This window comes from Myotis yumanensis, unplaced genomic scaffold, assembly GCF_028538775.1.
Source record: "Myotis yumanensis isolate MYYU_CA2020_CCGP unplaced genomic scaffold, mMyoYum1.0.hap1 SCAF_2, whole genome shotgun sequence".
NCBI lineage: Eukaryota > Metazoa > Chordata > Mammalia > Chiroptera > Vespertilionidae > Myotis > Myotis yumanensis.
The window spans coordinates 216,035,596-216,102,633 of record NW_027223753.1 but is presented as its reverse complement, the minus strand read 5'-3'; the positions used below and the strand labels follow the sequence as shown (position 1 = coordinate 216,102,633).

Sequence of the window (67,038 nt, the reverse complement as noted above, 5' to 3'; positions counted from 1 at the left end):
ATCCCCAGGGCATCTTCCAGTTCGGTCCGTGTGGAAGCTCTGTCCAGCTGGTCCCTGTTCTGGCTGCGCTGCTGCTCCCAGGCCCACCCGGCCCCCTGGGCGCCGTGTCCGAGCCTGAGCCTGCGCCTGCGCCACCCAGAGAGAACGCGGGAGCCGACGGGGAACCCGCTACCAGCCAGGCCTTGCCAGGCTCCTTGATGACGTGGAGCTGGGGAAAGGGGTGCTCGTCCAGATGCAGCCTCTCCCCAGGCTCCCGGCCGGGGCTGCCCTCCCCCCGCCAGCCCAGTCCTTTCCCAGGTCAGACGCCTCCCCTCACGCTCCTCATCGTTTTTAAAATATGTTTGTATTGATCTCAGAGAGGAAGGGAGAGGGAGAGAGAAGCATCCGTGATGAGAGAGAATCATGGATCAGCTGCCCCCTGCACGCCCCACCCTGGGGACCAAGCCTGCAGCCCCGGCCTGTGCCCCGACCGGGAACTGAACTGTGACCTCCTGGTTCCTAGGCTGACGCTCACCACTGAGCCACGCCGGCCGAGCTCTGGTCCTCATCTTGCCCGCTCCTGGCTATGCGCCCACAGAGGAATTCCCTCTTCCCCTCTCTCCCTGGACACAACACGAGTCCCTGGGAAGTGGCTAGCCCACAGTAGGGGCTCGAGGGAGGGCAAGTGACGTGATGAGGCTGCATGACTCGCACGGCTGGAGAGGAAGATGGAACCGGCCTCAGGACCGCGGGCGAGGGTTCGGGAGACAGTCCGCCGAGAGTGTGGGCGTCAGGAGGGAACTGAGCTCTCCGTGCTGGCCATTCCCGGAATGCGTCTTCAATACCCACTTTCACACACACTCACACACACACACACTCACACACAGAGACACACATACACTCACACGCACACACACACTCCCACACACACACGCACACACTCACACACAGAGACACACACTCACACACACTCACACACACACACACTCACACACAGAGACACACACTCACATACACACACACTCACTCACACTCACACACACTCACACTCTCACACGCGCACTCACACACACACACTCACACACTCACACAGACACACACACACTCACACACACTCACACACAGACACACACTCACACACTCACACACACACTCTCTCTCACACACTCACGCGCGCACTCACACGCACACACAGACACACACATGCACGCAGAGACACACACAGACGCACACACGGGAACAGGAACTAGTGTTTGTTTTGCCCTGAACATAAGGTTCCGCTCAGGGGCCCGGCGTTCCCGTTTGTCCCAGTGAGCTGTGCGCCTCGGCCTGGGGACTGAGCCCTCAGCTTCATCGAACCCCCTTCCGGCCTCCTCTAACCCCCGCCCTGCTGTTAGAGCTGGGGTGGGGGGGGCCTGCTCTGTGTGGGAGCTGGGGTGGGGGGGGCCTGCTCTGTGTGGGAGCTGGGGTGGGGAGGGCCTGCTCTGTGTGGGAGCTGGGGTGGGGGGGGCCTGCTCTGTGTGGGAGCTGGGGTGGGGGGGGCCTGCTCTGTGTGGGAGCTGGGGTGGGGGGGGCCTGCTCTGTGTGGGAGCTGGGGTGGGGGGGGCCTGCTCTGTGTGGGAGCTGGGGGGGGGGGCCTGCTCTGTGTGGGAGCTCCCTGGGGCTGCGATTGGCCGGAGGAAGAACGAGTCTGAAGGGTTTGAGGCTTAGAGCCCAGTGGAACTAACGTCTGGTGGAACCCACGCGGGAGGGGCTGTCTGGCTCCTGAGGCCGGTGCAGGTCCTCGCTGAGCGTCCGGGAGCCTCGGGCCTCCGGCAGAGCCGCTGCAGCGGGGCGGCCTGGCACCGAGCCTTCCTTCTCCGCGTCACCTTCATGTAAGCCTGGGGCCTCCTGCTTTTTCCCTGATCTCCGCTGGGAGCGCGTGGCGGGAGGGCTCCTGGCCCCCTTCCTGGGGTGAATGATGTGGGGACGTGCGGGCTCGGGGGGCCCGGCCCAGCTTCGGCCGAACAATCATCCTTGGAACCAGGGCTCCCTCCGCCCAGTCCGTCTTCTTCTTCGCGAATTTGGGTTTTGTGGACTCGAGTTTCTAAAACGGGGCTCACAGCTGAGCCTGCTCAGGCCCGAGAGAGCGGGAGCCGGGCCCACAGGAGCCGCGAGTGAGCGGGCGTCGTGACCACGGCCACAGCCTCCCGCGGGCCCTGAACCCCAGCTGAGCCCTCGCTGGCACGAAGCCTCGCGGGTCTTTGTTTCCAGCTCCAGGAGGAGGAAGGGAAAGGCACCTGGAGCTCATGACTGTGCCGACCCCCCAGAACTTCAGAAAGCAAAGGGCGCCCCAAAAGGCAGAGGAAAGCGGAAGCCACGGCTCCCACCAGCCCGCAAGCCCCCCCCTGCCCTGGCCCCGTGGGCATCCCCGTGGGTATCCCTGTGGCCAAGTTGCAAACACATGGAGCACGAGGGTCAGGACGGGACCCTCAACAGCCGCAGGCGCTGCAGGGAGGGAGCTGAGGAAGCCCAGGCCCCGGCCCCCAGGCTGCCGGCCGCCTCCGGCCACTCCTACCGGCCAGCGCCCACGTCCCAAGGCGAGCTCTGTCCCCCCCCAGCCGCGTGGCTGCAGGTCCCGCCCCCAGAGGCGCAGGACGCGGCGTGGTGAGAAGCAGCCTGGAGAGAGCCCAGCGTGAGCGCTTGGTGCCACGCGAGGCCCGTGGCCTCGGACTCCAGGCAAAGCCCGGGTGCCGCACGCGGCCCTCGCGCCGGCTCCCTGTGCTGCCCTGGACTGGCTGTCACTCATTCTCCCTCCCCCATAACTGTTCCTCCAGACACCCACACACTCCCGGGGGCTCGAGCAGCTGCCCCCCCGACCCACTCCTGCACCGGGAAGTCCTTCCCAGCCCATTTCCGCGCCAGAAAGCGGCTCCCATTTTGAAAAACATTGATTTTTATTGATTTTTAGAGAGAGAGGAAGGGAGAGGGAGAGAGACAGGGACATCCATGTGAGAGAGGGGGCGTCAGTCGCTGCCTCCTGCACACACGGCTGCCTGTGTGCTCACGGTGCTGTCTTCGTGCCCAGAACACGGCTCTGCTCCAGGCGGCAGCTCCGGGCAGAGGGGTCTGGGGTGGGTTCCCCCCGTGCTTCCCCTCCTGACTCTGAAACAGGCCTCTCTGGCCGTTCGGGCAGAATCCACCCTCCCCACTCTGCACCAGCAGCCGCACACACCTCTACGATGCCCTGGTCACCATGGCAACACTACTTCCGGCCCACTCTCCAGCCAGACTTTCAACACCTCATTCACTTGTGTCTGCCACACCTGGTACAGTGCCTGGCGCATTACCCATCTCTATATATAAAAGGCTAACATGCTGTGTGTGGTTGCTATGACGCACACTGACCACCAGGGGGCAGGCGCTCAACGCAGGAGCTACCGAGCTGCAGTGACTTGGCAGCAGCAGTTCTCGGGTGATGCACCCCGAACCCAGAGAGGAGGGAGCCCGATTCCTTGCGGGGCCGTGTGATTCCACCTTCGGCTGTGGGTTATGTTGCTGCTGGGGCTCTGTCGGCCCCGAATCTGGTTACTGCTCACTTGTGTTTGCGTTCCACTTCCTGTAGGACAGCAACTTTGCAGAGTGCCCCTCGCAGTGTGGGACCCCTCGGGGGATGTCAGGGAGCTGGTTTCGGCCTGATCCCCACAGGCCAGGCTGAGGGACCCCACCTGCCGGAGGGACCCCACTCACTCCACAGACGCCCTTTGAGTCATGGGACCACCCCAGGTGCGGCCGGCTGGGGAGGGGCCGCGGGAGGTTGGCTCCAGGGCGTGTCCTGCCCGTCTCACCCAGTCCTGCCCCACCAGCCACCGCCTAATTAATTTTTTTTCAATGTGTTCAATGTGCACAAATCCATGCACCAGGTCACTAGTATTTAATAATAAGGAATGAATGAACATATGAATGAATGAATGAATGAATATGGAAAGCCATGTGTTCATCTCCAAGGGGGACAGAAAATGCCTGGGAATGAGCTGCAGGCGGCCTCCATTGCTCCTCGCGAGGCCAGGCGCAGGGCCAGCGCCTGGAGTTCCTGCTGGTAACGCGTCTTGTTGGACACACGGCTGAGGGACGTCTGGAAGCGAGCGAAGAGCGGCCGAATCTCAGTCTCTCAGTCAGTTAAGGGGCCAGGAGTCCAGCCAAGCTGCATCTGACATTTTGCAAAGAAGATGCAAGCACAGCCTCACGGGAAAGTCCCTCACAGGCGCGGTGCCTCGGCCGTAAAGCCGTCCCGCCAGCTGTCAGCTCAGCAGACGCACATTCACTCCGCGGGCCCTTTGGCGCCTCTGGGCAGCTCCGAGCGAGCGGCGTGGAGACCTGGCCGGCCACCAGCTGGCTGGACGGAGCGAAGGCCACGGCAGGTCATGAGCGATGCTGTTTGCCAAGTCCCCGCTCCCTTCTCTGCTGAGTGGAGGGAGCCCTGAGGCGACAGACACTTTTACAAGCAAGTTGCCGGTTTCCCTGCTGGATCCTCCTCTTGACTCACATCCTCCATCCTCCCTCCCACCTCCTCCCCGTCGCCTTAGAAACCAACAAGAGGATGAGGATGCTCACAGCACCGGGACCCTGACCCTCGCACCCGGTCCCACTAGGACCCTGGCGGCCTCAAGTCCAGCAGGTCAACCCACCAAGGTTAGGAACCTGCCTTCCTTCCTCATCAGCATCCACACATGGCTGCTCTGCCCACCCTTTGTCCCAGGAGCCAGGGAGCGAGGTGCCTCCACGGGTCAGGAGGGTCAGGCGCAGAAGGGGGCGCTGAAGGACCGACCTCGTTCCTCCCGTGGCGCCCGCTGCCCTGCACGGCTGGGAGGGGCACGGCCAGGAGGGGCTCGGTCAGGAGGGGCACACCCCTGGCCGCCCAAAGGCGTGTTGGGGCCACGGCTGGGCGCAGGGAAGGTTAGGTAATGTTCCTAGACTTTTAAAAGGAGCATTTCTAGATTAAAACCTAGAGGCCCAAAGAGGCCGCGTTTCTGCGACGGAGAGAACACGGCCGCCACGTGGCGACACTGCATGCGTCCTGCAGCTCGTGGACACCGGAGGATGAGGATGAGGGAGCTACGCTGAGGGTCAGGGGGCTGAAAGGCAGGTCAGCAGAACACATCCTGACTTTGCACAGAGCGAAAAGGATGGAACGTAATAATGTGTAGGACGCAGCACCTGGTACCAGGGCAAATGTACATGTAATCGCAGCGGCACGTGCTGGGGTTTGGGAATGAATGAAACACATCCAACCACAGAGTCAGGGAGCCCACGGACTCCAGGCGGAACCGGCAGGAAGCGTCACCCCTCGGCACCGTGTGGACTTGCTGTGTCTCTCACTTGCCCGAGGGGAGACACAGTGCTCTTCACGGGGCCAAGAAAACCACACAAAACCCGGACATTCAACAGAAGGAAGGAGACGGAGGCCATGGATGTGCTACGGGCTGAGTGGCTGGTCCCGCCCCCGAGTTCACAGGCTACAGCCCCAATCGGTGTGGGTGCCGGGAGGGGAGAGCTAAGGAGGGTGCAGCCCTCAGGGGTGGCTGGTGCCCTGATGGAGCAGACAGACTGGGAGCGGTTCTCTGCCAGGCGAGGGCACAGCGAGAGGAGGGGAGCCCGCCGGGCCTGGAATGCCGGCCCCTCGAGCTCAGGCTCCAGCCTCAGAACCAGAAGAAACGCCCAAGCCACCTGGTGGTGATATTCAGTTATGGCAGCCTGAGCAGACAGACAGATGTGGTACCCAAAGTGCTAAGAAAATAAATGCCGACACAGAAATCCACCCCAGAGTCGTTCTCACTTTTATGAGACAAAAATAAAGGCATTTTCCCTGCCCAGTGGCCGAGCATCGACCTAGGAACCAGGAGGTCACGGTTCGATTCCCAGTCAGGACACAGGCCCGGGTTGCAGGCTCCATCCCAGTGTGGGGCGTGCAGGAGGCAGCTGGTCCATGAATCTCTCTCATCATTGATGTTTCTCTCTCTCTCTTTCCCTCTCCCTTCCTCTCTGAAATCAATAAAAAAACATAAACAACAACAAACAGGGAGGCTGGGCGGAGAGATGAAGGACAGCGATCGGCAGGTAGATAACCGGGGGCCTGCCTACTCGCGGACCAAGCTCACAGGCCCACCCCTCACCTCTCCCGCCTCTGACCCCCCCACCCCGTGCCCTCGCTGTAAGATGGGGACATCTGTGCATCCTTGCAAGGTTGTCGTGAAAAATAAGAGAAATCAGTGAGGTGCTTCGCCAGGGCCTGGTGCAGAGCGAGGCCGGAGTAAAAGCCAGCTGTCATTTCCCATCAGCACGACTGCTGCCATGTAACATTTCACATAAACACGTAGAATAGCCCTGCTCCCTGCAGCTGGTGGCTAGCGGTGGGAGCAGCTGCCACGCCAGGACCGGCGCTGGTTTCCACTCTGCGTCCGTCCTGACCGATTGGCAGTGCCTGCCTGCGGCGAAGGTCCGAGCCAGGGGCTGCTGGGAGGAGCAGCAGTCGGACCGGCGGCGATGTCTGCTCCGGCGCAGGAGGGGAGAGGTAGCAGGCGGGCCAAGCACCCCTGCCCTGGCCTGGCCTAGTTCACCGCTTACCGGGCAGGAAATAGCGATGGAGAGAGTTCCCAGTCCAGGCTCTCGGGGGGACCTGCAGGCAGACCCCAAAGGGCCGAGTTTTAACTGAGGTCGCGGCACGTGGCTCCTGGGAAGCCGTGCCGGAAGCAGGCCCTGCCTCCTTTTCTGTCTGAGGAGTCTCCTTGCACCCTGCCGCTCACCCACTGGGCAGCTGCTCACCGCAGGGCAGCCACTCACCCACCGGGCACCCACTCACCCCACCGGGCACCCACTCACCCACCGGGCACCCACTCACCCCACCGGGCACCCACTCACCCCACCGGGCACCCACTCACCCACCGGGCACCCACTCACCCCACCGGGCAGCCACTCACCCACCGGGCAGCCACTCACCCACCGGGCACCTACTCACCCACCGGGCACCCACTCACCCCACCGGGCACCCACTCACCCCACCGGGCACCCACTCACCCCACCGGGCAGCCACTCACCCACACAGGCAGCCACTCACCCACCGGGCACCCACTCACCCACCGGGCAGCCACTCACCCACCGGGCAGCTGCTCACCCACCGGGCAGCCTCTCAACCACACAGGTAGCCGTTCACCGCACGGGCAGCCACTCACCGCATGGGCCTGGCCGAGGTGGCGAGCCTCAGGTGGCTCCCCGTGGGCAGAGCTGGCAGAGAGCAGGGGGAAGGGATCCAGAAATCGGTGCCCTGGGCACAGCCCGGTCGAGCCCTCCTTCCAGCGTCTGCGACGCCCACATGCTGACCTCTCAGGGACCTGGTGACCTGTCTCTCAGGTGCACGACCACCAAGATCCCATCCATTTTGTCACGATTCTAGGGAAGGGCAGGCACCTCTTGCGTCAACTCTGCCTTTGAAAGAGGCCGGAGAAGTGGGCACAGACGCGCATACGTGCACGTCGGAGGCCCCGCCTCCCCAAGAGCATCCTCCGATCCTCCTCGTCCCCAAATGGCGGCCCAGGTACTGAGCCTGCCTTCGTGAACGATGTTACAGGTCTAAGCTTATTACACTATGTGTCAGCACCAAGTGAACACACAGAGCTGTTCTTGTCACCAGCCCATCGAAAGCTGTCCCAATAACATCACGTTTCCCTCCATGCAAGTGTGGTCCAGACAGCCCTAAACATCCCCCAATACGACAGTCCTGCATGCTGGGCATACGCTGGTCGCAAAGCATGAGCACTCACAGTTCAAAGTCCTGCTGTCAAGTTTCTGTGTGTGACACCCGGGAACGTGTGCTCTCACGTTGACCTTTTAGTGATTAGTAATCTGTCCAGTCAACTCGAGACCCAAACCTGGCAGCTCCCACAGTCACCCCACTGCTCCCTGCTGGCCTCCCGGGGCCGAGACGCCGGTCCAGAGAAGCTGAAGAGCCGGAGGACTGGCCGGCCGTGGGCGCAGCAGCAGCGCCGGGAACCCACAGACTCTCAGCAGCGAGGGGGACGGGCCAGGAGCTCCCAGAAAACGGGCTCCGCTGCACTCAGTCAGCAGAAGCCTGCCATCACCCGCAGCAGCTTCACTCACTCCTCTGATGGAATCAGAGCGGCCTGTCCGGGAAGCCCGGCTGATGAAAGCTCTAAAAACAGCACGGAGGCGGGACTGCAGGGGCAGTAACCAGCTGTTTGGAGGAAGAACGATGAGGCGGGAAACTGAAGTGGCACCGAGGGATTTACGTAACGGTCAGTGCCCCTGGCGGAGGGCGCCCACGGCTGAAACCAACCAGGCTCCTGGCCTTAGGGTTCCACCCAGAGCAGCGCCCGTGTGGGTCCCGGGCCGAGTCCTCCCCTCACTTCCTTCCACAGACGCATCCCTTTCGATCCTGTACCAGCCCCACGGCCCCGAGAGCTCCCGTCCTTCACAGCCGCCCGCCCCTCCTTTCCTCCCTCCCTCGTCACGGATCCACGTCAAGTCCTCACGGGACCAAGGGCGCCGCTCGCTGGGCCTCTGCGCGCTGCAAACACGGACCTGCGCTCCCGCCAGGCCTGCAGCATGAGCCGCGCCCGCACTGCTCCCGTTTTAAAATGTTTATCTAAGCCTTTCCAGTTCCCCTCTTCAGAGCATAATTAGAAGAGAAAGTATAATGAAAGTAGGGTTTTAAATTTTTAAAGAGGAAATCTAAGAAACCGCTCAGGAGTGACAACACCCACGAGGACCAACGCCCAGGCACTTCTCTCACGGGTTCTGTCCGTCCTTCTGTCCATCCGTCCATCCGTCCAGACGCGCAGGCTCCGAGGCGTCTTTCTTTAAGGTCGTGAGGCCGAGTCCTGTGTGTCCGTATGTGCGTGTAAGTATCCGTGTGTGCGTGTATGTGTCCGTGTGTGCGTGTAAGTATCCGTGTGTGGGTGTATGTGTCCGTGTGTGGGTGTATGTGTCCGTGTGTGGGTGTATGTGTCCATGTGTGTATGTGTCCGTGTGTGCGTGTATGTGTCCGTGTGTATGTGTCCGTGTGTGGGTGTATGTGTCTGTGTGTGCGTGTATGTGTCCGTGTGCGCGTGTATGTGTCCGTGTGTGCGTGTAAGTATCCGTGTGTGGGTGTATGTGTCCGTGTGGGTGTATGTGTCCGTGTGTGCGTGTATGTGTCCGTGTGTGCGTGTAAGTATCCGTGTGTGGGTGTATGTGTCCGTGTGTGGGTGTATGTGTCCGTGTGTGCGTGTAAGTATCCATGTGTGGGTGTATGTGTCCGTGTGTGCGTGTATGTGTCCGTGTGTGCGTGTAAGCCAGAACAGCGCTCCATCCTCCACCCGCCACCACCGCCTTCTTCTCGGCCTCCGCCTCCTCCCGGCCTAACTCGCAGGGGCGGGGGCGGAGCCTGCGGCGATGGGGGCGGAGGCAGAAAACCCTGAGTCTTTTAAGAAAAGAAGGAATGATTGTGAAGTGGGGAAGGAGACCGGAAGTAGTATGTGGGCAGGAGACTGGGGTGGAGGTAGAGGTCTGGGGTCCCGGGGAGAAGGGATGGAAATGCTGGGCACTTCGCCCCCAGGAGCAGGGCCCGGCCTGGGGAGGGGCAGGGGCAGGACGACACTCGGGATCCAGTCCCTCCTTGGACCCCGTGGATGCGGCTCCTTGACACAATGCGTCGCCCTCGGGCTCCAGGTCCCGATGGCGTGGACTGTGGGCTCCAAGTTGGGTCCGGTCCTCCTGGCCCCGCTTCTACGACGGGACTGTCCCTGGGCGGAGCTCGGCGGTGAAGCCAGAATGGAACCTGCAGGGCAGAAGGGGGGTGCAGGGGGCGCACTGGGACGGGGCCCAAGGCGCCCACGGGGGTTCAGAACCTCCGGAGGGTGGGTGCCGCCACGCCCTGTTCAGCTCCCCTCCCGAGTACCAGGCTAGGCGAGGCCAGGGACAGGAAAAGGGACTTGGGCTACAGAGTGATGCTGGCGAATGGGGGGGGGGTCACGGGGGTCGGGGCGGGAGCAGGAAATGCTGCCAACGCCCAAGCCCCACCCCACAGCTCCCGCCCTCCCTGGGAAGAGGGCCCAGCCCAGGGTCGTCCTGGGGAACAGGGATGTTCACGGAGGGTCACGACCCACAGGTGACTGGATACCCCAACTCCGCTCACACCGCTTTCCCAGGCAAACCCTCCGACACCCCCCTGCTCTCCAGCAACTTTGCCAGAGGGTCCCACTCCGCAGTCCAGGCACTCACTTCCCCAGACTCACCAGAGCCACGGCCCCTCCCGAGTCACTGCTCCTCCCCCAGCCCAGCCCAGCCGCTGAATCGCTGTCCACTTCACAAGGCCTCCCAGGTATAAGTGGTTCTATTTGGCCGGTGGGTTCAACCCAGGGCTGTCATATTGGGGGACGTTTGGGACTGTCTGGACCACACATTTGGCCGGAATGTGAGAGGATGTGGGACCCACAGGTAGGCCAGTGCTCCCCTCCTTTCTGTAGACTGGATTCTTTGCCTCAAAGAGGCCACCAGCGACACCCCCTGAAGCTATGGGTGTGAGCTGAGTCCAGCTGGTGCAACATTTCTGGTGTCAGGATCAATCCCCCTGCATTTTTCTTTCTTTTTCTATTTTTATTGAGACACTAGAGGCCTGGTGCCCGAAATTCATGCACAATGGGGTCCCTAGGCCTGGTGGGCGATCAGGGGCAATTAGGGCCAGGCCGATCTGGGCCCGAAGGCTCCTGCAGGGTCGGGAGAGGAGGTGAAGGTCACAAGGCGGTGCAGAAGGAACAGACCCCTGGTGCCAGACTCCTGATGCTGGCTGCCCTCGCCCCGCCACCCCATGGTTCCCCGCCTCCCCCCACCCCTCCTTCCCTCCCTGCGGTGCTGCCTTGGGGGAGGGGAGGGAGAGGTTTTGATACCCAGTTTGGAATGTGCACGAGGCAGCCAATCAATGATTCTCTATCCTCATTGATGTTCTTACTCTATTCCCTCTCTGAAATCAATCAAATATCTATTTTTTAAAGGCAAAGTTTTTAGAGGAAGAAATAGGGGCAAGGGAGCTATTGACAAGGGGCATCTGAGATCTTGCTCGCATTTCAGAGAGGATAACATCAGGAGGTCCTCAGGGGGTGGCAGGGGAGGAGTGGCAGGGGTGCAACAGGGCTCTGCGGCTGGGGGTCGGGCTGCAATGACTGGGAAGGGCTGTGACAGTGACACGGAGCGGGTGCTGGGCCATCGCTGGGACCATTCATCCCCAAGAGGTTTCGATGCCAGAAGGGGAGAAGCGGGCCTTTCTGAGCCGAAATGCGGGGCAGCGGGAGGAGTGGGCTGCCTGCTTCTGCAAATGCAAACGCTCGGGGTATGAGTCAGCGGTGAAATCGGCGCTGCGGCGCTATTGGCCGGGGAGGCCGAAGCCACGCCCCCAGCAGTAGCGCCGGAAGCCGGCCGGTGGCCCCGAGCCAGTGCTATGTAAGAAGGGGGGGTGCGCAGGGAGCGGAGTTGGAAGTGAGGGGCCTGCAGGTCGCAGGCGGAGGGAGCGGCGTCTGCCTGGGAGCTGGATCGGGAGCAGCGTCCGTGGATTTGGAGTCTGAGGGGCTGCGCTTGCTGCCGGCACCGGCACCGGCACCGGCACCGGCGAGTCCCTGGGAGCCCGCGGCGGCCGCCAAGCTGGGCTGGGCCTGGCAGGCCTTTCCCTCCTGGAGCTGCTCTTCCCGGGGTGGCCGCGTCGGCTGCTTTTTTTTTTTGTCGATTTATTCTTTTTATTGGAAAGCAAGCTCTGGGCTTCGGGGTCCTGGGGTCCCTGGGCGTTCGCGTGGGTCACCAGACCTCACTGCGCCGCCTCCCCCTCCTCTATCCTCCTCCTCCTCCTCCTGCGCGGAGTCTCTGGCCCTTGGTGGTCAGAACTCCCCCTCGGACTGCTCCCGGTCTGCGGTTCCGCGTGCTGGTTGTTGGGCCTTTATTAGAGAGCGTAACGGACACAACCTTGTCCTCGTTTCCGATGTGTCACATAATGAAGTGTCAGATGCGCCTCCTAATAACTCTCCGTTCACAACACAGTGTTATCGGCCGCGGTGCCCGCGCCCTCATCCCCAGGACGGGTTTAGTTTATCCCTGGACTGTGCGCCCGTTAAGACGGGGCGACAGGCCGTGGGGTGGAGACCCGGGGTGGTGTAAGGCCCACCGGGCGGGAGGGAGTGGGGGGTGAAATGTTACAAGACTTACAGCCCCGGGAGTGGAGGGGCCTTAACCGAGGGGTGACAGCAATGCTGTGACACCACTGAGGGGTTTCCACTGAATAAATGCCCTTCCTGTCCCACCCCTCACCCTGCACTCCCACCCCCGCCACCCGCCACCCGGAAATGGGGGAAACAGGCCATATCTGCGGGCAGGGGCGGGCGAGAGGAGGCCCGACCCACGTGGAGCCGGCGGGGCGGGACCTGTTCGGGGCACCCAAGGCGCTGGATGCGATCCTTGGCTCTGTCGCCGGGCGCTGCAGCCGGGCTGCCTGGCCACCTCCTGCCCTGGGAATACGCACTGATTCCAGAGGGTGGAGATGGAGCGGTCTGGGTCTGAAGGGACCGGGCTGGGGGTTGGGGGGAAGATGGGAGCGAGGACGAAGCCCCCGCCTCCACCCCGAGCCGGGGCAGCACGCCCCACCCACCCGCCTCACTAACGGCCTCTGCAGAGTGGGAGCCGAGCCCCTGCCATCTGCACGCGAACAGGACGAGGGCCACCCGGACATCAGGGGGTCGCTTGCTGTCCAGAATGGGGGAGGGGCATTAGGGTTACATTTATTCCAACCCCTGCGTTCCTCCCTCACAGGTGCTCCCTCTCTGGGCTACAAATTCACAGTCACTCCTAATGGACAACCGTGGTGTGAAATTCAAGGCCAGGTCAATGGGAACACATTTCTTCATTATACCTGTGGTGGCAACAAGGTCAGACTCATCAGTGTTCTGGATGTGAATGCCACACAGGCCTGGAGTGAACAGAGAGACGCTCTGCAGTACGTGGTGGAAGAGCTCAAGAAGACCCTGCTGGACATTAGGGCAGAGATTCCTGCAACCAGAGGTACGTTTACAAACCCAGGGTGGAGGCAGAACAGAGGTGTGGGGTGAGGGATCAGTTGTGTTTATGTAAATGTGGGAAGTCCATTTCACCCAAAAGACTCAGGAGTCAGTGTAGGACACAGAGGACAGAGCAGGACCAGGAGAGCAGAGGGCTGGACACCAGGTGGGGACAAAGGCTGTCAAGACCCAAGGCTGACCTCTTTCCCATGGTGCTGGGGACAGGTCCTCTCTCCCTGCAGGGCAGCATGATGTGTGAGCAGGAATCCAATGTACTCACTGCTGCATCCTGCGAGTTTGGACTGGATGGACGGATATCTCTCCACTTTGACTCAAAGAATGGACACTGGACAGTGCTGCTCGGTGAAGGCAGACTGTTAAAGCAAACATTGGCGAGTGACAGAGCTATGACCGATCTCCTTGTTAGGACCTCAACTGGAGACTGTAGGAAGTGGCTTCAACAAGTTTTGTGTCCCCGGAGCACACAAGGTAACTCTACAGAGGGAATGAAGTTGTAGGTCCCTGAAATGACATTCACACTGTGTGTGTGTCTGTGTGTTGTGTGTGGTTGGAGAAAGTGACCCATCCTCCACGGCGAGGGTCTTTTGGAGAATAGGGGCCATAGGTATGTTCTGCGATGCCTCCTTGGGTTTCTCTCTTCCTCACGTCTCTGGCTGCACATGACCTTGGACCACTCACTCACCGGGGATTTCTTGCTGACTGCAAACCTGCGGGCTGTTCTGTTTCCAGACCTTTTCCTTGTCCTGGTCCCTCTTCTCAGCATCATGTGTCTTCATCTCACCTGCTCTACTTCTGGAAATCCTTTAACACCACCTCACACCAGCCCTGCGAGGATTCTCTGCCACCTCCCTCAGGTATCACCTCGTCTTCTGTCCCAGCAGGAGTGATTGTTGTAACCCCTGCTTCCCCCGTTCGCTGTGTGAGCCCCAAGGGGCCGGGGCCCATCTCCTTTCTTTGCTCCAACCCCAGGCTCTGTCACTGTGGCTGCTACATGTAGAGGGTAGAAACTGCACAATAGGATGAGCTGGGACAGCAGGGGCTGAGGGGCATCTCCATGGAACTGGGTTCTGCACGGTTGTCACTCTTGTGTTTCCATTACAGCTGCACCAACCACTGCCACAGCCACAGTCCCGTCCAAGGCCACAACCAACACGCCCATCCCTTCGGTCCTCTCTGTGATCCCCACCTGCGCAATCATAGTTGGCATCTTAAGTTGGGCCCTTAGAATAACAGGTACTGAGGGCGTAATTACAGGTACCATGACAGGTACTGATCGATGGCACACGCACCTCCTGAGCCGCACTTCAAAACATATGAAGAAGTGCAAAATTGGGTCTCTGAATGGTTTGCCTCAAAACAAGGAAAGTTCTATTAGGACAGTATCTACCTATTACTTGAAAGATGGGGGAAATGGCCCTGACCGGTTTGGCTCAGTGGATAGAGCATCGGCCTGTTGACTCAAGGGTCCCAGGTTTGATTCTGGTCAAGGGCATGTACCTTGCTTGCGGGAACATCCCAGTAGGGAGTGTGCAGGAGGCAGCTGATTGATGTTTCTGTCTCATGGATGTTTCTGACTCTCTATCCCTCTCCCTTCCTCTCTGTAAAAAAATTAATAAAATATATTTTTTTAAAAGATGGGGGAAATGTGTAGCTAGCGATGGACAATACTTTGAATAAAGCACTTTTGATGTTTCTTTTGAAATTATCATGTTTTCTTTGATTACAAAATCCGTGTTATTAAATGGTACACCAGACGAGAGCAGTGAAGAATCTGTTGTGTTGAGGTGAGGAGTATTAGGGAGTGAAATTGAGAAGCCCTGGTAGGTTGATACTAGTCATTCCTCTTATTAATTTATAAAGACTGAAATATAGAAATATAACAAAATAAGTTGTATTTTTTTTTAAAGAAAGTTTGGCTTTGATATAAACCCTGCCCTGACTCAAGCACACACACAGACACACACAGAGACACACACACAGACAGACACATACATACACACACACAGCCCCGCACACGCAGTGAGCGCCGCTCACAGGCTGCTCCCTGTGGCAGAGCAGAGGCCCTTGGGCGTCTCCAGCAGGAGGAGGGCCCCCCCCCCCCCCCACCGCCAGAGAGGAGCGAGCGAGGCTCCGCAGGGAGGAGGGCCCAGACCCCCCCGCCCCCCGGGTGGTGAGCGTTGCCTGGTCCTGTCTTCCCCGGAGGTGGGGGGGGGGATAGGTGACAGGTTCTCGGAGGCGCTCGGCTCCCAGGACTGTCCGGTCAGTTCCAGCTGCAGACTTACACGCACGCGCCCTAGTGCCCCCTCGGCCGCCTCCCGCCTGGAGCTGGAAACCCCAGGATTCTTGATGGGAATGTTTTCTCAGACTCGCTTCCCAAAGCCGTGTTGTCTGACAGTCCTTGTTGTCTGGCAGCAAGAGAAGAAGGCGGAGGGAGGGAGGGAGAGAAACATCAATGACGAGAGAATCACTGACTGCTGGGTCCAATCCCAGCGGGTCCAGGGGTCCCCAAAGGTGTGGACGGAGTCGGCGAAGAAGGAATGACACAAAGACAGCCTTCAGTTGATCAGCAGCCTAGTCAGGACCTATAGCCAGGATCTCCAGCCAAAGTTCTGGTTGGAGCTCTGGTTAGGAACTGATGAGGTTCTGATGTTTATTGTCTTGTTACATTCGTATTTATACCAGCCGTTTTTAATCCTGTCAATTCTATTACAAAGGTTAGGGTGTTTCTTATCTCCATTCCAGGGAGTTAAGATTATGTAGCTTAACTACCCGCCTGGCACTTAATTAAGGGGTTGTATCCCCTCCCTAACCTCAGGGAAAGATCCCCACCTGGGGAAACAACCTTTCTCAGAGAGGTGACCTTGGTTAAAACACATGGCACTAAGGAGAGCAAACATATTAAGAACAGTATGCTATATATGCCAGGTCCATTGAAACATATGCTGTGCAGATGTTTCTTTCCTGCAGCGACTGTGTCAAGCAGCAAGGATGGACCGGCTTCCGGCAACTGACCGGCTGCCTCCTGCACGCCCCCCACTGGGGATCGAGCCTGCAACCTGGGCCTGTGCCCTGACCAGGAATCGAATCCTAACCTCCTGGTTCATAGGTTGACCCGTAACCACTGGGCCACCCTGGCCGGGTGTGACTCTTAATTCTTCATCAGTGCAAGACCATCAGCGATGCGCAGACTTGCGGGCGGTGTGCATGTGAAACACGCTATTAACTGGCCACCACGAGCAGTTGAACCCCGCGTCCCAGCCGGGGGAACGGGCGTGACTCAGACGTGTCCTCAGAGCAGCAGCCGGGCTGGACCCGCCTCTCCCGCTCGGGCGGCTGCGCCCACGAGGTTCTCGTGAGCCAGGTCGGGAGGTTCTCCCAGGTTCCCTTCACGTGGAGGCTGGGCGGTTGCCTTGGAAACAGCCGGCGCTGGCATCACTGGTGCTGCTCAGGCCGCTGTCCAGCCCTGACAGAAGCGCTGTGGTCGGGCTTTGCTCAGGGCTGAGGTGATGGGGGTGGGGGTCACCTGGCAGGGGTGCGGGCGGCCTGGGGGGTGCGGGCGGCCTGGGGGGAGGGGTGCGGGTGGCCTGGCGGGTGCGGGCGGCCTTGGCCGTCACTTGATGAAGGAGCTTGGTCACAGGAGGGGACAAACTCCAGCTGAGATGAGGCAGCCGTTGGCCGTGTCCACTGGTGACATGCGCCCCCAGGTGGACGGAGCAGGAAAGCCCAGCTCAGGGCCCAGTGACAGCACCTCCCGTGCAGGGTCCAGGCGCCGGGGGACTGGAGTGGGAGGCCCGCCCCCACCCTCCACACCAGCCTCCCCGTGAATGCCCACGGGGACCACCTGGGGTGCTGGTGGCTCAGCCTGTGGGCGGGGCCCGGGGCCCTGCTTCCCCCCGAACCCCCCAGCCATGCCCCTCCCTGGGGGTCCTGAGGGCTGAAGGCAGGCCCCTCCCTGTGGGTGGCCCGGCTGCCCCTTCAGATTCCCATTCAGGGACCACAGGCTCAGGGACCACAGGCCGGTGCCTTCCTTCCCACCCAGGCCAGGAACCTGAGAACCGAGTCTCCTTGGCCTGTGGGCCTGGCCCTGAGGGCCGCCTCCCGCCGCCTCCCGCCCACCAGGACCTGTCCCAGGAGGAGCTGCTCTGGTCGGTCGCCTCTGCTTCCCTTCGCGGCTTCCCGACCACGAAAGCAGCAGGCGGCTCCCCACGCCACACGCTGCCCAGCCTCCGGGCACACACTGACCGGGCGCATGGTGTCCACCCCCCACCCCCGTGCCCTTTCCACGGGGATGCACACACACACACACACACACACACACACACACACATCCTCTCGTGTCAGGGGATGAATTCCAAGAATTCATTGTATTTGCTTAGGAAACATTTTTTATACAAAATATTTTATTCTTAACTTGATGTGGGAGGAGGGCGGACTAGATAGGCAGCAGAACATCACTCACTCACGGGGGTGGGGGGCAGTGACCCTGTGCGGGTCCCACGGGGCAGCTCCCTCGGGTCCCTCTTCACACGGTCAGCACGACCCCAGCCCCCTCACCGCTGCACTCGGTCGGCCGTTTCTCTACTTTCAGGCGTCAAGGCCGAGCAGGCCAGAGCCCGGCAGGAACAGCTGCCAACGGGCTTCCCGCTGTGCCCAGGCCTGGCTGCGGGATCTGGCTGGCGCAGGAGGAGGAGGTGGGCCAAGGAGGGAGGCGAGCGCAGGAGGGAGGCAGGTGGGCACAGGAGGAGGCGCAGGAGGAGGAGGAGGCGCAGGAGGCAGGTGTGCGGACACCGACTTTACACGAAACCTCGCCGCCTGCTTTCGGGTGCAGCCAGCCCTCTGTTCCTGAGTTCCAGGTCCCGGACTCAGCCCCCGGGTGGGAAACAGAAAGAAGACGCTGCCGGTGCTGCCTGTGCTGCCGGGCGGTGCGTCAGGCCCACGGCAGTGTCTGTGTGGAGCGTGCAGACCTCCTTCCTGTCTCCACTCCCTCAGGCAGCATCACGGCAGCTCACGCAGCAGCTCCCCGTCAGGCTTTATGATGCTCCACAGGGACGTGGACAGGAGGGCGTGTGCAGGTCACACCATTTCATGTCAGGACGTGAGCACCCGAGGCTGTGGCACCCAGGGCGCCCCAGAACCAGCCCCTGCAGATCCCGAGGGCCCCCCCCCCAGGCCCTGCAGATCCCGAGGGCCCCCCACCAGCCCCTGCGGATCCCGAGGGCCCCCCCCAGGCCCTGCAGATCCCGAGGGCCCCCCCACCAGCCCCTGCGGATCCCGAGGGCCCCCCGCCACCAGCCCCTTCGGATCCCGAGGGCTGGCTGCGGTGCCGTGCTCTCTCCAGAAGAGAACGTGGTGCCGTCACTAAAGCCTACGACACAGCTTTTGCTTTAGACCGAGTGACAATGTCAGGGCCTGCTGTGCTGCTGTTGGCAGAGAAGGCGGTTTCTCTCCTCCAGCGTCAGGTGAAGCCGGTGGAGGGAGGGGCAGTCTGTACCGCCATGAGCTGGGCACCCGAGGCCCGGGGGGTCCTGACTGTGGCGCCTGCTTTCTCTGGTGTAAACGCTCCCGATGGCAAATGTGGAGCCACCAACAACTTCACCCTGGCTCTCCGCTCCGCACACCGGCCACAGGCAGAGCGAGCGGTGAGGGTTCTTTCCTGCCTGAACTTCTGACAAGAAACCTCAGTTGTCAGCCACTAAAGAGTGACTCTCACACGTCGTCACATGTAAACAGGTTTCTACAACAGATGTTCCGTCCAAGGTGGGCGCTGCGTCAGTTACAGATGCTCAGGATGCAGAAGCCCTACGAGCTGCTTCACCCCGGCACCAGCCCCAGCGCACACCCTGCCCGCTTCCCCGGGCGTCGAACTGCAGCATCACCACCCTTGCACGGGGCTCATCAGGCGGAATGAGGGTGCCTTGAACACAAGCACGGCGACACCCCGACAGTCCACTGGTCACCGAGACGGCCACTGAGTGAACAGCGGGCCGAGCGTCCAGGCGTGGAGACGGGTCACGTCGGGCAGGACGGAGCCGACAGCACGAGATTTCATCACGTACTCAGAACAGCATGCGGTTTAAACATATAAATGATTTATTTCCGGAATTTTTCCTTCGATGCTCTTGGACCCCAGGATAACTGAAACCCTGGAAACGGAAACTGTGGACAAGAGGGGCTGCTGCTCCGTCAGAGTGTCATCCAACCGACCTGTTACCTGAGCCAGAGGCCCCCCGACTCCCCGGAGGGAGACAGGCTCCGGGGACGCAGTGACCTGCCCGAGGCAACGCGGCTGATCAAGCGGGAACTGGGCTTGGACCGGGACTCCGCTGCCCTCGGCTCCTGCCCGAGAACCAGGCTGAGGGGCGCCTCTTCCCAGTCACACCGCCACCTGCACACCCCCTACCCCTCCCCAAGGAGGCCCTGTGCTGCCCACCTGGTGCCCGGATGGTGCGTGCACATGGACGGCACAGAGCGATGCCCACACGGCACCTGAGCATGGAAACTTAGGACCAGTTTGCGGAGGAGGCAGAACCCACTCGTGGGCAAGAGCCGTAGACGTCCTCACACACACTTACAGCCGAGGCCACGCGTTGGGTCTGCTCGGCCTCCCAGCCTCTCCCTGGGGCACAGGGACCACCTCCCATCTTGCTCCAGCGGGTCCTGGGGACACGGACTCACGGGCAGGGTGAGCCCAGGCCTGGTGGCCAGGGACAGACCCCACACGCACACATGAGGAACGGAGACAAGTCACCCTCAAGTGGCCGTGGTCACACGTGAACACCGAGGAAGGTCGCCGTGCCTCTCGGGGCGGCCGGGAAGGTGTCAGGGGAGCGGCTGCCCCGGCCCGGAAGGCAGGCAAGTCTTGGTGCGAGACTCTCTCCCCTCGTCAAACACACGTCGAGAAGGTGCCACCAAGCGCCCGAGATGTGTGGCAGCAGCCGGCTCACAGGCTCCCCAGCCGTGAGGAGGCAGAGGGCTCACTCCACACACTTGGGGCTACTGGTCACTGGTCAGCAGGAGGCGGTAACTGGATGGCCGGTCCGTCCCCCTTAGGACTTTCGTTACAGCTCTAAGTCGTCTCAGAAACATGAGGGAGCTTCTGAGCGGGTGAGGCGAGTTCCCACACCCGCACCCCAAACAGAGGGCGGCCTTCACCCTGAGCAGGCCACACACACGCCACGTGCGGGAGGAGTGGAGGTGTGGCCCTGGGTCTCTGAGCTCACGCGCCACAATCCAGTTCGTCACAATCACCCCGAAGCGCTGCTTTCATCTTTATTCTCTTCCTGACGGAGCCACCCGTGCTCCCTGCAGGTCTGACATCACGGACACGGGCCACGCACCCCCAGACCCGCCTCGGAGACGCCGCTTCCCTCTGGAAGCACCGACGGGCGGGCAGGTGGCGCAGGCGCAGGAGCACGGGGCTCCCGGCAGGTTTCCAGTCCAGACAGATGAGTCTGCTGCTCCCCAGAGCTGCGGGCGTTTCAGAGGACCCGGCCGCCTGGGGCCGGACAGCACCCAGCACCCATCTCACTCAGCACCGAAGGCGAGTGGCAGGTAAGTACAAACTGAAGACGGACTTGATACAAGGAGAAAACAGTTCAGAAAAGCGTGGCCGTTCCTCATCAGAACAAACGCTCCTACACTCTATTCCCAGCGAGTGTCACAGACGGGTGTAAAACTCAACCGGGAAACAGTCATCTCTTCACCATCAAACGGAGCCCAGCAAGGACAACTTCGTTTCCACGTCGCGCAGCTTTGTCTGCAAGATTTTCAAAACATCTTCCATCTGTTGCAGCGAAAAAGGGGGTTAACAATCACACGACTGCGATTGAAATCAGACATGGCTGAGTGATTAGAACACACATCAGTAATACAACTTCTGAATGTGTGCATTACACATAGATATTCCATGCGTATTAGTGAAATCACTTAAACTAAATGTTATTTAAATAACACATAAGCCTATGAACAGTTCTCAACCTCTAATTGACAGCTTTTTAAAGAAAGGTTTCTTTTGTTGAAAATATGCTTTTACTTATTTTTAGAGAGAAAAGGAGAGGGAGAGAAACATCCGTCGGCTGCCTCCTGTACACCCCCCACTGGGGATGGAGCCTGCAACCTGGGCCTGGGCCCTGACTGGGAATCAAACTGTGACCTCCTGGTTCAGAGGTCAACGATCAACCACTGAGCCACACGGGTGGGCTCGGCAGCTCCTATTCACTCCGCACCATCCTGCCTCTGCCAGGAGGTGTCAACATGCACAAGTACCACTGCTTCCACCGCGAGAACCGGGTCCAATGGAGGAGCGACGTGGCGGAGAGAGATTTCCACGTGTGACCGTCCTGGAGGCTGTGCCTCTGGCCCGGCGTGAAATGGCTTCCCTATTTCTTTTGATTGAGCTTTAGCTTATTTGTCCCCAAACCACAGCCTCTGACGCCTGGACCAGAGGCAGCACGGAGGGGAGCGCTCCTCCGACAGAGAGCGAGCAGTTACCTGCTTCAGCGAGTTCTCGATTGCCGTTCTGCTCTCAAGACTGAACGCCTGGTCGTCCGACACGATCTGCTTCTCAGAGGACCCTAGAACGTAACTGCACCACGGAGTTAGATACGGAGCGAGCAGGTATTAAGCCTGCCTTCGTGAACGATGTTACAGTTCTAAGTCTATTACACTATGTGTCAGCACCAAGTGAACACACAGAGCTGTTCTTGTCACCAGCCCCCGTCGAAAGCTGTCCCAATAACATCACGTTTCCCTCCATGCAAGTGTGGTCCAGACAGCCCTAAACGTCCCCCAATGTGACAGCCCTGCATGATGGGCATACGCCGGCCGCAAAGCATGAGCACTCCCAGTTCAAAGTCCTGCTGTCAAGTTTCTGTGTGTGACACCCGGGAACGTGTGCTCTCACGTTGGCCTTTTAGTGATTAGTAATCTGTCCAGTCAACTCGAGACCCAAACCTGGCAGCTCCCACAGTCACCCCACTGCTCCCTGCTGGCCTCCCGGGGCCGAGACGCCGGTCCAGAGAAGCTGAAGAGCCGGAGGACTGGCCGGCCGTGGGCGCAGCAGCAGCGCTGGGAACCCACAAACTCTCAGCAGCGAGGGGGACGGGCCAGGAGCTCCCCGAAAACGGGCTCCGCTGCACTCAGTCAGCAGAAGCCTGCCATCACCCGCAGCAGCTTCGCTCACTCCTCTGATGGAATCAGAGCGGCCTGTCCGGGAAGCCCGGCTGATGAAAGGTCTAAAAACAGCACGGAGGCGGCACTGCAGGGGCACTAACCGGCTGTTTGGAGGAAGAACGATGAGGCGGGAAACTGAAGTGACACCGAGGGATTTACTTAACGGTCAGTGCCCCTGGCGGAGGGCGCCCACGGCTGAAACCAACCAGGCTCCTGGCCTTAGGGTTCCGCCCAGAGCAGCGCCCGTGTGGGTCCGGGCCGAGTCCTCCCCTCACTTCCTTCCACAGACGCGACCCTTTCGATCCTGCACCAGCCCCACGGCCCCGAGAGCTCCCGTCCTTCACAGCGTCCGCCCCTCCCTCCCTCGTCACGGATCCACGTCAAGTCCTCACGGGACCAAGGGCGCCGCTCGCTGGGCCTCTGCGCGCTGCAAACACGGGACCTGCGCTCCCGCCAGGCCTGCAGCATGAGCCGCGCCCGCACTGCTCCCGTTTTAAAATGTTTATCTAAGCCTTTCCAGTTCCCCTTATCAGAGCATAATTAGAAGTGTAATAAAAGTAGGGTTTTAAATTTCTAAAGAGGAAATCTAAGAAGCCGCTCAGGAGTGACAAAACCCGCGAGGACCAAAGCCCAGGCACCACTTCTCTCACGGGTTCTGTCCATCCGTCCGTCCGTCCGTCCGTCCAGCCACGTAGGATTGGAGACGTCTTTCTTTAAGGTCGTGAGGCTGCGTCCTGCCCAGGAGGAGCGGAGGTACAGCAGGGCCAACGGATTTATTTAAGTTCGTGTTTCCTATAAAAGGGCTCATGGACTGGAAGGCCATTAAGACACTGAGCTGCCACCAGGCCCCAGCCTGCCTGGCTGCCTAGAGACCCAGGGGAGGCCTTTCCTGGCCCTCGGAAGCGCGAGGACGATGCCTGGCGGGGTCGGGACACAGGCAGCTGACCTGGTGCGGTCACCGAGCACCAAGGCCTCCCTTCGGACCGGCTGTGAAATCCCCATTTCTCCTGGACGTCCGAGGAGGCTGACCACTGAGGGGGAATCAAACGGATAAAACGGACTGACCCCCACGGTCCTGTTCCATCAGAGCTGACCCAGCAGCCACTGCGCCGGCGTCACTCTGGGAAATGCTCTCACGGTGCCTCCTCCGCACAATTCACAGCGTCTGACGCTCCCGTTACTGGCTTCGCGGCCAGAAACTGTGACTTGGACACACGCTCGCACTGGTGGACACTCTCGTGTCCGCACACCGACTGCTCTCGAGCCGCTCAGAGCACTGGCCATGCGCACTCACCTCTCCGTGGCCTCCACGCCGAGGCAGAACAGGTCCCTCTTGTAGTCCAGGTGGCCGGGCGTGCACCGGTAGATGTAGCCGAGGGACAGCGCGCAGCCCGCGCAGCGCAGGGTCTCCAGGATGCTGCGGGAGAGACGTGCTCAGACCAGGCGGCACCTGCCCCAGAAGCCCCTGCTCACACCACAGGGAGACACTGAGGTTGCTCAAGTGACTCCGCCCTAAGCCACACCCATAAGGTTATGAGGAACAGTCAGTCATTCCCGGGCTCCTAGCAACAAGGGCACACACACCGCAGCCTAGAGCCAGCCAGCAGGCGTGCCTCAGCCAGAACTGACTAATGTTTTTTAAAACTGATTTTAGAGAGGGGGGGGGTGGGAGGGGGAGAGAGAGAGAGGGAGAGAGAGAGGGAGAAGCATCACGCCCTGAGCAGGGGTCGAATCCACAAGCGGGGCATGTGCCCTGACCAGGACTAGAACCAGTGACGTTCCACCAGCTGAGCCACACCCACGGGCTAATCACTTGTTTTCGTTGTCGCTGTCTTCAGTTACTGTCTAGGCACAGCAATGACACCTCTGGCAGAATATAAAGGTTCTGAATCGATGACAAACATTGAGCCCGGACAGCACAGCTGGTGCACGGGTGACAGGAATGAGGAAGACAACAGCACGGTGACCAGCGCTGGGAGGCAGGAGGGCGGGCTCGGCAGGAAGAGGCGTGCGCCGTCCTGGCTCTACGACCGAGCAGCCCTGTGGCCTCAGCCAAGCCCCAGCCGCCAGCCTTCCTCTCTCCAGACACAAACGGGAGCGAGCCCAAGGCCGGCTTCCCAGGTGACCGCCTGCAGCCAGAGCGCTGTTTGCTACAGCCACACATCCCTGCCTGCGCTGGGGATCGCATTCTCCTTGAGTAGTTTTTAACTGAAGGAGACTTTCTTTGACTACAACAGTCCAGCGTTACTACAGTGAAAAACCAGTATTTGAAGATACACTGAAAACACATGACGTTTACTGGTCTGTGTGCCCCCTGACGTTATTTCACCAACACCAGCGGGGCAGGCTCCGGGACACACTCACACACGCACAGCTGCCCCTGCGGTTTGTGAGGATGCCATCACAGCAGGGGGGGCGGGGTGCCGAGAGGCGGTCCCTTCCCGGGGGGAGGGGGAAGGGACAGTGGGGGACGGGCCGTGCTGTCATTTCTGGTCCCTCCATAGCCTTGTCTCTTTACCACCACAGGCCATGTGTGTGTGTATGTGTCCGTGTCCGTGTGTGTGTGTGTGTGTCCGTGTGTGCGTGTGTATGTGTCCATGTGCGTGTGTATGTGTCCATGTGTGCGTGTAAGTGTCCGTGTGTGCGTGTAAGTGTCCGTGTGTGCGTGCATGTGTCCATCTGCGCATGTAAGTGTGCGTGTAAGTGTCCGTGTGTGCGTGCATGTGTCCGTGTGTGCGTGCATGTGTCCGTGTGCGCGTACATGCGTCCGTGTGTGCGTGTGTCTGTGTGTGCATGTATGTGTCCGTGTGTGCGTGTAAGTGTCCGTGTGCGTGTCCGTGTGTGCGTGTAAGTGTCCGTGTGTAAGTGTCTGTGTGTGCATGTATGTGTCCGTGTGCGTGTGTATGTGTCCATGTGTGCATGTAAGTGTCCGTGTGCGCGTGCATGTGTCCGTGTGCACGTGCATGTGTCCGTGTGGTGTGTATGTGTAAGTGTCCGTGTGTGCGTGTAAGTGTCCGTGTGTGCGTGCATGTGTCCATCTGCGCGTGTAAGTGTGCGTGTATGTGTGCGTGTAAGTGTCCGTGTGTGCGTGTAAGTGTCCGTGTGTGCGTGCATGTGTCCGTGTGCGCGTACATGCGTCCGTGTGTGCGTGTGTCTGTGTGTGCATGTATGTGTCCGTGTGTGCGTGTAAGTGTCCGTGTGCGTGTCCGTGTGCGCGTGTGCGCGTCCGTGTGTATGTGTCCGTGTGCGTAAGTGTCTGTGTGTGCATGTATGTGTCCGTGTGCGTGTGTATGTGTCCATGTGTGCATGTAAGTGTCCGTGTGCGCGTGCATGTGTCCGTGTGCACGTGCATGTGTCCGTGTGGTGTGTATGTGTAAGTGTCCGTGTGTGCAAGTGTCCGTGTGGTGTGTAAGTGTCTGTGTGTGCGTGTATGTGTCCGTGTGTGCATGTAAGTCTCTGTGTGTGCGTGTATGTGTCTGTGTGACAGCAGCACTTCCTACGGGTGCCCTGACATGGAAAGGTGGGTGGCGCTGGTCGGAGGCGCCCTGGGCTCTGAGAGCTCATGACACAGGTGTCGTCTTTTCTATGTTTATTTTCTGTTTCCTCAGCACCAGGCCCCACAGCCCAGAAAGGGAGGGTCCCCGTGAGCCTTTAGAAACCAGCCCTCTCCCACTGCAAACCTGAAGGGCTTGCCATCACCCGAGAACCAATGCGTCCCTCCGGCTATGTTACACCGATCCCCGGGGGGAAGGATCCCTGGTGACCTCACTGGTAATAACCTTTACAGAGATTCTACTTGAGAAGTAAAAGTTTTCTTTAACATCCACATTCCCGTGGATCGAGCCTTACTCACCAGCCATTCTCGTTTTCCCGTTTGGACAGTATCTGCTCCTTATCCACAGAAACGTTGCTGGAAACACCTAGAAAAAAGAACAGGAACTTGTTCGTGTGGTTTGTTATAACAGATACAGACACTTAGAAAACTTCTAACTCAATTTTTAATGTGGAACTCAGAGGACCAGAAAAAATAAGAGCCCAAAGTCCCAAAGTCCCTCTCTCTCTCTCTCTCTCTCAGGCGGGTGGTTTAAAGCAATGTCCTGGGGTTTTGGGAAGCGAGTGGCAGGAAACCCTCCCCAGAAAACCATTCAAATGGACAAAACGAATCAAGTTAGAGGGAAGATTCAATGGACAGTAAAATGTGGAACAATTAGAACCTCAACGCAGAGGCCACCGAGAACCTGCCAGACACAGCGAAACCGGGATCCACACCAGGGAAGACGCTAAAGCCAACGCGGGCATCTCCAGGCCTGGTCCTCTGCGAGTCTCTGAGGGCCCTTCCTTCCTCCTCAAGTCTGATCTATATTCCGTTCCTCGGCCACACCAGCCCCAAGGCCGAGTCCTCGCTGCCCCAGGCCTGCGACAGCAGCGAGCAGGACCCCGACTTGAACGCGCGGCCAGGCGGCCATCGTGCACAGAGACGAGAGACGCTCCCAAGCAGCCAACCTGAGTGCTCTGCAGGAGGGGGCAAGTGATGCCTGTAACCAAATCCCCAACTCAGGAAGGAGCCCCGATTCCTAAGTCTGCGCATGCCAGTCAGCCCCGGACTTGGGAATCGAGCTCACGTCAGCGTCACATTAAAGCTCAGTGACACCCTGGCCCGTAGCTCAGCTGCTCAGAGCATCGTCCGACGCAAGGCTGTGGGTCTGGCCACAGTCAGGGCACCTGTGAGAGAATCGACTGCTGAGCGCAGCAATAAGCAAAAGAGCAAGGCCACGTTCTCCCTCCCTCCCTCCAATCAGTATTTTTTTAAAAAGCTAAATGATCATGCTATAGCTACGGAATAGTATGTACATGTTATGAATCTTGACAAAGTAAAAATAATTCAACTTGCTTGCACTGGGGCAGGAGGGAATGAAAATTAATCCAAGAGTCCATTTTGTCTTTCATTGGGGGCTGGGGTGGGTTTGTCACATCAATTTGTAAAATCCCCATTTTATAGAGAAAACCGAGGCAGCGAGGCTAAGGAACTTGCCCAAGGAGACACAGCTAGTCGGCGGCAGGCCAGGGTTCAAACCCGCAGGCGAGGGGCCATCGCCACGCTGTGCTGCCTGTCAGCAAGGGTACAGCACCTGCTAAAACCATGAAGTACATCTGTGTACACTCACACGGGAGAATATCCAGAATATATGTGTGGACCAAGACGATATATGCTTAACATACACATACTATAACCTCCACTGTGTCTTAACAGTTTCCACGTTTAATAAGCTGACCCATGCCGAAGCCGGTTTGGCTCAGTGGATGGAGCATCGGCCTGCGGACTGAAGGGTCCCGGGTTCGATTCCGGTCAGGGGCATGTATACCTGGGTTGCGGGCACATCCCCAGTGGGAGATATGCAGGAGGCGGCTGGTCGATGTTTCTCTCTCATCGATGTTTCTGACTCTCTGTCTCTCTCCCTTCCTCTGTGTATAAAATCAATAAAATATATTTTTTTAAAAAATAAGCTGACCCATGCAGGGAGCCCGCCAGGCAAGTCCAGATGAGAACAAACTCGGGGCCACCTCAGTGTCGGGGTCAGCAGGGCAGGTCCCCGCTTTCACACCCTCTGCACATAGTGACTCCCACGATCAAAGGGCTAATCCCAATAAATCACCATGGAAATGTCTGCTCTTAGGCTTCTGTCTAACAACTAAAAGGGACGCAGCAATTACTGTTTCTTTTTACAAATATATTGTTACTGCCCTAAGTGGTTTGGCTCAGTGGATAGAGCATTGGCCTGCGGACTGAAGGGTCCCAGGTTTGATTCTGGTCAAGGGCATGTACCTGGGTTGCGGGTACATCCCCAGTAGGGGGTGTGCAGGAGGCAGCTGATGGATGTTTCTCTCTCATCCATGTTTCTAATTCTCTATCCCTCTCCCTTCCTCTCTGTAAAAAATCAATAAAATATATTTTAAAAAAAACAAACAAACAAATATATTGTTATTGATTTCCGAGAGGAAGAGAGAAAAGAAACATCAACTATGAGAATGTATCATGGCTCGGCCTCCTGCACGCCCCCTACTGGGGATGGAGCCTGCAGCCCAGGCAGGTGCCCTGACGGAATCCAGCCCTGACCTCCGGGTTCACAGGTGGACGCTCAGCCCGAGCCACACCCGCCGGACTGGCCATCACTGTCCATGAACCGACGCCTCCCGCCGGGAAACAGCCGGCAGCAACAGCTCCCGGGCACTGCGGGCTCCGGTGTCCGCCCTTCTCCCCAGCATTTCACTCCAGGAAGGAATCTTCAACTGGAAGCCCACAGCCAAGAAGAACAGCCATTTTCACACCAATTCAGAAAAAACACAGTGAACCGCTCCCCTAAATAAACACGAGGAAAGCAACCAAACCGGGGGAGCGGGAAGCCTGCGGGGGGACTAAGGCCAGGAGCCGCTCTCACTGCTCTCCGCCCCGGGTTCCTGGGGCGCCCCCTGCAGGTTCGCTTTACAAACAACAACCCCGGACACTCAGACCGCCGGGCGCCCGCGGATGCACCTGTGACGTCAGTGCTGACCCCCCCGCCGCTCCTCCCCCGCAGGAAGCAGGCGGCGGACAGCCTGCCCGGGAGGGTTAGGAGCGGCGACACGAAATGCTTAGAATTTAGTTGTTTTTTTGTTTTGTTTTTTACGAACGCTCACAACGATGCTGATCCAACCGCTACCGATGCATGGACGACGGACCGGGAGGCCACGGAAGGGACCTGTCACTCGCGAGCGCACGGGGCGGGGCAGCGCACCTCCCGGGTGTCGGTTCTCACCGACCCTGGCGGCCCCGGAGCACCCGCCCCCCCGCCCCCCCGCCCAGCGCGCCCCCCGGGGCCCGCCACTGACTGCGCAGCAGGATGCAGCTGGCCTCCGGCCCGGCCACCCAGCTCAGCGAGTCGCCCAGCGGCCGCCGGCAGCCGGCGCACAGGAACACGAGCGGCCGGTCCTCGTCCCGCGCGGCCGCCGCCCCCGCCGCGGGCCCGCTCGGGGAGCCCCACGCGCTCGTCCACTGCTCCAGCAGCCGGCGGCCCGGCGAGCCTCCCGAGAGCCGCCGGCTGAGGAGCGAGGGCTCGCTCCACGTGCCCCGGTCGCCGCACGCGCAGCTGGCGGAGGTGCAGCCTCGGCAGCTCTCCTGCGCGGGAGCTCCCGCCATCGCTACGAACCGGCCGGCCGCGGGGCACCACGGGAGACGGGACGCCAGTGCGCGTGCGCGGGGCGGGGGCGGGGCCACGGCCTCAGGGGCGGGGCCTGGCGGAGGAGGGACGGCGAGCCGCTCGCTAGTGCGCATGCTCGCTGCGGGCCCAGCCCGGCTGGTGGCGCTGCGCATGCGTGAGGTTTCCCTTGTCGCTTTGCGCGGAGGCTGCGGGCGGGGGTGGGGGGGCGGCCACGCCTCCGCAGAGTGTGCAGCTGCGGGCCCGCAGGGGCGGTGTCCTTGAGGAGCGAAGCGCCCGGACAGTCAGCAGCTCCTCCCCGAGGCCGTCACCGTGGACCTAAAGCGAGTCCGCCGCCCCCGCTGCCCCGGAGGCTGGAGGGGGGATGGCACACCTGCCTCTGTGGCTCCTCCCTGAGTCACCTGCAGCCCCGCCACCCCAATTGGGGGCGGGGCCCGCCGGCCAGTCACCTGTGGCCCCTCCCCCCAGCCGGCCGGCCCTGATTGGGCCCTGGTTGGGGCAGGTCCACCGGCCAACCTCCGGCTGTCTCCTCCTCCCGACAGGCCTGGCCCCTATCTGCTGATTGGGGCCGGCGGACCCCACCCGTGCACGAGTGCATGCACTGGGCCTCCAGTAGGAATATGAAAGTAAGTGTAGGGTGTGCGTGACTTTTAAAAAATAAATTCCTATCAGACCATTTCAAACATTTGCAAAAGCAGCAGGAACAGCAGAGTGAACTCCATGCAGCCCCACCCGGCTTCTGGCTCTCAGGCCTCCACCTCCGCCAGGCTTCCCAGGCCTCCAGCCCACAGCCTCCACAGCCGCAGGAGTCCATGCCTAGGACATGCCTCTGTGCGTGTGCATGTGTGCGTGTGCATGTGTGTGTGAATGTGTGCATGTGCGTGCCTGGGTGTGCACACACGAGTGTATGCATGTGTATGTGAGCATGTCTGCGTGCATTCTGTGTGGGTGTGTGTGTGGATGCACGGGTGTGTCTGCGTGTGGACGCGTGGGTGTGAGCACTGGATGCGGGGGGGCGGGGGGGGCGGGAGGGGGGCGGGGGGGGCGGTGATGGAGCTGGAGGTGGGAGCTTCCTGAGGTTCTCCAGGGAGGGAGGCCCGCTGCCTCGCATGGCAGCCTCGGGGTTCTGTCTGTGTGCGGATGGGGCGGGGGAGTTTGCCCCCTGAGATGTGGGATTAATGAGTTCTGCTGACATGCCCACCGAGGTCTAACCTTCATGGAGCTGCTGACCACGGCACGTGCGGGGAGTGTCGCCCCGTGGACGGGGCAGCTGCAGGCTCACCCCCGCGAGGCCGAGCTCCCGGGCTGCCGTCTACACGTCCATGTTGCTCCCCTCCGTGGTGTGACCTGCGTGGAGAACATGGGAGTGGGGTGCTGGAGGGAGAGGCCCCAGTGCTGTGTCTGAGCTCCCCCACTCGGAGGCGGAATGCTCACGTCGCCCTGCTCCTCTCCAGCCTGGAGACGCCCCCTGACTGTGCGCCTGGGAGGAGCGAGTGGTACTTGGAGCTGGGCCTGCGGCCCTGAGGCATCCCCATCCCCGCGCCCTGGCCGGGGCCAGTGACCTGCCGGGCCTGTGTCCCAAGAGCTCCGCCCATCATGTGGGACCTCGGCCCAGACAAACCACCCCGTCCGTCCCTCTGTCCGTCTGAACCCGGGCAGCTGCCTGGCGGGTCCTGGGGGCTTAGATAAAACGGGGACACTGGGTAGGGGCGGCTGCTCTGGCTTCATGAACCGCCGTGTGGACATGAGCGAGGTCACAGTTCAGGGCCCACATGGCTGTCACCACCTCGGACGATGGATCTGAGCCAATAACGGCGGTTGCTCAACGGCCCAGCGCCTCAGCGTGAGCTCAGGGCAGCGCCAGGCCTTTGCTCAGGGATTTCACTTTTTTATCTGCTTAAGGCAGAAAGGGGCGTCCTCCCAGCTCTGCTCGGCACCTCGTCTTTCCAGGGCCGGGGTCTGCGGTCCCGTCCCCCCTCGGGCATGGGGGCTGCCCGGGCCTCCGCCCGCAGCTGTTTGCTTTGGAGCCTTGTCAGGAAGGGGCCACGGAGGGCCCAGTGCGCCCAGCAGGCGAGCTCCCCCCCCACTCCCCCCTCCTGTCCCCAGCCTTTCTCCAGCCAATGGCTCCAGCCGGGGGCGGCCTTGGGCCCGAGACCCACAGACACACTTGGCCGCTTCACAGAGGCCGGTTGGCCAATCGCGCTGCGGCCTGCCCAGCGCCGGACACGCCAGCGCGGCCATGGCCACAGCCAACAGCAGCAACGCCTCGGCGCCCTCCATCGGCTACGAGTACTACCTGGACTACCTGGACCTGCTCCCCGTGGACGAGAAGCAGCTGAGAGCCCACAAGTGTGAGTCCTGGCCGGGAGGCAGCGGGGGGGGGGGGGGGGGGGGGCCTGGGGCCCCCAGGGCTCGCTCTCCACCCACCGGACAGCTCCTGGGTGGCCGGCCCCGGCCCGCGCTGGGAGGGATCAATGAGCGCGGACAGAGTCTGTCATCGTCCTGAGTGAGTTCGGGACTCCCCTGAGAGACGCCGACCCTCGGGGGCACCCGTGCGGTAACGTAGGTCTCTTGATGGAGGTGCGTGGCCCCGGGTTCCGGTGAGTGAGGCGAATGTCTTCACGTTGCAGGCTTCGGGGTTCCTGTGTCTGCGCGCAGACTCGGGAGAGAGCTAGTTTGCCGTCCCCCAAGATGTATGACTTAATGATCCTATGGTTCGTGTCTCAGGAAGGACGCCCGAACGAGTTAACGCCTTTGGCTCACCCCCCTTCAGCCTCGATCTCTTGGGTAACTGGGCTTTGTCAGCAACCCCTTGGGATGACTCCAGCTTCTCAGGCAAGATAACAAGTTAGCTGAGGAGCCACAGGAGCACGGAACAAAACAGAGGCCCGGCCCTGGGGATCGGCTCTCCCTCCCCGAGGTCTGGGGCCCGTGGGGGTCTCATGACCTAGTCATACATGTCTGTCCAGGGCAAACGCATCACCAAGGACCGGAGACTTTCACATGAGGGGATGGTCTCTGCCCGCCAGCTCAAAACGAAATCGATGTCCTTATTTAAAAATATATTTTTATTGATTTCAGAGAGGAAGGGAGAAGGAGGGAAACATCATGAGGAGAGAGAATCATTGATCGGCTGCCTCCTGCTGGGGATGGAACCCACAACCCAGGCCTGTGCCCTGACCAGGAATCAAACTGTGACCTCCTGGTTCACAGGTTGATGCCGAACCACTGAGCCACACCATCCGGGCCCAGGTATATGTTTAAGGGTGGATTTATTTGCTTTGGGGAAATAGCTAAGGATCATGAAGAAGTCAGTCGGGTGAATGAAAGTAAGCCGATCAGTACAACCCGGGTGTCAAAAGTAAGCAATGCTCTCTTAACATAGCAAAATGGGTGTGTGTCCCTGAAGGTGATTCCGAAAGAAGAATTTGTAAGTGTTTATTAATGCTTGATCAGTACATGCATGTTAGGGACATTCACACGATTCTACGGTAGAGACAGGAGGGCTATTTCGAAGGTCAGTATGCATTTGGATTTGTAAGTTTGAGTACTTTTACTTAAAAAGTCAGGTGTTTATTTTACTGATCCAATACAGAAAATTGGTCACAACGAACAGAGCACCAGGTGAAACCAGTTGCTTTCTCTCCCAGGTAGTCGTCTGCGGGCAGGTGCTGGGCTGGCCCCCCGAAACCCTCAGGAACCAGCCTCGCCCGGCTCCTCGCTCTGTCCTCGCGGGCCGTGCCCTCGCCCCCACGCTCCACGCCAGACTCTGGGCAGAGAACGTGGCAGGAGGATAGGAAGGGACACAGGGAGCAGGAGCCCAGCAGTCCCTGCAGAAAGACTGCAAGAAACTGTCCAGGAAAAATCCCACTCGCACCTCATTGGCCAGCACCTTGTCACATGCCACACCTAGCTGCAAGGGAGGCTGGGAACTGTAGTCTTTCTCCCAGACAGCCGTGTGCCCAGCAGTCAGCGGGGGTTCTGCTACTAGGGAAATGCGGGGGGCGGACGGTAGGACTGACAACCAGCAATCTGTGCTGCAGCTCCTCACAGCTCACTTTTCTTGTTGTTGTTCATCCTCACATGAGGGTATTCCTTCCATTGCTTTTCAGAGAGTGGAAGGGAAGGAGGGAGCAGAGGGGGGGAGAGAAACATTGATGTGAGAGGCACATCGGCTGGTTGCCTCCTGCACCCACCCCAACTGGGGGTGGGGAGCAAACCTGCAGCCCAGGTATTGAACCCTGGACCCTTGGCTGTGCAGGCTGACGCTCCAACCACTGAGCCACACCGGCCAAGGCACATCTTATATTCTCGTGAGCTAGAAGGATGCAGCGATATCACTTGTCACAAACCCTCTTCACAGAATAAGGTAGTTCTGTTTATAGATCATTTCACAGCCAGTGACTGAGGAACTATGCATGTGCACTGTGCAGACATCTCATCGCATTTAATCTGTGTGGCAGTCTGTATGACACACACTATCCTCCCATCTAACAGACGGGGGAACGACTTTAGGGACGTAAAACCCCAGATGGTATGAGATCATGTAGTTAGAAAATGACAAAGTCAGAATTAGAACTCAAAACTGGAGCCCCGGGCCGTGACCCCGCGTTAGTCCCCACGGAGGGGAAAATCTTGGAATTAATCAACCAGGACCTGGGACTCGAATGGGAGTGCATTTGGAGGCTTAGCTGCTTTCCCTCAACAAAACATAGGTGCCTCCTGTGAGCAGGAAGTGGCTTCATGGAATGAAGTTGCTGCCTCCAAGTTCAGATGAGAAATCCCCCAACATGCCACGCAGCCGACCCGCACCCAGCGCCTTCTCTTGCCAGCCCACCGTGGCCCCTCACTCCCCTGTCCAGCCAGTATTGCCCCAGAAAGGAAGGGAGGAACCAGGGAGGGTGTGGGGAGGGAGGGGGGAGGGGGGAGGGGGGAGAAGGGATGTCTCTGGGGCTGGGCCTCCCACTGTCCGGCATGTCTCCCAGGGAAACCAGGCCCAGGTGCTGAGCTCCCAGCCGGGCCAGGGCTTTGCCGGGCCAGGACGTCCTCCCAGAGCAGAGGGGCCTCCCGGGGGGGAAGCGCGGGGCTGCCTTTCTCCGCGGAACAGGATGAGGGGACTGACCCAGGAAGCAGCTCCTGGCCCTGTGGGTCTGGCGGGATTCGATGGCTTGTGCGCAGGGCTGTGCTGTGAAAGGTCTCAGTCCTGCTCGGTGGGTGGGTGGGTGGGGACACTGACCCAGGGCAGGGGCGGAAGACTGAGAGCCTGTGGGCGCGGGGGAGGGGAGGTGGGGGGGGGGAGGTGGGGGAGGGAGAGTTCCTCACTGCCAAGGTTTTGAAGCTGTTTCCTTAGAGCAGCGGTTCTCAACCTGTGGGTCGCGACCCCTTTGGCGGTCGAACGACCCTTTCACAGGGGTCGCCTAAGACCATCCTGCATATCAGATGTTTACATGACGATTCATAACAGTAGCAACATTACAGTTATGAAGTAGCAACGAGAATAATTTTATGGTTGGGTCACAACATGAGGAACTGTATTTAAAGGGCCAGGAGGTTGAGAACCACTGCCTTAGAGGCTCTGACAGAACTGACCTGGGGCTAAAGAATATGTTTTTATTGATTTCAGAGAGGAAGGGAGAGGGAGAGGGAGAGAGAAACATCAGTGATGAGGGGGAATCATGGGCCGGCTGCCTCCTGCACGCCCCACACTGAGGATGGAGCCTGCAACCCGGGCCTGTGCCCTGACCGGGAATCGAACCCTGACCTCCTGGTTCCTAGGTCGACACTCAACCACTGAGCCACCTTGGCCGGTGGGAAACCCACCTTCTGAGCAGCAGTAGCAGCTAAAAAAGCGCATCCATTGGCACTGCCTGATTCATTCCTGCTTCCCCTCGACAGACAACCCTTCACCACCCAGTGGCCAGGGCTCGGGGCAGAGCCACTTCCCGGGGCCGTCACTGCCCACAGCCCAGAGGCCAGCAGAGGATGGACATGGCCCTCGCCGTTCCCCAGCCCCCCACTCCCCCCGGCCGGTGCCCGTGGGTCACACACGCACCTGTCTCTCCTGCAGACTCGGTGGTGATCGCCTTCTGGGTGAGCCTGGCCGCCTTCGTGGTGCTCCTCTTCCTCGTCCTGCTCTCCATGTCCCGCTGGGCTCCCGTGGCCAGGTGCGTGCGGGCGGCAGCGTGCGGGCCAGGTGCATAGGGGGCCAGGCGCGTTTGGGCCAGGTGCGTGGGGGCGGCAGCGTGGGGGGCCAGGTGCGTGGGGGCAGCAGCGTGGGGGGCCAGGTGCGTGGGGGTGGCAGCGTGGGGGGCCAGGCGCGTGGGGGGCCAGGTGCGTGGGGGCGGCAGCGTGGGGGGACAGGCGCGTGGGGGCCAGGTGCGTGGGGGCAGCAGCGTGGGGGGCCAGGTGCGTGGGGGGTGGCAGCGTGGGGGGCCAGGCGCGTGGGGGGCCAGGCGTGTGCGGGCCAGGTGCGTGGGGGCGGCAGCGTGGGGGGACAGGCGCGTGGGGGGCCAGGCGTGTGCGGGCCAGGTGCGTGGGGGCGGCAGCGTGGGGGCAGCAGCGTGGGGGGCCAGGTGCGTGGGGGGCCAGGCGCATGGGGGGCCAGGTGTGTGCGGGCCAGGTGCGTGGGGGCGGCAGCGTGGGGGGCCAGGTGTGTGGGGGGCCAGGCGCGTGGGGACCAGGTGCGTGGGGGCCAGGTGAGTGGGGGCGGCAGCGTGGGGGGCCAGGCGCGTGGGGGCCAGGTGCGTGGGGGCGGCAGCGTGGGGGGCCAGGCGCATGGGGGCGGCAGCGTGGGGGCCAGGCGCGTGGGGGGCCAGGCGCGTGGGGGGCCAGGTGCGTGGGGGCGGCAGCGTGGGGGCCAGGTGCGTGGGGGGCCAGGTGCGTGCGGGCCAGGTGCGTGGGGGGCGGCAGCGTGGGGGGCCAGGTGCGTGGGGGCGGCAGCATGGGGGGCCAGGCGCGTGGGGACCAGGTGCGTGGGGGGCCAGGCGCGTGTGGGCCAGGTGCATGGGGGCGGCAGCGTGGGGGGCCAGGCGCATGGGGACCAGGTGCGTGGGGGGCGGCAGCGTGGGGGGCCAGGCGCGTGGGGGCGGCAGCGTGGTGGGCCAGGCGCGTGGGGGCCAGGTGCGTGGGGGCGGCAGCGTGGGGGGCCAGGAGCATGCGGGCCAGGCGCGTGCGGGCAGCTGCATGAGGGGCTCAGGGCTGCGCGGTGAAGAGCCACACAGCCACGAACTGCATTGCTGTAGGAGGACGAGGCCCTGACACCCGCTCCACGTGGGGAGTCTGAGGACGCGAGGCTCAGGGAGTCTGCTGACGGGGAGCGTCTAGAAGAGGCAACTCTGTGGGCAGACAGATTGGCTGTTGCTGACGGGTCCATCTTTGGGGATAAAAATATTCTGAAACAGACTGTGGTGCCCGGCTGGTGTGGCTCAGTGGTTGAGCACTGACCTATGAACCAGGTCACGGTTCGATTCCCAGTCAGGGCACAGGCCCGGGTTGTAGACTCAATCTCCAGTGTGGGGTGTGCAGGAGGCAGCCGATCCATGATTCTCTCTCATCATTGACGTTTCTATCTCTCTCTCCCTCTCCCTTCCTCTCTGAAATCAATAAAAATATATTTAAAAATAATAAAATAGTGTGGTGATGGCTGCAAAATTCGATGGATATGCTATAGCTCATTGATTGTACATTGTGACATGTATCTCACTTGAGCTGTTAACCCAACGGAGCAGGGGAGGGACTGTCCTCCGCAGCCCTGACGTCCCCCTACCCCGTCTGTCCACAGGAGCAGCGCCCCCCGCCACCCCGCGTGCCCCTGCGGCCTCCACGTCAGCCTCCCCTTCTGCATCCGGAGGCACCCGCTGTTCCACAGGGCCCCCCAGGGGACCCCGACGGCCCCACCCAGCTCAGCCAGCGAGCCAGGCAGCAGGGCATCCGGGCCCTCCGCCTCGCCCCCCACCGCCCCCCAGGCCCACCCTGCTCTCCTGTGGGAACGGGCCCTGGACGGGGACCCCCACGGCATCAGCTGATGTCAGCCACAGCCCAGCCGGCCTCCCACTGGAGACGGTTCTGCACCAGCGAGCGGCGGCCACTCCGAGGGGCTCAAACCTGGACACGTGCCTCCTGAAAGCAGCAGAAGCGCAGCTGCCAAGAACCACCACCAGGAGGCGCTGACGTGGGCGTGTGAACCCGCACTGGTCCCAGCCGCACCCGCCCGCCTGGCCTGGCCGGGGAGCAGCCCCAACGGGGCAGCGCTTCAGTGCCCAGCCGCTTACTCACTTCCATGCTCACTTCGGAAGCGTAGAAAAAGAATAAACACAAATAAAGATGTAAGAGCCACTCACTCATCCCTACTCTGCCACTTTCTAGCCTCCACCATCGCTGCTGCACACGGTATCGACCTGGAGTTCCCGGCTGATGTGTAGCTTTTGTAGGTTCCCGGGGCGGTGGCCTCCCCAGACTGGGGCCATGGGCAGAGGGAAGGCGACTGAGCTGCAGGGATGCAGACACGGGGAGGAAGGAGCAGGTGTCCCTCCCCCTGAGATCCCCGTGCAGGACGGACTGCAGGTGAGGACTCCGCTGCCGGGGTTTGGGGGGACGGGAGAGGGAGGCAGCTTTGTGGTTGAGGGGACCTGTGCAGACCAGCAGGTTCTAGTCTTGGTTAAAACCTTGTTATGAAGAAAAGCAGGAGAGACTCGGGGACCCTGGGGGCGGGAACAAGAGCAGACGCTGAAGCTGAAGCCAAGCCACTCTCGTGGGGGCGTCACATGGGCGAGCGAGCAGCCACCTCCCGGGGGGCAGGCAGGGAGGCCACGGCGGACAGTGACGAAGCCGGGAGCCCTGGCGTGCGGGGTGCGGGGTGCGGGCACGCAGAGCTCTCAGGGACAGGCTACACTTCTACACGGGGAACTGCCTCATCCACATTCCAGTGCGTCAACGATGACACCAATTAATGAGGGATCTTAAAAGTCAAACCCTGACCCCAAACATGCAGGCCTCTGTGGAATAAAAATAGCTTTTAACATCAATTAAGCAAAACGCAAAAACTTAACAAAAATAGACATTTATTATCAAGTTAAAAACACAGGCTGCCTTCCCTAAGCCGAGGTCAGGCGACTGCACCCTGTGAGGTTCTGAGCAGCCCCCCGGATTTCAGGAAACAGAAGCTGCGGCAGGAGCTGACCTGACAGTTACACGGAGCTCTGCCCCGACTCCTACAGAGACCACCTTAGGCACCTCCGCTCGTGCGCTTTGGGACACATTTGTGGCCGTTTAGCTTTAACTTTACATGGGAGCCCTCGCGTGCTCAGTGCCACTCACTTTGAGGAGTTTCCTCTAAGAACGAGGAACGAGAAAAGGGCCGGCCCCCTGGCCCGGAGGGAACCCACGGCCCCGTCACGCTGACCGCCTCACGCAGGCCCGCCACTCTGTTTATTGGTCGAATAAATAAAGTGAGCTTTTCCTCCAGGACCCTGGTCACTACACACACCCCTGCATGCCTCACAGACTCCTAGAGCCTGCGAGGGCGTCACGTGTCCGGGGCCAGGGCGGCGATGTCCTCGCAGAGCCCGATGATGGCCTCCTGGTCACCGCCTGGCGTGTCCTCTGCAGCCTCGCGGACCATCTGGACGTGGGCGAGGAGGGTGTCTGGCCGCTGGGCCCCCAGCCAGACGTCCTGGATGTACAGGGACAGCAGGAAGGCGGCGGAGGCTGCGGGGAGGACACAGGGCCATCAGGACGCAATCTACTCGGCCAGACAGCCCGTCACCCACCCCTTGCGGGACGGACATGCGATGAACCGGGCTCACTCCTGTGGCCAACGAGTGGGCAAGTGTATAAAACAAATACATCTGCCTTCGCTTCTGCTCCCTGAGGAACCTGTCTTATCTGGTGATGCAGGAAACGCTGGTATAGGCCAGCCTCCTCTTGGTCTGACCCCCACCCCCCGAGACAAGCAGAGACTCAGTCCCCAACTGCGGCCGGATGAGGACAGTCACCCGCTCCCAGGTGAGCCCACCTGCGGGCTGGGAAGGGGCCCCGTGTGCCCTCCTTCAGGCCTCAGCGCCTCTATTCACTCACTCGCACACGCAAACCTTTCCTAGGCAGCTGCCGAACGCCAAACATGGCAACTGTGGGTATCTGTACTTGTGTGCATACATGTACATGCGAGTGCACACACACGCACTCGTGAGCACACACTCATACACACACACACACACACACTTGTGCGCACACACACGCACACACACACACGCACACGGCCACGATGTGGAATGTAACTCTGGTTGGGAAACGGCGGACACTTGGGGAAGCCCCTGGCCTGCAGGGAGGAGCCATCCTGGGGGGATTGGAGGTCTGGGCGAGCACCCCCCCACTGTGAGATGAGCGTCACTAAAGGCTTTCCCGCAGGCCAAGGCCCGGCCCCCCTCACGGTCAGGCCCACGGTCCCCCAGCCTGTGCCGAGTTGCTCCCCACCCCGCACCCGCCCACGGCATCCTCATAATCACCTCGCGTGGCTTCCTCCTTGTCGTCCAGGGAAGCCAGGCGGAGGGTCTCCACAGCCGGGGGAAGGGGGGTCCCTGAGGGGCTCAGGGCCGCCGCCAGGGGCAGCATCACCGCGTTGAGCTCGGGCCCCGCCAGCCCCTCTGTGCAGAGCCGGCTGTACAGCCTGAACAGGCCACTCCTCACCGCACTGTCCCCGAGGAGCTGGGCCACGACCTCCGGCTGCCGCACCACGTGGCTCCGAAGCCAGTGCAGGAGGCCCGCAGCCTCAGCCCCGCTGAGTGGGTGCTCGGTCGCCGTGCGCAGCACCCAGCTGACCACCAGGGTGGCGACGGTGCACATGGGGCCTACGGCCTCGCTGTGGGGGACGGCTGGGTCCGAGGGCCCCTGAGTGGGCGCAGGGCCGGGGAACACGGGCCCCCAGTGGGTCAGTATGGACCTCAGGAGGCCCCTGCACGTCTCCAAGCTGGACGGCTGCAGCTCGGGGCTGGCCGCCTCCTCCGCCTCCCCAGGCCTCCTCCTCCGGCCCCGAGGGCCTCGGGCTCGGGCAGACGCCGCGGGCTTGTTGCTGTCCTTGAGCGTTTCTGTGAGAGAGAGGGGACGGGTGGGACTGTGTCCCCTGCAGACCAGGGTGGGTGCAGTGGAGGGGCGGGCAGAGGGGCAGCTCAGAGGCCACGCTGCCCGGGCACAGCGAGCCCTGGCCCTGGACTGGGGTTGGCGCCGCTGCTGTAGTCGGGGGCTCCCTGGTGGGGCAGAGCCGACCCAAAACCCTGCGCCCCCTCTAGGCGACCACACGGACCCGTTCTCTACGCCTCACCCGCTAAGGAAAGGCTGCTCAGTGAGGGGAGGACGGGCTGCTGGGGTGGGGGGAGAGGGCTAGGGGAAGGGGGTGGGATGAGAGGCGGGGAGAAGACCACAGGGTCGCACGCACTCAGCAGGTCCCGGGCGCGGAGCCTCTCGGCGGCGGCCAGCAGCGCCCCCTGCAGCTCGCCGTCCCGCTCGATGAGGCTCCACTTGTGCAGCAGGAGGAGCGCGTCCGCGGTGGACAGCACCGTCTCGTTCACGGTGAAGCGGCCCAGGTCCTGGAAGGCCCGCAGCACGGAGGCTCGGTACCGCAGCACCGAGTCGAGGGCCCCAAAGAAGCTGGTCAGCTGCGCGGAGGCCAGGGCGGGCCTGCGGGGAGAAGGACGCGCTGAGCACGGCTGCCTCGTCCTGCGGCCTGGACAGTGGCCGGTCACCGCCAGAGCCAGCTGCTCACAGGCCGCCCACCAGCTGCTCCCTTCACAACCAACACACGGACCCGCCCAGGGTGGCAGGAAGCGCGTGCAGGGGGGCGGGGCGGGGGCAGAAAGGGCCGGAACGTCTCTGGAAACCACGGCTGATGGACAGCTGGGCAGAGAGCCTGAGGGTCTCACTGTCCTCGGAGACCAGTGTGCCCTCCGGCCCCAGGCAAAGGCGTGCGGCCTGCACTGCCTCGCCTCACGTGGTTCAGACACAAACGGAAGGCCTGCTCGTGACCAGGAAGTCTCGGTGTCGAGGCCACAGCCGCCTTGCTGCTGACCTTCTGGGTCCAACCCGCACACCTGTCCCAGCTCAGGGAGTGTGTGCAGAGCGATGTCCCGCCCAGGACCCGAGGACGGAGCTCTCCGGGCCCGGGCCCGGGGGGGGTGTGTGTGTGTGTGTGTGTGTGTGTGTGTGTGTGTGTGTGTAATGCTGACGCTCCCAAGGAGGTGCATGGACAGGGAGCATGGTGTGTGGTGTGTGTGGTGTGTGGTGTGTGTGTGTGTGTGTGTGTGTGTGTGTGTGTGAAATGCTGACGCTCCCAAGGAGGTGCATGGACAGGGAGCCTGGTGTGTGGTGTGTGTGTGTGTGTGTGTGTGTGTGTATGTGTGAGAAATGCTGACGCTCCCAAGGAGGTGCATGGACAAGGAGCCTGGGCAGCGGGCGGCGGAGGCAGGTGGGGAAGACCGGCACTTTCTTAGGTCAAGGTCACGGAGACACATTCTTTCTTCAACACAACCCCCGGACACTGGACTCAGATGTCAGTGGACAGACTCCTGCCCAGGGACCTGTCCAGCAGGCTTTAGTTCCCAGGCCCGCGAGGAGCCCTCGAGGCTGACGTGGGAGAGGAGACAGGGGTTTCCTGGCATCACCCGCACGGCGGCAGCTCTGCCCGGCTCACCAGGCCGACCGCTGAGGGCGCTCTGCCCAGAGCCCACTGTGGAGCGGTGGCCACAGGACAGTGAGAGGGGGCGGCCGCGGCCCCAGGGAGGCGGGCGGCGGGCGTACCTCAGGTGCTTTGCCAGCGCGAGCAGGACGTACAGGAACTCATTGACCAGGTGCAGGGCCAGCAGCTTCGGGGGCTTCTGGGTTCCGGGCGGGCTGCCCGCCTTCACCCCTCTGCCCCTCAGGTTGGTCACCCACAGGGTGTGCAGCAGGTCGATGATGCTGGACAGCAGCTGCATCTCCAGGAACCTGGATGAACAGCCGCTCAGTCACACCCCCTCCCGCCGGCACCTGCGAGGGGGCGGACCCCGGGGTGGAGGACGAGGCGGGGGCAGTCCCTTCTGGCGGGGCTCAGCAGGTGTCCCAGCCCCACAGTCCCACTGGCTTAGCCCCCGCAGCCCTGCACAGATACAGGGTCCAAGTGGGAGCAGGCGCCTGCCACACCCCCAACCTCACACAGCATGGCCGCTGCTGGCTTCATGAGAACTCCCTTTCCAACAGCCAACAGCCAACAGCCACGCAGCCGCCCCAGGCAGTGTCTGCCAGCCAGTGCTGAGACGCACTCCTTCAGAGATGACAAAATGCTCCTGAGAACGCACCAGGCCTGGCCGCCCTGGCTAGTCTATGAGAGCAAGGTGAGCTGGGGAAACCCCTCGCAGAAGTGCAGTCTGGGACGGGATGCCATCCTCCAATTAGGAGACGGTGAGGAATTAGATCAGCTCTGGACTGACTGCGCCCCTCCCCCCGTTCCTGTGGAAGCCCTAACCCCACGTGGCTGTTGCTGGGCTCAGATGAGGTCAGGTGGGTGGGGCCCGCAGTGGGATTAGTGCCCTGTGACAGGAGAGACTCCAGAGCTCGCTCCCTCTCCCAGAGCGGCAGCCGTCCACACAACAAGGACAGGGGCCTCCCAGAACCCGCCCACACGGTGCTCACCTGCCCTCCAGCGCGTGCAGGACCCAGGTCAGGAGGCTGTAGTCCCGCAGGAGCTCGTAGGCGGCCCTGGCGTCGTGGGCGGCGTTCTGCAGGATCTCCAGAACCCAGCCCTGAAACCCAGGACGAAGCCAGGCAGTGCTGACGGCCCGCAGCTTCTGGGGCCACGCGGACCCGGGGCTCCGGGCCGCAGCCTCAGCACCTCCTCCTTGCGGGTGACTTGTTTCTAACTCCCAGCAGCTCGAGGCTCAGGATCACTGATCAGCTTGAGTGTCGACCTGCACCCCTGCCCCCCACCACGCAGCCACACCCACTGCGACCCTCCTGTGAGTCGGGGTGAGGCCATGCCCATCGGGGTGAGGAGTTACATGGCTTCCTTCCAGGTAAAACCAGAGAAAGAGCCTCGGCCTTCCAGGGCACATGGACGGGGGGTGGGCGCAGGGACCTGGGGGCAGATGCACGGCCGGACGGGCACCCACCTGGGCGGCGGGGTCGCACAGCGGGCTGCTGAAGAAGGAGAGCACCACGTGGAAGACGCCGCGCCGGGCGTACAGCTCGTAGCAGTGCTTGTCGCGCATGCCCTGCCGCAGGAGCCCGAACAGCCACTCCCGCTCGGCGCTGTGCTGCGGCCGGAGACCAACGCCCGCCCGTCAGAGCCACGGCTGCACCTCCGCTTCACGTGGGGCCCCCGGGCAGACGGCCCCCCGCTCCTGACTGAAACCCTCCCATCACCTTCCACGCGGAGGACAGGGGCAGGAGCCCTATGAACGCGCGTGACCTTGACCCCGAGACACAGAAAGAGACAGTGACGAGAGCGCCACCAAGCGCAGACTGAGGCTGCCAGAGATGAGCTATGGACAACGCCCACTCCCCCACGCAGCCCGTGTGACCGAGCGCCGGCCCGGCCCGCTCACACGGCACAGCCTGCGCGTCGTGGTCACAGGCTGGGACGCCGTGCGGGGCCGCGGGCTCACCTGGAAGTCCGAGCTGTAGAAGAACTGGAAGAAGCCGGGGACCTTGCTCATGTTCAGGTCCTCGTGCGACAGCAGGAACTTGTTGATCTTCAGGTACATATGCTCCTCTGGACAGGGCAGAAGGGCGCTCACACGGGGCCCGCGGGCAGACACGGACCCCGCCTGCGGGCGCTGCCCTCGCATCCCGGCTACTGGCTCTCGAGCACGGAGTGCAGCCAGACGCTGGGTCTACACCACACACAAGCTTCCTGGGGCTCAGAAACCACCGCAGAGACCTCACCTCCCACCCCTGCCCTGTCATCGTTCCTGCAGGAATGCCAACCAGCCTGGGCGGAGTGGGCCAGCACCCACCACCGGCTCCCAGTAAAGGGGCCAGGCGCCCAGGGCCGCTGGTCCAGAAGGCAGCAGGTGACGTGGGCAGACACCTCCTCCCCTGCCGCTTCCCACCCTCGGGTCAGACTCCGCCCGCAGCGACCCCGTGACCGCAGGTCTGACCTGGGCACCCTGCGCCGGCCTCTCACTCAGTCTTCCTGGATTTGGTCCCATGGGCCCACAGCGCCTCCTCGCAGCCACCAGCTCTCCTGTCACCCGAGGCCCCGGGGGATGCCTGGCCGTCCTCCCTCCCTCGTGGCGGACCCTGCTCAGCCTCCACGTTCCCATCCCGCCTCACCCTCACCCTCACCCTCACCCTCACCCTCACCCCTGGTACCTGGCTTCAGAATCTGCAGGGCTGCTTTGGCCACAAAAAGCGCCAAGGTGAAGGTGAGCCTCATGTTCTGAGTGCGGATCCCGTTCCGCATGACATCCAGCAGGTAGAGCACCTGGAAGCAGGAGGAGAGCGTCTTCGGACCCGGGCCAGCCTGGCCCTGCGCAGCCTCAAGCACAGCCCTGCGGGCACCTGCTCCCCACGTCCCAGGGTCGCACGTGGCCGAGGGCAGAGAGAGCCCTGGCTCCAGGCCTGACGATCCAACCTGCTCCTGTCCTGGCCCCGGGCACCGTGGCTGGACAACAGCCGCCTTACACACTGAGCTTAAACCAAAGGAAGACCCAGAGGAAACCGAGCCGCTTTGCCCGTCCAGGACACGGGAGTGTGTAAGGGGCGACCCGTCCAGCTGCCCGCACGCCCCGCAGGAGGGACAGAGGTCTCCCGGCAACTCAGCCTGCAGACCAGGCGGAGCGCAGCCTCGGCCACTCACCTGGGGCTGCTCTCGGAACCGGGCCCCCTCCACGTGCGAGTAGTAGGCCGCCAGCACGGAGTAGGCAGCGGCTCGCATCTGGGGGTCATAGCTGCTGAGGGCCGCGGCGGTCAGGCCCAGAGCGTTTGAGTCCACAAACTTTCGGCAATCCACCACAAGCTCTACGGGAAGTGGAACAGCATGAATTACACACGCGTGCACACGATTCCACGATGCTGTGTGACACGCGGATTCAATGTCCTTTGCTGCCCACCAACATCAGGTACGTGTGCTAGAAACTCCCATAAATTGATTAGTAGCATAAACCCTAAAGCAACACACACACTCTGTAGCTAAAAGCTGTTGGGGTCCAACCCCAACGGGTCCAGGGGTCCCCAAAGGTGTGGACGGAGTCGGCGAAGAAGGAATGGCATGGGGTCAGCGTTCAGTTGATCATCATAGTCAGGTTCTCTTGTCAGGGTCTCCTGCCATGTTCTGTAGCCATGTTCTCTTGCTAGGTTCTCCAGCCAGGGTTCTCCAGGTTCTCCAGCCAGGTTCAGTCACCAGGTTCTTTAGCCAGGTTCTATCCAGGTTCTTTTGCCATGCTCCGTCTAGGTTCTCCAGTGAAGTTCTGTAGCCAGGTTCTGTCCAGGATCTTTTGCCATGTTCTCTGGCGAGGTTCTGGTTAGGATCTGATGAGGAGCTGATGAGGAGCTGATGTGGATCTGATGAGGAGCTGATGTGGATCTGATGAGGAGCTGATGAGGAGCTGATGAGGAGCTGATGGGGAGCTGATGTGGATCTGATGTGGATCTGATGTTTATTGTCTTGTTACATCCGTATTTATACCAGCCGATTTTAATCCTGTCAATTTCTATTACAAAGGTTAGGGCGTTTCTTATCTCCATTCCAGGGAGTAAAGATTATGTAGCTTAACTACCCGCCTGGCACTTAATTAAGGGGTTGTATCCCCTCCCTAACCTCAGGGGAAAATCCCCACCTGGGGAAACAACCTTTCTCGGAGAGGTGACCTTGGTTAAAACACATGGCGCTAAGGAGAGCAAACATATTAAGAACAGTATGCCATATATGCCAGGTCCCTTGAAACATATGCTGTGCAGATGTTTCTTCTCTGCAGCGACTGTGTCAAGCAGCAAGGATGGACCGGCTCCCGGCAAAAAGCCAAGGGAAATACAGTTGTATCAACAATCACATTAAGTGGAAGTGACATATACATTCCTATTAAGAGGCAGAGGTGGTGAGGTCAGATAAACAAGCAGAATGCAGCGCTTCTGCCCACAGGAAACCACTCCAGCGCCGAGGGCAGGTGAGAAGTGAAGGACGAAGGGCACTCAGACCCCTGGGCTCCAGCAGGAGGTCACGGTTAACCAGGCCTCTTCCCGACGGGAGGAAAGCAGCCCCAGAGTCTGAGAGGCATGGACGGGAGTAAATGCAGCGCCCGGGGGAGAGGTGCTCCAGGCGCACGTGTGACCTGTGGGCTAGCACAGCGGGTGGGTCCCTCTGGGATTGATACTCGCTCACTCACTGCCAGCGGGCGGGCACTCCAGTGGTCATGACCTTCCCGAGACAGCGGGTCCCCACGTGTCGGGAGGAAGGCCGTGCTGTGCTCTGTGCTCTTCCCTGTCGCTCTGGAGCCGGGGCCTGGTGACCAGGAGGGCCCTGGGCTGCTGAGTCCACAGGCCGCTGCGCAGCAGTGACGGCGTTGCTCCAGGGCCCTGGTCCCCGATCCTCGGATCCTCAGATCCTGGCACTCTGGATCCAATCAGCAGCACCGCCTTTTGGCTTTTGCGTGGTGCGGTGCAGCGGGAAGACCTCTCCTTATGCCGCTCAGTCTCCTGGGAGCGGCCTGGTGGCAGGCTCACCTTGGGGGGTGCAGGCACCTGTGCGCCGGGGCTGGTGGCGAGGCTGGGACCGCGCCCAGGCCGCTCTGGCCTGACGTGTGAACGGAGCTGAAGGTTTCGGCCGGCTCTGCGGGGCAGCGCTGGCTGTGGCAAAGCCTCGGTCCCTGCCAGCCCACAGCCCGCTGCCCGCTACACTGCACGGCCGCTGGGAGAGATGAGAAAGCGGGTCCACTGTGACTGTTTCTCTGAAGACGCAGCCGCACAAACACTAACGGTCCACCTGATGTCGAGTCGCAGTCGTTCGGCCACACCAGACCCGGCGGCACAGGCGGCGCGGCGGGAGTGGCAGGTGCCGGGGAAGGGCTTGCTGAGCCCCGCACGCAATGGGAAAACGAGGCTGACGCGGGCTCAGCTCCCGGGCGCGGAGCTCCGCTGGGAGGGACGCCCAGGAAGCCCGGGGGCTGAGAGCACGTCCCGCCCCGGGTCCAGCGGTGGTTCCATCCAGACGCTGGCCACACACACGCACACGCGACCCGTGGGTGTCCACGCGCCTCTCGGCCCTCTTCACCAGGGCGACCGCCAAAGGAACGGCGTTCTTCACGTGAGGAAAAGACCAGGACTCCACTCGGTCGCCAGCCTCGCTGGCCTGGCCACGGTGCTGGGTGGGCGTCTGTCTGTCCAGCTTCGCCTTCCCTGCCGTGCTTCCCGCCCCGACACCTGCTTCCTCCCACCAGACGTTTCTTCACAGCATCGTGCTCCCACCTTTTGTTCTGGACGACAGGTAGCCACAGCAACACTTAATAAGCCTGTTTCCTTTTAAAAAGTGTTTATATTTCTCTTCCCGTCTGTCCACCTCCGTGCTGTAACAAGTCTCCCTCCAGCGTGAGTGGTTGCGTGGGGCTGGCACTTTAAGCTGCTGCAAACCTTCCGCAGATGCTCTGCAGTCCCCCCCGCACCCCCCACTCCCCCGCCCCCGTCAGGCAGCGGAGCCTACAGGGCTGTATGTGGAGATTCCCACCGAGAGACCCCTCGCTGGTCACCTCCCCCAAAGGCCTCCGGCCCTGTCCCCTGCCCAGAAAAGGCAACGTTCAGGATTCTGAGAAAAACATGTCCTGGTTTTAGTGTTTCTATCAAGCACTTCCCAAGCCTCTGCCTGTTTCCTAAAAGCTCTATTGAGACAGAGCAACAGACTGACTGGCTGTGACTCACGGGTCGCCTGGTCTCTCAGACTGTGGGACACATGTTCAGTCGGAAGAGAAGCAGACTGAGCCGGCGGCCACGCTCGGGGGTGGGTGGCGGTGAAGGTGGCGGTGAGGGTGGGGGGCAGGCGTGCCTCTCAGCCTGCCGCTGCCACCAGGCCAACGCAGGCCGACGGAGAGCGGACAGGTGCAGGAACACCGCGGTGGAGCGGGGCGGGCGGTGTTGGGGGAGCTCTGTGGGCAGCAGGGGAGCAGCCATCCGTCACAAGGAGACAATTTCAAGTTGGAAAAGGGAGAATCAGGACAAACAGCGAGTCTCGGTCGCTGACGCACCTGCACGTCCTCGGCGGGGAGGAGCCTGGGGAGCCGCAGCCGCACCTGCTGGCCGGGCCGGTGGGCAGACAGGACCCTGTCCTTCCTGTCTCCCTGCACCCAGCCACCGAGACCTCACCCTCAGGCCACTGGACACGAAATGCAATTCCAAACACACACGTACAGCCAGAACCAAGCTCCGCGGCTCCCTCCTTCCCAAGGTAAGACCTGTGGGTGGCTGACGGCTACCCGGGGAGACCTCAGAAAAGGCCCTGTCACTGAGAATCAGGATAAATGTCCAGGACAAAGGGACGTTATAAAATTACGTGTTAAAAAAAAATTTTATATATATATATATTGATTTCAGAGAGGAAGGGAGGAGAGAAAAACATCAGTGATGAGAGAGAGTCATTGATCAGCTGCCTTCTGCACGCCTTCCCTGGGGAATGAGCCCACAACCCGGGCCTGTGCCCTTGGCCAGAATCGAACCCGGACCTTTCAGCCCGCAGGCCGATGCTCTATCCACTGAGCAAACCAGCTAGAGCTGTGCTTTTTGTTTTTCAAATCACTGTAGCCCGGCCAGCGTGGACCAGTGGTTGAGCGTCCAGCTATGAACCAGGAGGTCACGGCTCAATTCTTGGTCAGGGCACATGCCCGGGTTGTGGGCTCGATCCCCACTAGGGGCGTGCAGGAGGCAGCCAATCAGTGATTCTCTCTCATTAATGTTTCTCTCTCCCTCTCCCTTCCTTTCTGAAACAAAAAAATACACATATTTTTAAAAGTCCCTGTGTATCTGAAACATTAGCTGTCACTTTGCTGAAACTCACTGGCATGAAAGGTGAGAAGACAGTGGAGAGCTTCCTAATAAGCTGCACAGGGACAGCTGCGGTGAGAAACCTGACCCTGGGCCCCGCGGGCACCCCCACCCCAGCCCCTGGGCCCCGCGGGCACCCCCACCCCAGCCCCTGGGCCCCGCAGGCACCCCCACCCTAGCTCCTGGGCCCCGCGGGCACCCCAGCTGCGGTTACCTGGCCTGGTCAGCTCACTGAAGAGGTGGAGCAGAAAGCAGGGGTCGTACAGGCCATCGAGGTCACCGGGGCTCCCGTCCCTGAATATTGGGTCCTGTGTGTCCTGTGAGAGCCCGAAACAGAGATGTGTGTCCTGTCCCCACTCTTATGTGTAACACCAGGGGGCGCTCACCCACCATCCAGAGTCCAAACTGCCCGGAACATCCGAAAGCATTGAAATGATTCTGTAACAACTAGTGCTTGTATCTGAATATGATCTTTGGGGACAAGTTATAAACGAAACAAGTGCTGATAACTGTGGTAGATATATGGGACCCCGGGTGGGTATTTGGGGCCCTGGGTGGGTATTCGGGGCCCTGGGTGGGTATTCGGGGCCCTGGGTGGGTATAGAGGGCCCTGGGTGAGTATTTGGGGCCCTGGGTGGGTATAGGGGGCCCTGGGTGGGTATTCGGGGCCCTGGGTGGGTATAGGGGGCCATGGGTGGGTATAGAGGGCCCTGGGTGGGTATTCGGGGCCCTGGGTGGGTATAGGGGGTCCTGTGTGGGTATTCGGGGCCCCGGGTGGATAATATGGGGCGCCGGGTGGGTATTCGGGGCCCTGGGTGGGTATTCAGGGCCCTGGGTGGGTATTCAGGTCCCTGTGTATGTGGCTGACATGTGACCCAGTAAGAAGTTAACAGGAAACAGCCCATACTTCAGGCCTCTACAGCTGAGGGTACAGTGGAGCCCTCGGAGGGCCCCCCACCCCCGCCCGTGTGTGCTCCCTGGTGGCTCTGCCTGGCCCCCCGCACCTCAGGGGGCAGCAGCCTCCGGTTCTGGGGGAAGTGGAGGATGGTCTTCATCATCTGGTCGCGGTCCAGCAGGCGGAGGATGTCCCCGGCGCTCGGCTGCTGCCACAGCGACTTGCCCAGGCTGCGGCTCGTCTTGTGGTGCTCCACAGCCGCCGGGCCCCACAGCAGCACCCTGGGCGGGGGAGGAGAGCACGGGGTCAGGGCCCCACAGCAGCACCCTGGGCCGGTGGGGGGAGGAGGGGGGAGCATGGGGTCAGGGCCCCACAGGAGCACCCTGGGCCGGTGGGGGAGGGAGGGGGGAGCACGGGGTCAGGGCCCCACAGCAGCACCTGGGCCGGTGGGGGAGGGAGGGGGGAGCACGGGGTCAGGGCCCCACAGGAGCACCCTGGGCCGGTGGTGGTGGTGGGGAGCACGGGGTCAGGGCCCCACAGCAGCACCCTGGGCTGGTTGGGGGGGGGGGGAGCACGGGGTCAGGGCCCCACAGGAGCACCCTGGGCTGGTGCGGGGGGCGGGGAGCACGGGGTCAGGGACCCACAGGAGCACCCTGGGCTGGTGGTGGGGGGGGGAGCACGGGGTCAGGGCCCCACAGGAGCACCCTGGGCCGGTGGGGGGGGGGAGGGGGGGAGCACGGGGTCAGGGCCCCACAGGAGCACCCTGGGCTGGTGGGGGGGGGGGGGAGCACGGGGTCAGGGCCGTTTTGAGTGCAGGACACGGGTCCTATCACTTCATCCCCATCATAACTTGGGGAGACGGGGGGGGCGGGGGGGGGGGTGATGCTGAGGTGAGGAGGGTGGGACGGTGTCAGCGATGACGACAGAGGACACCTCACTGGAGCTGGCGATGCGCCAGGCACTGCTGTGAGCCCTTCCCCTGTACTAACTCCCCAGATCCCACAGCTCGGACAGCAGGCGGCCTCACCGAGCTGGGGGGCCGGGGAGCCGCACCCACCCCCTCCGGAGAACCAGAAAGGAACGGAGGAGATCTGGGGCTGCTGGGCCCACTGAGCCCCGTCTGGGGTGGCGCCCTCCGGCCTGCCACTCGCCCCTTAGCCAGCGCTCACCTGAAGCTGACGAGGCTGAGGCCCTTGTGTTCGTACGCCCGGAGGAGGAGTAAGATCTTCTGGTCTGGAGGGCAGTTGAAGGTCAAGTTAGAGAGGCAAATCCTTGCCCCCCCTCCCCGCCTCCCTCCCCCCATCCTCCTCACCCAGGATGCTGAGCGAGGCACTGTAGGCCCCCAGGAGCACAGCGAAGTGGCTGCTCTCGCAGACGGAAGGGCACAGCTGCACGAGCCCCGCCAGCAGGTCCACCAGCGCCTCTGGGAGAAGCAGCAGCGTGAGCAGCAGCGTGTGTGCGCGCGCGTTTGTGTGTGCGCGTGTGTGCATGGGCACGTGGGCGAAATGAGAGGAGGACCCGTCCAAGGAGACCGAGAGCGTGAACCCTCCTCCGAGCGAGCCTGGGCTGGGGGTGCAGTCACCATCCTCGCTCCCCTGGCTCTGACAGGCTGATCCCAGCCCACGGCCCCTCCCAAACCTCAGCCACCGAAGACCCCACCGCCCGCCCGCCCTCCCCACGACCGTCACGGGCCCTCACGCTCCTCCTCCGCCTGAGCCGAGGGCGCCGCCTGCTCGCCTCCTGCCCACTGACTCGGGGAGGCTCTCTTCACTGTGCAGTGTGCGACTTCAGTGACTTCCAATGGTTTGGGGGGGTCAACTGTGTGGCTTCAGGAGGGCAGGGCCCTCAGGCATCTCCCTGCGTGTCCACAGCCCACGCCACGCTGGGCTCTCGGGAGCTAAACACACTGACCCGGACAGACGGCGCTGAGCCGGCCCTCAGCAAGGTTCCCATCCTCCCATTGAGATGTTTCATGCAGCTGAACAATTCCTCTCGGGCGACTCCCTACCCCAGGTCTGACCTCCCGTGCCCACGGCACAGCCCCAAGACCAGGAACCAACTCCGCGGGTGGGAGCGGGCTCTGGGCTCCGGGCTCCGGGCTCCGGGGAGGGCCTGCCCCGCGGCCTGGCCTGCGGCAGAGGACACCTCGTGGGGAGGGGGGGGGGGGGCGCGGTCTCCTCACCTTTCACCTGGCCGTCGGGAGCTCCCTCCTCCCCGGACGCCAGCAGGGTGGGCAGGAACAGGGAGTGCTGGGCCAGCATCATGTGGACCACGGGGAGCGGGACCAGGCTCGCGCGCACAGGGCTGTCGGGCCGGTACAGGAGCTGCATGGCGGCGTGGAGCGCCCTCAGGAACGCGGGGTCCTGATATCGGTGCCTGGGAGGCAGCATCGGAGGGGAAAGAGCTTCCTAAGGGAACTTCACTTCCCAGGAAGCAGAAAACACCCTCTCTGGGCCTTTTATGAAGCCTCTCAAACCCCCGAGGGCCTCCTGCTCCAGGACAGGAAGTTCCGGTCACAGGTGAACACTAAGTCATGCAGTGGGCGTTCTAGAAACATGCACCACAGGCGGACAGACGCCGCCACCGCGTGCTGAAGCTCGCTGCCTCCAGCCTGTGACCCACCACTCGCTCCTCTGCTCGTGGGAAAGCGTCCGTGTCAAGGGGAACAGCCGGGAGCGAGGGCCGCAGCCCATGGCACGGCTCCGGGCGCCAGGCGCCAGGATCAGAGTCCGCTCGATCACGTCAGGGAGGACGTCAGTGAGGACGTGGGGTGCGGGGAGGGAGGAGCTCCCCACCCCCGCTCCGTCGGCCCAGCCCTGGGCCCGGGCTGCAGCGGTGCCCACACCGGCCGCCGGTGCGCACCTCCCCGAGGAAACCTGGCGCGTGGGCACCGAGGCAGCCGCCACGGCGGGGAGGGCGGGACACGCTGTCCACCCCCAACAGTAACTGGTGCAGCCGAGACGCGAGGCCCCGGGTCCACACGGGTAACGGGGACATCGAGGTAACAGGAGGGACCCACACGGGCACTGTTGTTCAGGGACACAGTGACGTGCCCGGTACGAACACACGTGTGGCCACGGCAGGCTCCACCTCACGGGACACGGCGGGCAAGGGCGGGAGGAGGACAGCAGGACAACACAGGCCGCGGCCAGCGGTCTCCACGCTCCTGCTTCTCTAACAGCGTTTCCCGGAGGCTGCCTCTCGCCATCCTCACAGCACACGGCGCCGCGGGCGGCCTGCAGCCTCGCGCTACACACCGTGTCCCTGAGACGGGACCAGCAGCTGCCCTGCGTCACCAGACATTCACCCCAGGACACACACCACCCGCCAGTGTGGCTCAGCGGTCGGAGCATCGTCACAAGCGCGGAAGGGCCGGAGGTCCAACTGCCCGTCAGGAAAGCAACCGACTGATGTTTCCCTCTCACGTCGACGTTCCTCTCTCCCTGTCCCTTCCCCGTGCTCCAAAACCAATAAAAACGCCCGCGGGTGAGGATGGAAAGGAGAAAAAAGCCATCGACTTACTTGAGTCCCGTCTTCACAAACTGCTGCCAATCCCCAGGCCCCACTTCCTCAGCTGAGCTCTGTGAAGACAGCGAGGAACAGACAGGAAACACCGGGGGACGCAGACACACTGCTCGGTCTCTGACCTCCGAGCGTACGACCACTCACCTAACCTCCATGTCTATACACACACGTCTACAACTTTTAAAGGGATGTTCACTGTGCCCTGAGGAGTAACTCCTATGTCAGCTTTCAGAATGCTAATCACCACGTAAAGACGTAACATTAAAAAGCCCCACACTTCAATAGAGGGATATAATGGCCCAAAATAGCTGAATATTTCTGAATTTTATAGAAACTCCAAACTCAGAGACAACAAGCTCCTTGAACTCAAAGCACAGGAAACGAGAAAACTAACTAAGGCACCTCATGCTCCAGGTGCTGTGACTGCTGTAAAGAAAAAACCCCAAAAGCAGCCAGAAAAAAGGGTGTGCTTTACAAGGAACAAAAACAGGAACGACTGTCTCATCAGAAACAACACACGCCAAGGACAGGAAAGCAACACCTTTAAAATGCTTAGGAAAACGGAAAACCTAGGATTTTACACCCATCGGGACTCTTCTCAACCCACGCTGAGGGCAGTGCCACCTGACCCTAAATCCACACAAGGACGCTGCATGAAGTTAAAATTAACTACCCTCACGCACACAGATGCAAAAGTTCTTAATAAAACACTAGCACATCAAATCCAACAACGTCTAAAAATTAAAGCGGGAGGAGAAGTAACGCCCCGCAGCCCCGGAACCCAAGGTTGGTCTCATCTTCAAAGGTCCATAGAAGTCACTTTACTGACAGACGAAGCAAGAAGAAAAAGCCAGACAGTCTCAGAAGATGCAGCAACGTGCCTGCTGCAGTCCACCTGCCACGCGGCCTCCCAGACAGGCTCAGGCCCCGGCAGAGTGTGCTGTGCCCCTTGGCCGATCGTCCTGTCCCTGGACGACCACCCAGACCTCAGCAAAGGCAGCACACCCACCAGCAGCTGGCGGAACCGCAGCAGCATCTGCTCCTCCTGGCCCCGGGCTCCGTCTTGGCCTGGCTCCCGGCCGCCGAAGGACCCGACCAGCCACTTCACACAGGACTCCAGCAGCTTCTCTCTCCAGGCGCGCAGCTCTGCTTCCGCCCCCTCCAGGGCGGCCGAGACGGCATCGGCCACGATCCAGCTGCAGCAGAAGACAGGTCTCAGGGTCAGAGGCGGTGGCCCACACCCCCACGTGACAATGGGCCGCACGCCCCGAGCGCCGCTCCCTGTGCTACCCAAGCACAGGGACCACAGCCGCCTCTGGCCCTCGTCTGATCCCGAGGATGGGCCAGCGCTCAGCGCTCTCACGGCTGGGGAACCACAGAGCAGCCAGAGAAAGGAAGGGCACCTGCCCCAATGCCGTCCAGGTCAGGTTGTCTAACCTCCCGACAACAACATTTCCACCAGATCCTTCTTCCTTGCGGGGGGGTGGGGGGAAGGGCTGTCCTTGGCTTCCACCCTCTGGCTGCCCCGCCCCGCCCCGTGTTGTAATAACACAGCAGACATTGCCCCTGTCCCGGGGAGGAGAGCCCGGTGCGGAGGGGTCAGAGCCCGCCAGCAGGATGGCTGGAAGTTCGTCAGGAAAGGGCTTCCCCCGGAACGGTGACGGCAAAATAGCACCGCGGGCCTCACCAGCGGGTGCAGCCCAGGGAGCAGCGCGGCCCAGGGAGCAGCCACCAGGCCCCCAGCCTTCGCACCTCTTGTGACCGTCTGGAGTCTGGAGCGAGCTGGGCAGGCGGTCCTTGAGGACACCCAGATCCTTGGCTCTGGCGAACGGGACCAGCTGGGCCAGGACCTCTGGATGCAGCCCAGGCTCTGAGGGCCCGTCAGCACCGAGGAGCCGGGTCTGCAGCCACCTCCACAGGGCCTTCCTCAGGATCGGGACGACAGCAGAGGACACTGGGGCGGACACAGGGAGGTGGTCACATGGGAGGGTGTGTGGAGCCGCGTGGACGAGCTCACGGAATCTCGTGAGGGCTGAGGTCCCACGGGTGGCCTGACACTGGTCCTCCTTGGTGGCCCTGCTTCACGTGGTAACTCAAGGTTGAGGGGAGCTGTGTAGGGGTGACTCCTCCAGCCATAAGGTCAGGGGGGCTGCTGAGGGAGCAGTTCTGGTCTTTCTCCCTCTCAGAGCCGGTCAGACCTGGGGAAGGGAGCTGACCACCCCAGCACACGGAGTCCGGAGCTCACAGGGGGACCCGCCGCCCGACTCCACGCCGCCCTCCCGTACCTGCTGCTGGGCGCGTGGGGCGTCCCTGGGTCCGGCGCTGGAGGTAGCTGTGCACCAGGGGCAGGACGTCCGCCAGGCCCTCCTGCAGGCGGGGCACCGCGCCCGGCTGCTGGCACCACAGCTCGAACCGCAGCAGGTGGGGCCAGCTCCGCTGCACCAGCAGCGCGGCGATGCCCAGGGCCGCCAGCGTGCGCCGCGCCAGGCAGTAGTCCAGCAGGCCGACGCCGACCACGGCAGCCAGCTCGGGCTCCCTCTGCAGGGAGCGCAGGAACACGGCGTCCAGCTCGTCCACGGCCAGCGTGGGCAGCAGAGCCCCCAGGCCTCTCATGTACTCCGCGGACCAGAGGAGCTCGCCGCTTGGCAGCTGGCCCTGGGGGCTGCCGGTCAACAGCTGGACCAGGGTCTGGCCGAGCACGCTCAGGCGCCGCTCCTTCCCGGCCGACGTCTCGGGCCGCTGGGCCACCAGGTGGGCCTCGGGCAGGCTCAGCAGGGCCAGGGTGACCTCCCGGAGCTGGGCGCCCTCCATGTACGCGTGCAGCGCCTGCAGGGCCTCGAGCTGCGGGAGGGCCTTGGGTGGCGCGGCGGCCGGGCCCACCTTCCGGTCCCGCAGCTCCCTCAGCACGCTCTGGGCGACAGCCTCCGAGTACCTGGCCAGGAGGCCCAGCTGCCCGCAGCTGCGGAGGATCGGGGCGCTCGCCGTCAGCAGCGGCAGGACCCCCGCACTGAGGTGGGCGCTCAGGAGCTTTGCGAGGACAGGGCTGAGTGTGTGCGGGGGAAGGGCCTGCCGCTCCAGGGCCAGGAACCAGCCCTCCAGCGTGGGGTGGCGGAGTGCGGCCACCAGCACCTCCTCCAGCGTCTAGAAGACAGAGATGGCCACTCTCAGGGACCTGGGGTCAGCGGGGGGCCAGCAGGAGGCCGGCAGCTGCTGTGCCAGTCTTGGCCGTGCTGAGTAGGACGGAAGCCCCTCTCAGGGGAGCCCAGCACCCCACCCTGGGCCCGGGCAAAGCTGGACCCCACTGTCACGCATCTCCGCCCAGCACGAGCCTGAGGGCTGGACCGGGCCTGGGCAGCGCCCCTCAGCCTGCAGGTCCCAAGAGTTGGCCTGAATTCACTGCAGCAACGCCTCCCCCCCCCCATCACTCAGCGAGGACGGCCACGCAGAGCCAGGGTACCGTGTCGCCGGCCAGCTCCAGCGAGGCCGCAGACTCCGCGTCCAGGAAGAGGTCGTCCTCGGCCCTCGCGGCCTCGCACTTGTCCCGGTTCTGGGCGTCCAGCTGCGCGCAGTGCAGGACCAGGCGCCGGAGCAGGTCCAGGAGCAGCTGCAGGAGGGGGGGCCCCGTGCCCCTGCCCAGCTGTGGGGAGAGCCAGGCAACCTCAGGCCAGGCAGGGCTGCCCGTCACCAGGCAGTGCCGGGCCCTCCCTGACCAGGGGCGCGATGCCACCAGCAACAAGGACTGAGGCCAGGCTGGCGACTGCTTGAAAAAGGCTGTTAACCTCGGAGTCGTTTCCCAATAGGACGTGGCCTCCTGAACCCTAACCAAGGCACAGGGCTCTTCTGACCAAAACGAGAGCAGGCCCAGCTCCACCCCTGCCCTGAGGCTCCGTAAGCCACGTCAGGGACAGAGCTCACTGCTGAGCCACCCCTCGACAACGTACAAAAGAGGGAGGCGGCGGTGCCTCAGCGCCATTGCGGTGGGAAGGGCTCCGTCCCACCAGCAGCTGCCCAGCGACCAAGCCCAGCAGCACGTGGCCCCATCTGCAGCGAGGAGCTCACGGGAGAAAACGGGTGCCTAACCCCCGGGTGCCTGTCCCAGGAGGAGAGGCCGTGGGCACAGGGCACTGAACTGGCTGCCGGGTGGCGTGTGGCCCGCGGAGAAGGCGCTCACCTGGCGGAAGCGCTCCACGCTGGTCCGCAAGTACAGCAGCACGTGCTTCACAGACAGCAGCACGTGGTGCATGGGCAGATGTGGGACGGCATCTCGCAGCCGCGCCTGCACCGCCTCGTCCAGCAGCGCGGCCTTGTCCTCGCTCCGGAAGGCCGCCTGCAGCAGGGCCCCGAAGGAGGGAGCCGGGGGGTCCTGGGGGACAGGGCTGTGCGGCGTCTGCGGAAGCTGGAGGAAGAGGACAGACAGTCACCCCAGAGGCAGGTGCACAGCCTGGGAGGCAGGTCCAGGCGACACCCCAACCAGGGGACGTCCCACAGCAACCAGGCGCCCACTGGGAAACACGTGACCACACGGCACGTTAGGTGAGCAAGGCCTGAGCTGGGAGGTGTCTCATACCCGAGGACACAGGCTGCTGTAGGGGCCACGGGACAGAGAGCCTGCACCCCGCAGCCACTGTGATGGTCCCTGGGACGGGAAGTCACCCGGCAGGCAGGGCACCGGCTCCTCGAGCGGGGAGCCTTCCACAGCCGCTCTGCCCACCCCCAGGAGCCTCGGTCAGAGGAGCTCATCGGAGGAGAGAAAGCAGGTGCAAAGCACAGCTCTGGGGTCACTCAGTCTCTCCCTCCCGGCTGCCTTCTCCACCGACCAGGCCTGTATTTATACCATCCAAACACCACGCCCGCCCCCCCAGGGAAGCCACTCCCTGACAGGGAAACCACGCCCCCAGGGAAGCCACACCCCCGGGCAGGGAAACCACGCCTCCAGGCAGGGAAGCCACGCCCCCAGGAAGCCACACCCCCGGGCAGGGAAAGGGCTGCACATGCCCTGAAGCTCAGCGGGTCCAAGGTGGGGCTCTGGACAGCAGTGTCACTAGGGAAATGTGCTGGAAATGCCACTGCAGGCCCCACGCAGACCTGCTGGGGTGCAGCTGCAGGGGTTCCGAGACCCTCCAAGGGGAGAAGCCCTGTGCCCTCCGCAGGGCGGACACTCATGCTCCGAGCACCCGCCCCAGAGTGCAGCCCTAAGCGGCCTCGCCTCCACACAGGCCTAGCCAGGCCTGTCGCGTGGACCTGGGGCCGCTGGTGGAGAGCGCGGGGGCTGGGGGGGGGCGGTCTGACAACTGAGCTCCAGAAGCCCTGGGTGCTGAGGGCCATGGAGGACCCTGGAGGACGGCACAGCAAGGGTGCAGCTTGCTGGGGGGAGGGGGGGGGTACCCCGCCCAAGGGGGACCCCAGCAGCTGCCTCGTTACCCAGCAGCCAGAGCGCATGGCTCCCCACCAGCCGTGTGTCCTCTGACACAGGGAAAAATGTCACCCCGCACAGCGACCCAGCTGGGCCGCGGGAAGAATGCTCGGTTTCCGGGGACAGGCTGGTCCCTGCGGGAGCGCTGGGGCGGGGCACCCACTCACCGCGGCCTCCTGGGCGGGCTGCGGGATCCAGAGGCGGTAGTAGCTGCTGAAACAGCTCAGCTGTGGGACCGGAGGCGCCAGCTGGTCATAGGCCTGGAGCAGGAGGCACAGTGCCAGCGGGTCCCGCTGGCTGTGCAGGAGGTCTGTGAGCACGGCCGTCAGGTACGCCACGACGCTGGCCCCTGCGGAGGAGGAAGGCGGGCAGCAGGGCTCAGGGACCAGCCTCTGGTGACCCATCCACACACCCACTCAGTGTTCAGAGCAGGGAAACCACCAGGGTCACGTGACCACGCTGGGGGGCAGATGCCACTGGCACAGGTCCCAGAGGCTCCAGGTCCTGAGGCCCGAGGGGTACCCGGGCAGGGGAGAGGCGTGGCACCACCTTCTGGGGGACGCTGCCCTCGCCCCCGCGGGATGGCCATGGGCCCATCACCAGGTTCAGAAAGAGACCTTTACTCGCTAACACAGTGACTTGCTGGGGCTTGTTTGTTGCTGCAGCCACGTCTGAGCGAGCCTCACTCATTACACTGTGATCTGGGCGCACTTCCTGGAGTCTAAGTTGCCTGGACACCCAACAAATACGAAGAACTCATGCTTTAGCATCAAGCAATCGAGAAACACGCCCTAGCCGGTTTGGCTTAGTGGATAGAGCGTCGGCCTGCGGACTAAAGGGTCCTGGGTTCGATTTTGATCAAGGGCACATGCCTGGATTGTGTGCCCCAGTGGGGGGTGTGTAGGAGGCAGCCAATCAATGATCATCTCTCATCATTGATGTTCTATCTCTCTCTCCCTTCCTCTTAGAAATCAATAAAATTATGTGTGTGTTTTTTTTAAAGCAGTGAAAAGATGGGTGTTACAGCAGGGTCTGTGCAGGCGTGCACACACGGGACGTCAGACTCTCCTCCAACGGCCCCTCCCCAGTGGCCCAGCAGGCCTCTAGCCCCTACCCGGCCCGCGGAGCCCCTCATGCTGAGCCCCGCCCGCTGAGTCCTAAGCCCTGAGCCCTGCCCCCTACCCTGCCCCCTGAGCCCTGCCCGCTGGCAGCTCTCACTTTCGTGGTTTTCAGCGATTATTCCCAGGCCCCTGGAGCCCCACCCGCCGCCACAGGAGCCCAGCTGGCCCGACGCCCACGTCTGCCCACGCAGGCACCTGCTTCACGCTCTGTCCCCAGCAGCAGCTTGTTCCTGGCCTCCAGGGCGGCGGGGGCCACGGGGCTGAACGGGAACGTGAGCAGGGCCATGTCTTCGCTCAGTGAGCACCCGATTTCCTCGTCCAGGCCCTCGCTGCCCTCCACCAGCACGTCCACCATGTCCAGCACGTCTGAGGGGGGGAGGGGGAGAGGTCGAGCATGTTAAGAGCCAGGGAGGGAGGAGCAGGAGGAGGTGGGCGAAAGGAGAGTCAACACCCCGCTTCCTGGGGTGGGGGTGGGGGGGAGGCTTAACATAAAGTCTGATTCTAAGCAGATGAGGACACGCCCAGCTTAGGGGACAGTGAGCCGCCAGCAAGCTCCCCCTGGACGCTGAGGCGAACAAGGCACCCCTGGAAGCACAGAGCCGAGCGGGCAGCACCTGGTCCCTTTCCTGCCTGAGTGCCGCGCGAGGCTGACCGTGGCCTCGAGAGCACACCATGAGGACTGGGCCGGTCGGGCTGCCATGAGGTTGGGCAGTAGGACCTGTGAGCTCAGATCGGCCCTGCACGAAGCAAGCCCGCACAGGTCTCCGCTCCGTCAATGGACGGGCGATGTCGTGTCCACGTGGGCTGGGCTTTGACCAGGTTTGCGCTCGGCAACCCAGAACCTGATTCCTGTTCTGTGTCTAACGGGCCAGGGCAGCTGGGCGCAGAAGCAGGCACAGGGCGCGCGCTGACCGTCGATGTGGGAGATGGGGATGCTGGCGTCGTCGGCGTCCTGCTTGGCCGCGGCCTGCAGCGTGCTGGCTTCCTGGACGAAGTCGGAGGCCTTGTCGGTGTACGCGTAGGGGCTCGCCACCAACGTCAGCAGCACCTGGCACAGGGAGCGGAGAGGAGCAGCCGGAGGTCACAAAGGAAACGAGGAAAGTGCCCCAAACACCCGGGTGACACAGGGAGCGGCTGCGGTGCTCACGCCTCCACGAGAACGAGAGCTCCCTGCCAAGCTCTTAAAGCGTTTGTAGGATTTCCAAAAACATCTCCTTCTGGCGTGTCTGTCGTCATTTTACATCATCTAGTTACCACTGTCCTGTGCAAAAGCAGGGCCTTAAAGGACATTAAACAGCACGGGGGCCTCATCCTGTCTTACAGACCGAGTGTCGGCAGGAAGCAGGTGAGCCAGGAGGCCGGTGGGCCTGGGGCCTGGGAAACGCCTGCCGTGGCTCCGACCCCTCGGCGGGACCCTCCCGGCACGCTCTGGGCACAGGGCAGCGCTCACTCGTTCCAGGAACTGGAGGACGGCCTCCCGTCGGTGCTCCGTGGGGTCGTGCAGGTGCTCCAGCCACAGCTCCAGCTCCCTCCACGTGTGTTCGAACACGCCCGTGTCCCGCAGGATCTGCGAGAGCAGACGGCCGGCAGGTCAGCAGGACCTGGCTCTGTGGGGCTGGCCGGGTGGTGGGCCCCACGGGACGTGGACCTCAGGGAGCCCGAGGGCCCGAGACTCCCCTGCAGTCGCACTAAATGCTGTTCTCTCTGCCCCTCGCGGAGGGGACAGGAAAGAGCACGTGTGCTCGGTAGCGAGGACTGTCCTGCTGCTGCTCGCCTTCCCTCAGCGCCTCCCAACACACAGGAAACGCTGGCTCCAGGAGGCGCGGTCTCTCCTGACCCGCACCGTCCCAGGCACACGTGTGCGCCGCGGCCCTTGCAGCTGTGCACCCCCAGCCTGCCCGATGCCCAAGCCTCTTGGGCACCGAGCCAGCCACGCCCACCCTCTGTGCGGGCTCTGGAGACTTGGACGGGCGAGGCGCACCCCCATGTCCACAAGGATGGTTTGATGTGAACCTGGGGCGAGTCAGTGACAAGGCCGCCAGGAAGCAGGACCGGGACCCAACGCGAGCTCACACGCCCCCACGGCACGCGCCTCTCAGGGACACAGCACGTCTAAGACGCCACCTGTGGGACGCCCATAGGACCTTCAGGCTTAGGTAAGAGTCGAGACCCTCAATCCAGCAAGCCTGATGACACACCTACTGTGCGGACTGTGCTCAGCGCCGGGAGCCAGGAGCGGGCGCGGGCGCGGGAGCTCTCACCTTCACGATGAGGCGCTTGGTGGACGACTTGAGCTGCGAGTGGGCGCTGGCCACAAACATCTTCATCAGCAGGTAGAACACGGACCGCTCACCCCCGAGGAGCTCCGCCTCCGGGCCCTCCTGGGGTGGGGACAGCAGAGTCAACGGGCTCCCCCGCGCCAGGACTGGACCCTCCGCTCGTGGCTGAGACCCTGTGCCCAGCGTCTGATCCCTAAGTTATGGACAGCGAGCCGTGACAGAGCACACACGTGCAGCAGCTAGCGAGCCGTGACAGAGCACACACGTGCAGCAGCTAGCGAGCCGTGACAGAGCACACGCATTCAGCGGCCAGCGAGCCGTGACAGAGCACACGCATTCAGCGGCCAGCGAGCCGTGACAGAGCACACGCGTGGAGCCTGGCACGTAGGAAGTCCTCCAGCAGAACACCTCAACCAGGATGCAGGGGAAACTCAGAGAGAGGACTTGGGGGGTGACGGGAGAAATACAATGACCCCATGGCCACAGCATCCTACCCCTTTCTGGAAATATCACGTGTGAAGATGTAAGCACACACTTCCATGCTATGGGTCCCACGAGATCTTAAGTTTCGAGTCATAAAAATGTCACCTGAGCCCTGGCTGGTTTGGCTCAGTGGCTAGAGCGTCGGCCTGCGGACTGAAGGGTCCCAGGTTCAATTCCAGCCAGGGGCACAGGCCCGGGTTGCGGGCTGGATCCCCAGTGGGGGGTGTGCAGGAGGCAGTCAATTGATGATTCTCCCTCATCATTGATGTTTCTCTCTCTCCCTCTCTGAAATCAATAAAGAAATATATATTTTTTTAAAAATCACCTGAACTACTGAGAAACATGCAGACAACGCTAACCGCCTGGTTTCCCCTTTCCGACAGAACGATGAGCCCGAGTTTCCATACACACAACCTGCTGCACCAAGTCCCCTTCACGACGCCCCATCGTGCTCTCCAAGGGGCCCCAGAAGACACTGGTCACAGAGCACCAGCGCCCCGGCTCCCCCGCCCACCTCGCTGGGCTCTCCCCTCCCTGCCTCCAGTTCCTCCCGGGCGCGGACAGAGGAGCCATGTATTTTCTTTCCCAAAAGGTTTTTTTTAAATGTATTTCTTATTGATTTCAGAGAGGAAGGGGGATGGGGCCCGCCACTGGGGATTGAGCCCGCAACCCAGGCATGTGCCCTTGGCCGGAATCGAACCTGGGAGCCTTCAGTCTGCAGGCCGACACTCTATCCACTGAGCTAAACTGGCTAGGGCTGTTTTCCAAAAGGTTTCAAACAACACACACAGCAAGACAGCCAGGACAGACAGTGCCAAAGCTCCAGGGCCCGGCAGGCGAGGCTCAGTTGTGCGAGTGCAGGCTTCCTGGCTCCACGCCTCCCTCAGACGGGACCTGACTGCCACCCTCTGGGCCCGCCTGCCGGGTCCCGACCGGCTGAACTCCCAGTGAGCCCACAGGTGTGCGGGCAGAGGTGGCGCCTGCTCCTACCTGAGCCTTCAACCAGGAGAACTTGCAGGCGGGCAGCTCCAGGGCCACCTGCAGGAGGTGGTGCTGCAGGATGGGGGGCACCTCCTCCCGCAGGCCCTGCTCCGAGATGACACCTGGGCGGAGAGAAGTCCCGTCACGCGGAGGCTGCGCCCAGCGGCTGCTGTCCCGGCCCAGGGACCAGACGAGGGCGCCGTGTCCAGATGAAAGGGCGGACACAGGGTCCGTCCCGACCTGGGGTCGCCCTCACACAGGCTGTGCCCTGCTCGGCCACACCTCATCTGACCTCCCCACTGAGGCCCATTCAGACCCTCAACACGCTGCCTCGGCCACTGACACCTCCACAGCTCAGTGCCGCCCCCACGCCGCCCTCCGGGGGCCTCCCGCTAAGGCAGCCCTGGCGTGGGCACAGGCCTCGCCCCCGGCTGCAAGCATTTTGTGAGCAGATGGCGGCCACCGAGACTGCTCCGTGGCCCTGGCCTGGTCCCAGGAAGGACACAGCCACTACAGACAGACGGCCACATTCTAGAGCCTTCCCTGTGCTCACAACGAGAACCTTTACTTCCAACCACGGTGCAGGGCGCCTCCACCTACACACAGGACGCTGCTCCCGGAGGCCTCCCGAGAGCGAGCTAGACACGCTTGTCCTAGAGGCTCCTGATACAGTGATTTTACCAAACTCCCCCCTCGAGGAAACGCGACCAGAGGGTGAGTCACGTTCACAAGTGGTGTGTGCGCCGCCGCACAGGTGAGGGGCGAGTATGAGGGCAAGCGGATGCCGGAGGCCAGGGCGGGAAGGGGCAGGAACGGCGCCCTCCCAGGGCCCACACCCCCTGAAAGAGGCTTTGTCCTGAGCGTCCCATGGGCCCTTGCTGACGCCTGCGGTGCTCGAGGGGGGAGGGGTGTGAGACCGGCAGGCACGGGGGGTGGGGGGGGGTAGGATGGGGGGTGTGAGACCGGCAGGCACGGGGGGTGGGGGGGGGTAGGATGGGGGGTGTGAGACCGGCAGGCACGGGGGGTGCGGGGGGGGTAGGATGGGGGGTGTGAGACCGGCAGGCACGGGGGGTGGGGGGGGTAGGATGGGGGGTGTGAGACCGGCAGGCACGGGGGGTGGGGGGGGGTGGGATGGGGGGTGTGAGACCAGCAGGCACGGGGGGTGGGGGGGGTGGGATGGGGGGTGTGAGACCGGCAGGCACGGGGGGTGGGGGGGGGTAGGATGGGGGGTGTGAGACCGGCAGGCACGGGGGGTGGGGGGGGTGGGATGGGGGGTGTGAGACCGGCAGGCACAGGGGGGTGGGGGGGGGCGGAGGGGGAGGCGCACCCCGCAGCAGCTTGCTGAAGTCGAAGTTGTACTGCGTGACCACGTGCGGGGCCACCCGCTGGTAGAGGCAGATGACCTGCAGCAGCACGGCCTTCAGAAGAATGGTTTCGGCGTCGTCTGAACCAAAACGAAAGCTTTGTTAGGAAACACGGGCTTGTCCTCCGTCAGCAACCGGCCGGCACGGCCCCACGACCAGCTGCCAACTGCGCGCTGAGCACCGAGCCCGCGGACAGACCCACGGACACGGCTGCAGGGCCCCGTGCTCCAGGTCGAGCTGCTCGAACAGCCGGGTTTACCCCCATTTCCACGCTGCGACCTGGGCAGGTCAGAGCGCTGTGTCTGAGCTCCGGTGCCTTTTGCACCGAAGGGGGGAGAGGGGGGAGGGGCGGGGGGCGGGGGGGGACACAGCAGTGGGGCCGCCACGAGGGTTCACAGGACACAGACGTGAGGAACAAGCCCAGCGCCCGGCTAACAAGGCCGAGTCGAAGAGTCTTATCACCGGGGTCCACACAGCCACCTCCCCCTGCACAGCACGAGGCACCCGCCGCCACTGACAGCCCAGCCCCGGGACACCCCGCGCCCAGGTCCTCAGACTGAGCGTGTAGAGCACACAGCGTGACACACGTCAGAGCCCACGCACGATGCCCGCTAACCCTGACCGCTGAGCGAGGACACGGGCCCTCCCCGCCATCCGTGTGGGCCGTCCGCAGGCAGCGACCCCGCGAGCCCTCACCGCCCGGGGCAGCCTCGCCGGCGGGAGCCCCGCTGTCCCGCTTCCGTCCCTGCTCGTCCCCCTCTCTGGTGTCCTGCTTCCTAAGGGACTGCCAGACCCACACAATGGTGTTCAAGTCTGGGAAGACCTAGAAGGGGAACAGAGAGAGGGAGTCCCGTGAGAGACGCACAGAACGGGGGTGGGAGCAATCGCCCCCGAGCCGAGGCACGACGCCCAGAGCCGCGCCTGCCAGGACTCGGCGAAACACAAGCGCTGGCCCTGCAGCCCTTAAGGCTCAGTCCCCCGAGCGAGGCCCTGGGAACAGACATGTCCGTGACCACGGGGGACCTGCCCAGGGTGACCTCGCTCAGGCAGTGCCGTCTCAGGCCATGGCCTTCCGACCCGCGGGGAGGGAGCGAGAGGGGCTTCGAGCAGCCCCACCCTGTGGGTGTGCAGCCTGGGGGAGGGCAGGCACACCGGCTCCTGGAGGGACTCAGGCCCTAGGGACACAGACCCCTTCACTTCGCACCCACCTGAGCTCCCAAGACGGCCTCCCAGCTGGGCGCTGACCTGGGACGGCCCACGGAAAGCCCTGGACACGCCCCGCCCACGCCGGGCCTCAGGCCTACCTTGCTCAGGGCCTCTCGGAAAAGCTGCACAAAGTCCTCCATCATCGCAGCCGTGTACACGCCGGGCCCCTGCCAGGCCTCACTGCTCAGGCAGAAGTCGATGGTCTTCAGTGCTCTCTTCAGAATGAACAAGAGCAGGGCCAGGGCCGTGTGCCTCACCGACTTGCTGTCCAACTGGGAAAAGTCAAATCCATAAGGTCCTTGGGCTGCACGGCGGCAAGCACAGACCTCCCAGCCGGGGCTGTACTGGGCA

General features: G+C 62.3%; 4 protein-coding genes across 6 annotated transcripts in view; 2 read left to right on the top strand and 2 right to left on the bottom strand.

Moving 5' to 3' along the window:
• Positions 1-8,201: 8,201 nt before the first annotated feature.
• On the top strand, positions 8,202-14,767 carry LOC139002356 (UL16-binding protein 6-like). 2 transcript variants are annotated; one of them, XM_070403695.1, is made up of 5 exons: positions 8,202-8,267; positions 12,802-13,050; positions 13,272-13,535; positions 13,797-13,921; positions 14,169-14,253. In XM_070403695.1, exons 1-5 carry the CDS (start codon positions 8,225-8,227, stop codon positions 14,244-14,246), a joined length of 759 nt encoding a protein of 252 aa, XP_070259796.1. In that variant the 5' UTR covers positions 8,202-8,224; the 3' UTR covers positions 14,247-14,253. The 2 variants fall into 2 exon arrangements, with proteins under 2 accessions (XP_070259796.1, XP_070259795.1); XM_070403694.1 differs by lacking the exon at positions 13,797-13,921 and having other exon boundaries at positions 14,169-14,767.
• Positions 14,768-19,134: 4,367 nt separating this feature from the next.
• Positions 19,135-29,412, bottom strand: MIS18A (MIS18 kinetochore protein A). The gene is made up of 5 exons (XM_070403693.1): positions 29,106-29,412; positions 26,092-26,158; positions 23,533-23,655; positions 21,558-21,651; positions 19,135-20,850 (listed from the first exon to the last, which is right to left on the bottom strand). The coding sequence occupies exons 1-5, from the start codon at positions 29,410-29,412 to the stop codon at positions 20,773-20,775; spliced, it is 669 nt and encodes a 222-aa protein (XP_070259794.1). The 3' UTR covers positions 19,135-20,772.
• A 1,674-nt stretch (positions 29,413-31,086) lies between these two features.
• On the top strand, positions 31,087-37,773 carry MRAP (melanocortin 2 receptor accessory protein). Of its 2 annotated transcripts, none has more exons than XM_070403691.1 (3): positions 31,087-31,782; positions 35,499-35,595; positions 37,212-37,773. In XM_070403691.1, exons 1-3 carry the CDS (start codon positions 31,671-31,673, stop codon positions 37,453-37,455), a joined length of 453 nt encoding a protein of 150 aa, XP_070259792.1. In that variant the 5' UTR covers positions 31,087-31,670; the 3' UTR covers positions 37,456-37,773. The 2 variants fall into 2 exon arrangements, with proteins under 2 accessions (XP_070259792.1, XP_070259793.1); XM_070403692.1 differs by lacking the exon at positions 31,087-31,782 and adding an exon at positions 32,138-32,218.
• Positions 37,774-38,491: 718 nt separating this feature from the next.
• Positions 38,492-67,038, bottom strand: part of URB1 (URB1 ribosome biogenesis homolog) — a 42,870-nt gene continuing 14,323 nt past the window's right edge. Inside the window, exons 11-39 of the mRNA XM_070407290.1 lie at positions 66,786-66,959; positions 66,178-66,304; positions 65,445-65,561; positions 64,127-64,239; positions 62,636-62,755; positions 61,825-61,941; positions 61,287-61,422; positions 60,570-60,740; positions 59,421-59,602; positions 58,012-58,236; positions 57,298-57,477; positions 56,126-56,981; positions 55,593-55,794; positions 54,850-55,036; positions 53,838-53,896; positions 52,498-52,691; positions 51,628-51,738; positions 51,485-51,548; positions 50,425-50,596; positions 49,635-49,737; positions 45,255-45,415; positions 44,768-44,879; positions 44,059-44,165; positions 43,564-43,707; positions 43,088-43,197; positions 42,218-42,403; positions 40,860-41,101; positions 39,934-40,512; positions 38,492-39,136 (exon numbers count right to left, since the gene is read on the bottom strand). Coding sequence (XP_070263391.1) covers positions 38,955-39,136; positions 39,934-40,512; positions 40,860-41,101; positions 42,218-42,403; positions 43,088-43,197; positions 43,564-43,707; positions 44,059-44,165; positions 44,768-44,879; positions 45,255-45,415; positions 49,635-49,737; positions 50,425-50,596; positions 51,485-51,548; positions 51,628-51,738; positions 52,498-52,691; positions 53,838-53,896; positions 54,850-55,036; positions 55,593-55,794; positions 56,126-56,981; positions 57,298-57,477; positions 58,012-58,236; positions 59,421-59,602; positions 60,570-60,740; positions 61,287-61,422; positions 61,825-61,941; positions 62,636-62,755; positions 64,127-64,239; positions 65,445-65,561; positions 66,178-66,304; positions 66,786-66,959 — 5,433 coding nt within the window. The 3' untranslated portion in view covers positions 38,492-38,954. The remainder of the gene's footprint in view (positions 39,137-39,933; positions 40,513-40,859; positions 41,102-42,217; positions 42,404-43,087; positions 43,198-43,563; positions 43,708-44,058; positions 44,166-44,767; positions 44,880-45,254; positions 45,416-49,634; positions 49,738-50,424; positions 50,597-51,484; positions 51,549-51,627; positions 51,739-52,497; positions 52,692-53,837; positions 53,897-54,849; positions 55,037-55,592; positions 55,795-56,125; positions 56,982-57,297; positions 57,478-58,011; positions 58,237-59,420; positions 59,603-60,569; positions 60,741-61,286; positions 61,423-61,824; positions 61,942-62,635; positions 62,756-64,126; positions 64,240-65,444; positions 65,562-66,177; positions 66,305-66,785; positions 66,960-67,038) is intronic.

Coding starts and splice junctions, on each gene's coding strand:
- LOC139002356 (XM_070403694.1), top strand. CDS start 8,225: ATGAGGCGGGAAACTGAAGTGGCACCGAGGGATTTACGTAACG. Junction 8,268..12,801: donor ACCGAGGGATTTACGTAACG/GTCAGTGCCCCT, acceptor CCTCCCTCACAG/GTGCTCCCTCTCTGGGCTAC. Junction 13,051..13,271: donor AGAGATTCCTGCAACCAGAG/GTACGTTTACAA, acceptor TGCTGGGGACAG/GTCCTCTCTCCCTGCAGGGC.
- MIS18A (XM_070403693.1), bottom strand. CDS start 29,412: ATGGCGGGAGCTCCCGCGCAGGAGAGCTGCCGAGGCTGCACCTCCGCC. Junction 26,159..29,105: donor CAGCTGCATCCTGCTGCGCA/GTCAGTGGCGGG, acceptor TCTTTTTTCTAG/GTGTTTCCAGCAACGTTTCT. Junction 20,851..21,557: donor TCGAGAACTCGCTGAAGCAG/GTAACTGCTCGC, acceptor TCGCTGCAACAG/ATGGAAGATGTTTTGAAAAT.
- MRAP (XM_070403691.1), top strand. CDS start 31,671: ATGGCCACAGCCAACAGCAGCAACGCCTCGGCGCCCTCCATCGGCTAC. Junction 31,783..35,498: donor GCAGCTGAGAGCCCACAAGT/GTGAGTCCTGGC, acceptor TCTCTCCTGCAG/ACTCGGTGGTGATCGCCTTC. Junction 35,596..37,211: donor CGCTGGGCTCCCGTGGCCAG/GTGCGTGCGGGC, acceptor GTCTGTCCACAG/GAGCAGCGCCCCCCGCCACC.